Source organism: Haliotis cracherodii, unplaced genomic scaffold (genome assembly GCF_022045235.1).
Source record: "Haliotis cracherodii isolate W230 unplaced genomic scaffold, xgHalCrac1.p SCAF_4, whole genome shotgun sequence".
Lineage (NCBI taxonomy): Eukaryota > Metazoa > Mollusca > Gastropoda > Lepetellida > Haliotidae > Haliotis > Haliotis cracherodii.
Genome location: NW_027266297.1, coordinates 59,378,964 through 59,451,052, shown reverse-complemented (window position 1 = coordinate 59,451,052; position 72,089 = coordinate 59,378,964). Strand labels below are relative to the sequence as shown.

General features: G+C 41.9%; 3 protein-coding genes across 4 annotated transcripts in view; 1 reads left to right on the top strand and 2 right to left on the bottom strand.

Annotated features, from left to right (window-relative positions):
- Positions 1–3,724, bottom strand: part of LOC139479839 (uncharacterized) — a 4,633-nt gene extending 909 nt beyond the window's left edge. Inside the window, exons 1-2 of the mRNA XM_071262732.1 lie at positions 3,406–3,724; positions 2,842–2,973 (exon numbers count right to left, since the gene is read on the bottom strand). Of these exons, the coding sequence (XP_071118833.1) occupies positions 2,842–2,973; positions 3,406–3,724 (451 nt within the window). The remainder of the gene's footprint in view (positions 1–2,841; positions 2,974–3,405) is intronic.
- A 6,158-nt stretch (positions 3,725–9,882) lies between these two features.
- LOC139479258 (uncharacterized) lies at positions 9,883–17,414 on the bottom strand. Of its 2 annotated transcripts, XM_071262122.1 has the most exons (5): positions 17,019–17,414; positions 15,825–15,932; positions 15,435–15,528; positions 13,689–13,824; positions 9,883–12,280 (listed from the first exon to the last, which is right to left on the bottom strand). In XM_071262122.1, the coding sequence occupies exons 1-5, from the start codon at positions 17,377–17,379 to the stop codon at positions 12,245–12,247; spliced, it is 735 nt and encodes a 244-aa protein (XP_071118223.1). In that variant the 5' UTR covers positions 17,380–17,414; the 3' UTR covers positions 9,883–12,244. The 2 variants fall into 2 exon arrangements, with proteins under 2 accessions (XP_071118223.1, XP_071118224.1); XM_071262123.1 differs by lacking the exon at positions 15,825–15,932.
- A 10,629-nt stretch (positions 17,415–28,043) lies between these two features.
- LOC139478756 (post-GPI attachment to proteins factor 6-like) lies at positions 28,044–66,880 on the top strand. Its single transcript, XM_071261369.1, has 12 exons — positions 28,044–28,245; positions 33,527–33,701; positions 40,203–40,410; positions 41,368–41,498; positions 45,216–45,508; positions 46,063–46,382; positions 47,334–47,545; positions 48,528–48,676; positions 49,139–49,317; positions 51,026–51,289; positions 52,703–52,916; positions 66,657–66,880. Exons 1-12 carry the CDS (start codon positions 28,134–28,136, stop codon positions 66,806–66,808), a joined length of 2,409 nt encoding a protein of 802 aa, XP_071117470.1. The 5' UTR covers positions 28,044–28,133; the 3' UTR covers positions 66,809–66,880.
- Positions 66,881–72,089: the final 5,209 nt, after the last annotated feature.

The following is a 72,089-nucleotide window of genomic DNA, read 5'->3' as shown; positions in this document are numbered from 1 at the left end:
AACAAGTCTTCTGGGAAGGCAGTACAGTTAGTGTATCTTGTATTGTTTAATGATATATCCAGTCTTTTGATGAATACATTCTAGCTGTGACGGGAGCCTATGACTAGTTCACAACAAAGGCAAAATAATACCTAATCTTAACGTCATCTTTCACTAAACGTCTTCAGTGTAATCACTACATTATAAGTATATATAGGGGACATGGGTGGCCCAGTCGTCTTAGGCGCCGCAATTCGCTGTGTAGAGTTGCGTCCCTTAGGCACGCCAGAAACCTATGATTGTGGGTTCGAATCCCGGTTCGCCCCGATTATGTTTGTAGGTTTGTCAGCACCATACCCGTGGGTTTCACCGAAGTGGTAAATGTCTGAGACCTGCATCACTTCGGGCTTTCATCCCACATTAAGCTGAAACGCCGTGATATAACTTGAATAATGTTTAAAGCGGCGTTAAACCAAATTCACTCACTCACTATAAGTATATAACTATCTTTTGTATTTTCCCACTATAATCGTAGGTTCGTGACTTAACGAGTTCGTGACTGGTGTTTGGTTAACCCTGTAATCTCGCAGATATTTGTGGGAACGTGATTTCACGAACCTTTGTGTACCATGTAACATGGCAGGCATCTTACACTGAGGGACATCCTCCCGAGGCAAGGGAGTTAAATGACTATAAAAGTCCAGTTTCCACCCTTGCCGAACTAGGATGGCATTATGGAGTTTCATTTTGGCTGGACTAACGAGTCTATGCCTAGTCCAATCAAAATCGTGCAGCGAAATCGAAATCCGGTTCGTAAACCATCGTGTAGATTTCGGTCGATTGCATGATTTGCAAAGCATGTGCACCGCCAACTCGTTGTCAACAGATATTTTCCAAACCTTTTCATGTTTTTAATCAAGGTACTCGCGTGATTTGATGCACTTCGCGATGTAAGACCCGTTTTATCACAATATAGATCTTGATTATCGTTCAGATCGTCTTGACTGGGCGCCGCCATTTTGTTTAAAATAAATGCAAGTGATGGAATCCAATGGTCCATAGGTGAGGCTCAGAAGGGACATAACTCATAATAACCACTGGTGGCGCTACGATCGAGCCCAGGAATTCCAGCCTATTTCGGCAAGGGTGGAAATTGGACTTTTAAAGTCAGTTAACTCTCTTGCCTCAAGAAACTGGACTTTTAAAGTCAGTTAACTCTCTTGCTTCGGGAAACTGGACAAATCCCCTCAAGCCACCCATTAATGTTGACACCTTTATTCCATCCAGACGTAAATGCGGGCTGCCATGATCTATATCCCGTCAGACCCAATGTCCTCACACACAATAAAGTCACTTTGAAAAGGAGGAATCTGTCAACGGTTATCTCCTCCATTGGCACGTAAGCATAACTTGACGCTGGTACATTGCTCGACCTATATGGTCATTTAACCTGGCTTAATTTGTCATTAATCGCCAACAGCGGAAGGGATGATGTAAATCCGGCTATGCAGGTAGCAAAAGTACTGTAAGTCCCCTTATAAACCTCAGAGTGTTAATGTGTATTGATCGTTAGGTTTCTTCAAACTTGAGAAAGACCCACATGAGGTTTTACTTGCGTAGAAAACCCGGGACTTACTGTGGAAGACCCGGGGACTTGATTTTCATCGTTATAAAAAGTTACATATTTCAGATCAAGTCCCTGGGTCTTCCACAGTAAGTCCCCAGGACTTTCATACCCTTTATGTTTTTTAAAAAACCGCAATACTAGATTTTCTTCACTTTAATTGAAGTTGACATTTACAAAGATATTCTTTGCAGGCCCCTCTTTCTGCGGCAGCGCAGAAACGGTGTAGGTCGGGGTCTTCACCTCGGAATCTGTGACGGTCCTTTTTGGCTTACTTGCAATAATATTAGTTTTCGTTTGTGTGAGAAATAAATCGTCACCTTCCTCTCTCTCCCACATCTTGCCCACGGGCCCCAGTTAGGTGGCCTAACTTTGGTTGCTGGCGATCTCTAGCCCGTTTTTTATACTGTATTGTTGAATAATAGGTTATTCTTTTAATTGTTCTAAACTAGTTTTACTTATAAACTGTGATATGCTAGTTGTTCTACTGTCCGTCGATGACAGGTGTTTTATTTTACTGTCCGTATTATAACTGTTCTCGTCACGATATGGCTGAAATATTGCCGATGTGACGTAAAGCTTTAACTCACTCACTCACTCCCACATCTTGCCACTAAACTCGACTGTAAGCTGTCCACATTATGACGGAGACGCTCACGGGCAATACGTGCGTGCAGGACCAGCACGTGCATGACCCCTGTAGTCGTCACTCAACATAGCTCACGGATGCGTTTTTAGTCTCGTTATATTGCATATATAGATCCTCGTTATTGCGTATCTCAATTAGAATTAACTTTGTCGGTTTATAAGTCAGATAAACACTTATCCTCGGTTTTTGGTAGAAAATGTAAACCCGCCTGGTCGGAAAGGCACGTCAATTGTCAATTCCCTCCCACTCACTCACTCACTTGTCTTGGTTTTTAAACTTGTGGGGGGCACGGGTGGCCCAGTCGTCTAAGGCGCCGCGATTCACTGTGCAGAGTTGCGTCCCCTGGACACGCCAGAAACCTATGATTGTGGGTTCGAATCCCGGTTCGCCCCGATTATGTTTCTAGGTTTGTCAGCACCATACCCGTGCTCGTGGGTTTCACCGAAGTGGTAAACGTCTGAGACCTGCATCACTTCGGGCTTTCATCCCACATTAAACTGACACGCCGTGATATAACTGGAATAATGTTAAAAGCGGCGTTAAACCCAACTCACTCACTCACTCAATTTAAACTTGTGAAAGAACTTACCCGAGATACAGGCATGTTGTCGGGGTGAAAAGATGTAGCCCAACAGACAGGTGCAGACTCCATCATTGCACACAGAGGTGGCCACGTGACAGTCGCTATCACTGGTACAGGCACTACCTATGTAGTGGGAGGCTGAAGATGGCGAGATAAGAAAGATCAATATAGAGAAGACACAGTTCTTGACAAGAGATACGGCCCTATTTAGCAGTTCAACGTTTGCACTGAATTTTGCTTTAAAATAAAAGCATCACATAGATTATAATATACATAAAAGCGCCCAAACACTATCCAAAATCCCGCGTTTAAGTGAAAAATTGACGTGCCTTTGCATGTGTTTGTTGTTCCTATTTCGACTGTGTTTTCCACGCAATTGTACGAGGTAATATTGAACATTGTCATCATTATCTGTGTTTTCGTTAGTCAAGAGTTCCATCGTCCAGATGGCTTTTATTTTGCTATCATATTTCAGACTGGACGAAAGTGATAACATGTTAGACTCACATGGTCGAAAGATCGTCTAAGAAAAATTGCCTTAGACAACCCTGAGTTGTCACATTTTCTTACCTCTAGGTAACAAAAAGAGTTGATATCCAGGGGCGGGCGTCAGAGGTGAATATATATGTCCAGTGTCTGCAAATCCCGTAGCGAAACCTATGCAGGTACTATTAGCCTTAAGCACCTGGAAGCTGTGACAATGGGGGTCAAAGAAGCACCTGCTGGAACACTCAACCCTCAACATCACATGGACAGACCACAGCAGGTACTCGGTGAGCAAGTAGTTGTCAAAATCGGGGACGCGTTGCACCAAGTCATGTTCGCACCATAGGCAATCTGATACACTGAGTTGCAAGACCGACACAACAGTTAGCGCAAGAAGCCCCATTTGTGAGACGCTGACAAACAACCCGGCACTTCTCTGAAGAATAAAAATCTGATGTAATGTATTGCTATATTAGTGTGCTGCGCGGCTTCCCCGAGGCTATGACTGGTGTCAGTAAAGGCCTCGACGGAATATGTGCTTGATCCTGATTCGATGATTTTCGCGAACACTAGAATTATGACTCGTAAACACAAACTCACGATACAGTCAGAATTGTACAATCGATCTGCTGTTTGCAAAGATTTCTTTTGGGAATAGAATTAATTTCTATTTTTTTGCAACTGTTTAGCTTGGTTACCTTTTGTTTTACGTTGTAATTAACAATCTTCCAGCTGACGCGGCAGCCTGTAAATAATCAAGTCTTTGAAAGACAAACCGATGGGGAACGATGTCACATTTTTTGAAAATCCAAAAAGATGAAGATCAACATATACTCAGCCTTAAAAGAAAGTATACGCCCTCAGAATCGGACCCTAGTTTATTTCATAAAAAAATATCGTTCACCGAAATCGATCACAATAGATACAAATGCACTATGTTACAGACTTACAGTATAGAGTACAGTCAAATTCATATGCGAAGACACTAATCGCCCTTCCGTGGTAGAATAGGTCTTCAGCAACCCATGCTTGCCGTAAAAGGTGACTTTGCTTGTCGTAAAAGGCGACTAACGGGATCGGGTGGTCAGGCTCGCTGACTTGGTTGATGCATGTCATCGATCCCAATTGCGTGGATCGATTCTCATGATATTGATCAGTGGATTGTCTGGTCCAGACTCGATTATTTACAGACCACCGTCATATAGCTGGAATATTGCTGAGTGCGGCGTAAAACAACAAACCAACAAACTGTATTGGCAGCCATCATTGAGGCCATTGTGTCCGCCATAATACTGGATAAAACAAATTTCTCACGCTCATATATGTAAGAGACTTAACCGGTTCGTGTGTTCAAATGAAACAATTTCGTATGTTAACGCTATTTTGGACATTATTTCTGTTATATCACGTCGTATTACGATAGAATGAAAGTTAAGTTTAGGTCTTCGACGTTTACTACTATCGATAACCCAACGAGATCGGCGTGGTTCTTGCACAAGTTTCTACGTTGATCTACACTTACGGATTCGGTTGTCATTGTACATAGTTTTCCTCTACTGAACACTTGTTAGTGTATTAACGGATGACGAACTTCAGATGGGCTCCAAGTCTCGTGGCTCAACTTCCCTTGGATCGCGACGCTTTAATATGTGTATAATTGTGTTTCAGACAAAGTAGTTATTTTACTCTCGACTCAATCGTTAATTGAAGGATGTAATTAACTGTGTCACGCTGTACTTCATAAAACAAAAAAACAACATCTAAACCTTTGAATGCGCTTCGTCCAATCTATCGACTGACACTGATCGATATGTCATGCAAGAAAGTCTTTCCAAAGTCAATAGTTAATGGCAAGAAAAAAACTGTTGTAGTGTAAACGCCGGAAATAAAGTGACTAGTTCTGAAACTATAGCTTTGAAATGCTTTACTGCTTGAATGGCTTATGGTTCCGTGGCTATGACACTCTAAACATTCCATATATGGAGAGAACATGTTCAAACACATTAATTAAAAATTCTATTTGCGTTGTTGAAATATTGTTATTTAGTTACTTAGCATTTGGAGTAAACGTCGAAGTGGGCGAGGTGGATGCGTGTGACGTGGCTTTCAAGATCATTGCTTCTTTTATTATAAATGGGAGACAAGATATTGTTTGGCTACATGTGCAAAAACAGACATCTGTTCTTAATTAAAACTAGTACCCTTGACGTCTTGCAACTATGTATTTGTTTGTGAGTCGTGACACAGAATGTATTAAGGTAATTTCAGATATCACTAATTCTTTACGAAAATTCTACGAAGACCAACTGTTGCTGCAATCATTTTCAATCGAAAATCAAAATTCAAAATTTATACACAATTAATTATTTTGAAATGTCCTAGAAAAAGTAATTGAGGTATTTCATGTAGATGCAAAGTATACACTATGAAAATTGATTGGACAAAACTTACAAACATTATCAAAACGCTACTTGGCTGAAAATACTGCAAACTTAAGGTCCAAAACACAACTATGATACCCTATCAAATATATCGAAAAACAATTAATTTATATCAAATAAATCAAATACATCCCAAAACACATCAAATACATCGACAAACACATCAAATTCATGAAACACATCAAATACATCAAACAGATCAAATACATCAAACAGATCAAATACATCAAACAGATCAAATGCATCGAAATACACATCAAATACATCAAACAGATCAAATATATCAAAAACACATCAAACAGATCAAATACATAGAAAAACACATCAAATACATCAAACAGATCAAATACATCGAAAAATACATAAAACAAATCAAATACATCGAAAAACATCAAATACATCAAACAGATCAAATACATAGAAAAAGACATCAAACAGATCAAAGACATCGAAAAACACATCAAACAGATCAAATACATCGAAAAACACATCAAATACATCAAACAGATCAAATACATCGAAAAACACATCAAATTCATGCAACACATCAAATACATCAAACAGATCAAATACATCGAAAAACACATCAAATACATCAAACAGATCAAATACTTCGAAAAAGACATCAAATACATCAAACAGATCAAATATATCGAAAAACACATCAAATACATTAAACAGATCAAATACATCCAAAAACACATCAAGTACATCGAAAAAAACACACATCAAATTCATGAAACACATCAAATACATCAAACAGATCAAATAGATCAAATACATAGAAAAACACATCAAACAGATCAAATACATCGAAAAACACATAAAATACATTAAACAGATCAAATACATCGTAAAACCATGTATTGTTTGGTTCATGGGTGAATAATTTCTTTTGCCCGGCAAGTTTTATGAAAGTCAAATACCATGGCAGTGCAATTCAAACTGTGACACCAGTATTTTTGTGTATTTTTAAACAAGTAAAGTTTTCAATATTGTAGTACATGTATGGAATCAAGTCACAAAAACGCAACTGCAACAGAAAAGCATGCATTCCGTGCAAAGGTTTGCTTTTATGCAAGCCCCATGCATTTCACTACCCAAGAATGGGTATAAAAACATGTGCGTTAACGGGATTCCATATGCATGTTTAGGATCGTGCTGAAAACAACCACTCAGAAAAACAACAAAATTACGCAATTATTCAACATTACGAAATGCCACGCCTGTCCGAAAATGTGCGCCTGCGAGCCATTGGTATGCTTGAAGCAGGGACGAGTCGACGTGATGTTGCAAGACAATTTAACGTCCATAGAAACACCATTTGGTGTTTATTGCAACGTTGGCAACAGACGAATGCAGTTAGAGGCCATCCTCGGAGTGGCAGGCCACGCGTAACCAATAATCGACAAGACAACTGGATTCGAAGAACACACCTACGAAATCGAGCAACAGTGACTGCAAGAAGCATCCCTGGCCTTCGACGAATATCTTCACAAACCGTACGTCGTCGCCTCAGATGTGCAGGGATTGTCGCCAGAAGACCCGCCAGACGTCCCATTTTGACAGGAAACCACCGTCAAGCACGTCTACAGTGATGCAGACAGCGTCCCTACTGCATGGCCGTCCAGCGTAGACGTTGGACGGCCATGCAGTGGGGACTAGATCTATTCACTGACGAGTCTCGTTTTCACCTCAGCCACAGCGATACACGGATTCGAGTGTACCGACGTCGATGTGAACGTTACGTCAATCATTGTGTCATGGATGAAGGTCGGTTCGGGGGTATGGGGTGGGATTACAGCAAAACAGAGGACCTGTTTGATAGTGGTAGAGGGAAATCTCAATGGACAGCGCTACCGCGACGAGATCATCGGCCCTGTTATTCCACTGTTTTTGCGATGTCATGGCCCAGGCAATACCTTTCAACATGACAACGCCCAGCCTCCAATTGCTCGACTTGTTCAGGATTCTTTTCAACAAAACAACGTGAATGTCATCCTCTGGCCGACTCGCTGCCCTGATCTCTCACCAATCGAGCACATGTGGGATGAGATTGATCGGCGCCTTCGACGTCAACCACGTGTTCCAAAGACTCTCAAGGAACTTCGAAACATGCTCCAGCAGATATAGACAGATATCCCACAGGACTTTGTGCGGCGCCTGGTCCATTCCATGAGACGAAGATCTGTTGCTTGCATCGCAACCAGAGGTGGACACACACGCCATTGATTTGTGAATTGACATTTGACATGTTCATGTTTATTTTATGAACTCACACATTTTCTGAAGTCAGTATGGTGTATAAACCATTTGAACACTTACAGGCTTCTTTTATCTGTTGCGAACTGAAATTGTTTCAGATTTGGTAAAAAACATAACTTTGTATTAAATCATATTCAATGTCACAGGAAGTTTACATCAAACAGATCAAATACATCGAAAAACACATCAAATACATCAAACAGATCAAATACATCGAAAAACACATCAAATACGTCAAACAAATCAAATACATCGAAAATATCAAATATATACATCAAACAGATCAAATACATCGAAAAACATCAAATACATTAAACAAATCAAATATATATCAAGCCATATTAATGTCATTCAACTTTCAACATATTAAATGCAAAATTACAGCCATGTTTAAGATCGGATCAGAACTAGGTAAGTGGCATTTAGGGACATCATTGCTGAGATTGTGTACAAGGAGCCGTGGGCCTTGTGATTTCCGAGCAGATGTGAGAAACATGCGTGCAAGGACATGAGCTCATTTGAAGTTTTATAGGCTGGTATTAGGGTATATTTAGAATGTGATCGTAATTATGTGGGGAAGTGTTAGAGACAGTCACACTGGGATTCTCGCTGTAAAGTTTCAACACATTGACCATGTTGCTTAGGTCTAAAACGTGAATGTTTCATTACCAAGGACGGGTCAACGGAACATAGGCAATACAATACAATTATCATATTTTTAAACTTAATAACTCAATATACACAGTTCAAAATATTTTTGATTTCAATTTTTTTTTGTGCCCCAAATATTATTATCATCATTATTCCGATTTTGCGGCTATATTTTGATTTTTATGGCATCACAGTTCTCTTGTTGAATGAGAGTGTAATCCCTCTGTGTGCCCATAGCCCGGGCTCAACCAAATATATTATGGTATGTGAAGTCCGGTCTAGTGGTTCCACTACATTGTTACGGCATGTGAAACTCAGTCTAGTGGCTCAACCACATTGATATAGTATGTGAAACCCAGTCTAGTGGTACCTCCTCATTGATACGGTATGTGAAACCCAGTCGAGTGGCTCCATCTCATTGATACGGTATGTGAAACCCTGTCTATTGGCTCCAAAACAATGTTACGTTTTGAGAAACCCAGCCAAGTGGCTCCAAAACAATGATACGTTATGTGTAACCCAGTCTAGTGGCTCCAACACAATGTTTAGTTATGTGAAACCCAGAGGAGTGACTCCAAAACAATTTTACGTCATGTGAAACCCAGTCGAATGGCTCTAAATCAATGTTACGTTTTGTGAAACCCAGTCTAGTGGCTCCAACCCAATGTTTAGTTATGTGAAACCCAGTGGGGTGGCTCCAAAACAATGTTACGTTATGTGAAACCCAGTCTAGTTGCTCAAGCTTTGACGCCTCTCGTCGAATTGAAGAACCGAGATCGATTCCTCACTTGGTACAATCACCATTCTTGGCGTCATCTCTGTTGTTTGTTTGTTTGTTTGTTTGTTTGTTTATTTATTTGCTGCTTAACGCCGCACTCAGCAATATTCCAGCTATATGACGGTGGTCTGTAAATGATCGAGTCTGGACCAGATAACCCAGTGATTGGCATCATGTGTTTCGATCCACGCAGTTATGATGGCATGCATCAACCAAGTCAGCGAGCGTGACCACCCGATCCCGTTAGTCTACCCCGGATCTTCACGAATCTCATCCCTGGTGATGTGGTTTCAACATTGCTTGATGCGGAGTAAAACTATATTAACTGATCGTTCATCTGGGTCAAAGGCGCTTATTACATATTAAGTGCGAAATGAAAACAGGTTGTTTCTTTCTGTTTGAATGAGAAAATGTTTATTTGGCAGAATGTACAGGCAGACTTTGTGATGTACACGGAAAATATATCAATGGTGATGTGCGTGTATACGGTATACTAGTATACATATGAAATCTCCTCATAGCAGCTGAGCAGCAGACTGAGCATTCTATGTTATTGGGTAACAACTGCCATTTGTAAATTTATTGCTGAAATATACTTTGACACGCTCACTTTCCTATCCAGAGATCCTTGCGGTCAACCAAGTGCATCTGTCACAGGCAAAACTGACTCTCCTACCCCGAGATCATTGTCAACCGAGTGCATCTGTCGCAGGCAAGACTGACTCTCCTACCCAGAGATCCTTGCGGTCAACCAAGTGCATCTGTCGCAGGCAAGACTGACTCTCCTACCCAGAGATCATTGTCAACCAAGTGCATCTGTCGCAGGCAAGACTGACTCTCCTACCCCGAGATCATTGTCAACCAAGTGCATCTGTCACAGGCAAGACTGACTCTCCTACCCCGAGATCATTGTCAACCGAGTGCTTCTGTCGCAGGCAAGACTGACTCTCCTACCCAGAGATCATTGTCAACCAAGTCCATCTGTCACAGGCAAGACTGACTCTCCTACCCAGAGATCATTGTCAACCAAGTGCAGCTGTCACAGGCAAGACTGACTCTCCTACCCAGAGATCATTGTCAACCAAGTGCATCTGTCACAGGCAAAACTGACTCTCCTACCCCGAGATCATTGTCAACCAAGTGCATCTGTCACAGGCAAGACTGACTCTCCTACCCCGAGATCATTGTCAATCAAGTGCATCTGTCACAGGCAAAACTGACTCTCCTACCCCGAGATCATTGTCAACCAAGTGCATCTGTCACAGGCAAGACTGACTCTCCTACCCCGAGATCATTGTCAATCAAGTGCATCTGTCACAGGCAAAACTGACTCTCCTACCCCGAGATCATTGTCAACCAAGTGCATCTGTCACAGGCAAGACTGACTCTCCTACCCAGAGATCATTGTCAACCAAGTGCATCTGTCACAGGCAAGACTGACTCTTCTACCCAGAGATCCTTGCGGTCAACCAAGTGCATCTGTCGCAGGCAAGACTGACTCTCCTACCCAGAGATCATTGTCAACCAAGTGCCTCTGTCACAGGCAAGACTGACTCTACTACCCCGAGATCATTGTCAATCAAGTGCATCTGTCACAGGCAAAACTGACTCTCCTACCCCGAGATCATTGTCAATCAAGTGCATCTGTCGCAGGCAAGACTGACTCTCCTACCCAGAGATCATTGTCAACCAAGTGCATCTGTCACAGGCAAGACTGACTCTTCTACCCAGAGATCCTTGCGGTCAACCAAGTGCATCTGTCGCAGGCAAGACTGACTCTCCTACCCAGAGATCATTGTCAACCAAGTGCCTCTGTCACAGGCAAGACTGACTCTCTTACCCCGAGATCATTGTCAATCAAGTGCATCTGTCACAGGCAAAACTGACTCTCCTACCCCGAGATCATTGTCAACCAAGTGCATCTGTCGCAGGCAAGACTGACTCTCCTACCCAGAGATCCTTGCGGTCAACCAAGTCCATCTGTCACAGGCAAGACTGACTTTCCTACCCCGAGATCATTGTCAACCAAGTGCAGCTGTCACAGGCAAGACTGACTCTCCTACCCAAAGATCACTGACAACCAAGTTCATCTGTCACAGGCCAGACCGACTCTCCTACCCCGAGATCATTGTCAACCAAGTGCATCTGTCACAGGCAAGACTGACTCTCCTACCCCGAGATCATTGCGGTCAACCAAGTGCATCTATCACAGGCCAGACCGACTCTCCTACCCCGAAATCATTGTCAACCAAGTGCATCTGTCACAGGCAAGGCTGACTCTCCTACCCAAAGATCATTGTCAACCAAGTGCATCTGTCACGGGCAAGACTGACTCTCCTACCCAAAGATCATTGTCAACCAAGTGCATCTGTCATGGGCAACTCGGGCAAGACTGACTCTTCTACCCAAAGATCATTGTCAACCAAGTGCATCTGTCTCAGGAAAGTCTGACTCTCCTACCCAGAGATCCTTGTCAACCAAGTGCATCTCTCACAGGCAAGACTGGCTCTCCTACCCAGAGATCATTGTCAACCAATGCATCTGTCACAGGCAAGACTGACTCGGGTACCCAAAGATCCTTGCGGTCAACCAAGGACCTTTGTTACGGGTCAGGCTCAATCTCCAAGGGATTGTCGGGAATTGACCACGTCACGTTGGGGAAACAGTATATACACTCCTCGTCACTTTGCTGGTCTACCGAAATCATTAAATCGCTCACTGTATCTTTGAAAATCTGTTCACATCCAGTTAAACGTTCATCCCTCCACTCGTTTCCATGGTGACCATTCTACCGGCAATATAATGCGTATCCATTGCAGTGAGCCTGTAAAGATAAGTAAAATAAAATACATTCCTTGTCGTCATACAAAAACGATTTGTGAATAAAAACGTAATGTGATAAATCGTTCTTGTTGCGTAACAAGGAAAGAGTAAGTGACTATGGTTTTACGCCGCTTTTAGCAATATTCCAGCAATATCACGGCGGGGGACACCAGGCCTCACACATTGTACCCATTTGGGGAATCGATGCTGGGTCTTTGGCGTGACGAACGACCGCTTTAACCGCTTGGTCACCCCGTCGCCCGGCGAAACTAGGAAAGTGTAATTGTAAGACTTGTATTTACTCCGAATGATATCAGTAAATAAATATGCTTAATCCTTTGTATGATCCAGTAAATGATGAATAAATATTAGTGCTGATAGAAAAAAATTGAAATTAACTATGAAAATTATTAAAATAACGAATGAGATGATGGAACAATGGGGATCCGGGTTAGAATACGTTCCCAGCACTCAATTGCGGATGAGATTCAATTGGATCAGGTGATTAGACTGATTGACTTGGACCATTGCGTGTCATCGCTCCTGGCGGTGTCGTTAAAACAACAAACAAGATTTAGAGATGAATGACAAACAGTTCGGGACGATGAATGCCAACCAACAAAATGTTTTTGCGATGGTTCGACCTAATCGATTTATCAAATATAAGATTAAATATTTATCATAAGAAAAGACAAATAGTCGACAGTATTTAGAGAGTAAGTGAATGAGATGGGTTAACGCCGCTCTGAACAATATTCCAGTTAAAACGGCGTGTCAGCTCAGTGTGGGAGGAAAACCCAAATTGATGCAGGTCTCAGACGTTTACCACCTTGGTGAAACCTACGAGTATGGTATGGTGCTGTAGACCGAGGAGCATAATCGGGGCGAACCGAAATTCGAAATCACTATCAGAGGTGAGGGACTGAGTGAGTATGGTTTTACGCCGCTTTTAGCAATATTCCAGCAATATCACGGCGGGGGACACCAGAAATGGGCTTTACACATTGTACCCATGTCGGGAATCGAACCCGGCTCTTCGGCGTGACGAGCGAACGCTTTAACCACTAGGCTACCCGACAGCCCCTTCTATCATAGGTCTCTGGCATACTCGGGGCGGTCGGGTAGCCTAGTGGTTATAGCTTTCGCTCGTCACGCCGAAGTCCCGGGTTCGATTCCCGACATGGGTACAATGTGTGAAGCCCATTTCTGGTGTCCCCCGCCGTGATATTGCTGGAATATTGCTAAAAGCGGCGTTAAACCATACTCACTCACTCACTCTGGCATACTCAATGGACCTAACTCTGTACAGCGAATTGCGGCGCCTTAGACGACTAGGCCACCCGTGCCCCCGATAGTATTTAGACTCAATGAGTAGCTACATATACGCTATGAAATCAAGGACATAATACCTCTTCCCACATCATCCCTGCGTAGCACCAACAAACAAAGTCGCAATCCGACCCCTCGAAGACACAGTCGATGATGCTGCAGGCTCTTGCTATCCGTTCAGAAGGGGTGTAGAAGTCGTAATAGTCTCGAGTGTTCCTGCACAAAACACGTGACCAAGGGTATTACCCTAAATGTTTTGAGTCAATTATGTCCGGACTAACCATTGTTGTTTGTTTGTTTGTTTGTCCGTGATTTGTTTAACGCCGCACTCAGCAATATTCCAGCTATATGACGGCGGTCTGTAAATAATCGAGTCTGGGCCAGACAATCCAGTGATTGATATCATCAGCATCAATCTACGCAATTGGGATACGATGACATGCATCAAAGTCAGCGAGTCTGACAACCCGATCCCGTTAGTCGCCTCTCAAGACAAGCATAGTCGCCTCTTATGGTAAGCATGGGTTGCTGAAGAGCTATTCTAACCCGGAACTTCACGGGTCGACTAACCATTGGGGCAGAGTAAACATAAAACGTCAACCCCAGAGGATAATCAGTCTATATTGTCTGCCAAAACAGATTCCATTTCAAGCAAAAGGAAAATAGAGGTGAAAATTATAGGAATGGATCACTGAAAACCAGAAACTATCAGAACGTTGTGTTCTGGAGATACCATATAGGATATGACGTTATATATAGATATGACGTTACATTTATAACATTTCACTCATGCTGAGTGTCTCAGTATTCAGTAGCATCTCAGTGTATGACACTATGGCACATATGTTAATAATGGTGAGTGAGCGAGTAGCGTTCACGCCGCTCTAGACAGTATTCCAGTTATATCACGGCGTGTCACGTTGATGTGGGAGGAAAGCTCGAAGTGATGCAGGTCTTGGACGTTTACCACTTCGGTGAAACCAACAAGCACGGGGAATGGGCTGACAAACATTATCAGGGTAAATCTGGGACTCGAATCCACGATCATAAATTATAGTTCTTGCACAAGGTCCTCACAGCGATAGTCCGTTCGCGGAGCTCTCTATACTATCGCTGCCACCAGTCAAAGCTCCCCACTGTGAATAGGTGGCAACAACCATGCTTGAGTTGAACTCGCAACCGAATGACCGTTATGTTTACAAACAAGTGTCGACTGTCGTCACGCCGAATACACTTACTGCTGATAAATTACTTTCTTTCCGTGTCAGTTTGAATTTCTATTTCATTAAAAGTATCATCTTTAATTGATATAGTAAGAATGTAAGGGAGAAGCTGGTTGATTTTCCGTTAGTCTGCAATCTCGAACCAATCTGATTATTAAAACAACAAAGTAAATTCATCTTGAAAACATGGTCAGTCGTAAACCTTTTAAAAATGAAATATGATGGCATTCCCAAAGACATAAACAAAAGTATAAACGTTACAACATATGGGGTTAGAGGGCAAATTACAAGATTCTTGTAATGGCCGCGCCCACACTGGTGGCAGCGATGTTACCTAGAGTGTAACGAAGGTGTCACGCGCTGGGAAGGAGCTTGGTTCTGGCACCCCAAGGGACGCAACTCCGGACAGAGTGTTGCCGCACATGAGACGACTTTGCCACTCCTGTCCCCGATGAAAAATAGTAGCTGACTACCTGGACCTTGATTATCTTAGCATATGGATGAATACAGGACAGTACCATATTGTTTCCTGACTGGTCAATATATTTGTTTTGTTAATGCGCAATTTTCCACAAATCAGGGTGAATTGGAAAATATAGCTACCAGAATTCCCATTTTTCAAACTCGGAGTCTACGTCCAACTTCGCCTTGATGACCATTCCTGTGTCCTGCTCTCGTCTCAGAATACTTCCTCCACCTGCAACACAGGTTAGATAAAATTAATGCAAGTTGCACAAACTTTGGATTTTACAAACTTTTGCCTTCAACGTCTACCCAGGCTATTTTCACGCGTGTCCTAAAGTGTATAGTATAAAGCGTAGGTTTACATTGTATGCATTTTATATATCATACATGTGTTTACATATATCATACATGTGTATATATATATCATACATGTGTTTACATATATCAAACATGTGTTTATATCATACATTTATTCACATATATCATACATGTATTTAACATGTTAACATATATCATACGTGTGTTTACCTAAATACAGTACAAAGGTATCTGCGAGGACGACGTCCCCTGGTTCTAGGGGCGCCCGGTGTCTGTCCAGGATTGTCACACTGTCATCAGACTGCCCCGACACCGAGCCTGTCAAAAACAGAATTGCATGTGTGAAAGTGGTCGCCAAGACACGTCCTGTGTCAAAAACAGATTTACAGGTGTGATTAGGGGTCGTCCCGTCACCCCCTCTGTCAGAAACAGAATTATAGGTGTGAATAGTGGTCGCCCAGACCTCCACTTTGTTTAAAACAGAATTACAGGTGTGAATAGTAGTCCCCAGAAATCAAATTTGTCAAAATCAGAATTACAGGTGCCAATAGTAGTCCCCGGAAATCCACTTTGTTAAGAACAGAATTACAGTTGTGGATAGTAGTCGCCAGACATCCACTTAACGCCGTTTGAACAGTGTTGCATCATAATATGGCGTTTGGTCTTAATATGGGAAGAAAGCCCGAAGTGAGAAAGGTCTCAGACATGTTCCACTTTGTTGAAACCCAAGAGTACACCCGTACTGATAACCAATCATAGCATATGTTCAAACCAAAGACCACAGGTATCCGGGACGAATAAACGACGCAACTGGAACAAGATTTGTATATTGTACGCACATGCATGTGCACGTCGCGAATCGACCATGCTTCTTCACACAAAGCATGAAGACACACTTGGCTACCCTAACGCCCCAACTGATAGGGGGGGGGGGGCGGTTGGGTAGCTAAGAGGTTAAAGCGTTAGCTCGTCACGGCGAAGACCCGGGTTCGATTCCCGACATGGGTACAATGTGCGAAGCCCATTTCTGGTGTCCCCCGCCGTGATATTGCTGGGATATTGCTAAAAGCGGCGTCAAACCTCCCTCACTCACTCACCAACTGATAGGGATGCAATCAATATGTAGATAAATACCAGGTACAGTTCAAAGAGCATTTATTACAAGCCAACTCATACAAATATTTAAATATTAATAGCGTGTAAGGGGGCGGTAGGGTAGCCTAGTGGCGTTCGCTCGTCACGCCGAAGACCCGGGTTCGATTTCCGACATGGGTACAATGTGTGAAGCCCATTTCTGGTGTCCCCCGCCGTGATATTGCTGGAATATTGCTAAAAGCGGCGTAAAACAATACTAACTCTCTAGTCGTGTATAAATAACAAATTATGAACTGAAACCAAACTTACCGTAAAAGTAAGTTCTCATAGAGAATATATTTCTGGCTGTTTGAAATATGGTTTCTGTCCAGGTAGCGCTTGCTGCTGTTTTATCAACAGACATTTCATCCTCAACGCCTCCGTCTGAAACATCCGTGACCCTGACCTCTATCTCACCGTCTGATATAACGCTGGATGTTGTTTCTTCTTTCTTATCAGCAACCAATACCGTGATATTCGGGGTGACATTAACGACATCACTTTTGGTATTTATTTTCATGTTCAAATTCAAATCTATTTCATCTGGGAAATTGAGGACAGTATTCCCATTTCCAATTTGGACAGTTCTGACGTCATTGTTCGTGACGTTAACACTTGCTGCTGTCGTCATTGAGTAACTTTAAACTTGCAAGTCTTTACGCGATTGGGGAGATATTCACCTGGAATAAAGGATATTTGCAATGAATGTGATAATGAACAATCCTTTTCACTAACAGTTTGTGTTATGGTGGATAAGATTTCCATGGAAAAGTTTAACGTCAAAATTAGTTTACGGATTTCTGTATTCCGGATTTCAGTGTGTGAGTGAATCTTTAAATGCTAAGTTATTCATATCGTGTCCGATTAATAGTTTTGTTTGTTTGTGTATTGTTTAACGACGCAATCAGCATTATTCAAGCTATATGACGGCGGTCTGTAAATAATCGAGTCTGGACCAGACAATCCAGTGATTGATATTATGAGCATCCATCCACGTAATTGGGATACGATGACCTGCATCAACCAAATCAGCGAGCCTGATCTCCCAATCCAATTAGTCGCCTCTTACGATAGCCATAGTCGCCTCTTACCGCAAGCATGGCTTCTTGAAGACCAATTCTACCCCGGACCTTCGCGAGTCTATGATACACGGGATAATCGATGCCTGAACGCGGTCTGGTGAAAACTGTATCACCTCCTCACAAACACTTCAGCAACAATAAAAATGTGTGTGTGTGGGGGGGGGGGGGGGGGGGGGGGGGGGGGGCGCCCTTGGTTTGGTTTGAGTTCTATGGCCCGAACCACCCAAGTGGTGGTTAAATGGTGCCTAGCCTAATGTTTTAATGATATCAACTACTCTCTCATGCCGGTGTTTAGACACTTTCAGCGCACGTGTTGGGTGTTGTTGCACATGAACAACCACATTTTGCTCTAGGTTTTTAACGGGTATAGCTCTTTGGGGCACCCCTTTCCCGTTAAGTGTACAGACATTTTCCTACTGCAACTTTTTAGAATTAGGGTGCACACATTTCAGTTCGTTGTTGCATCATTCGAGAGTTCAAATTGAAATACAGTTTTTCACAACATTTTATTTAAATTCACGCACTCCTAATGCTATGTGAGTAAATTGTTTTGAAAGTAATAAGCAATACATATCTATCAAGATACTGTGAGACCATCAAGTCTACATATACCCGTATCAAATCCAAACAACTAACAATATGACGTTATCCACACCACAATAAACTACAAATAACTTCGAAATCTCAGTCGAAAGTCTGTAGCGTGAGGTAAGACGTTGCCACATAGCTACGTCTATTCACGCAGAAGACGAGGAATGCCCCCACATAATTTGAACAGTATATATTATGTATCATGGATGTATCGTACGACATGGGTTGTTTATATGTCACATGCTCCGGCCACACATGAAGCCACTCTTCCTGTATAGCACGCTTGTTACAAGGGAATTTCCTTCGATAAGAATTCTACTTTCAGAAGCGGTTAAGGGTTCACGTCATCACTGACATCTGCATCATAGGATGTCGCCCCCGTTATGAACACATGATCCAACATGCTGGTGATCTGAAATCATTGTTTACTCGAAAGTTAAGCCATCATCCCGCTGCATCTACACTGATTTGTTTGTTGTTTAACGCCGTACACGGCAATATTCCAGCTATATTACGGCGGTCTGTAAATACACCCATAGGCCACCATCCCTACTAAATCTGCAGTGTCTCTTCACACCCGTATGTCTCCAAGTTAAGCCCCAATCCCTACAAAATATGCAGTGTTTACATACCCCTAAATCTCGAAGATACGCCACCACACCTACTAGGTCAGTAGTGTCTATACACATCTCAATGCCCCGAAGATACACCACCATCCCTACTAGGTCTGTAGTGTCTATACACATCTCAATGCCCCGAAGATACGTCACCACCCCTACTAGGTCTGTAGTGTCTATACACATCTCAATGCCGCGACGTAAAGTCACCACTCCTACTAGCTCTGTAGTGTCTATACACATCTCAATGCCCCGAAGATACGTCACCACCCCTACTACGTCTGTAGTGTCTATACACATCTCAATGCCCCGAAGATACGTCGCCACCCCTACTAGCTCTGTAGTGTCTATACACATCTCAATGCCCCGAAGATACGCCACCACCCCTACTACGTCTGTAGTGTCTATACACATCTCAATGCCCCGAAGATACGTCGCCACCCCTACTACGTCTGTAGTGTCTATACACATCTCAATGCCCCGAAGATACGTCGCCACCCCTACTACGTCTGTAGTGTCTATACACATCTCAATGCCCCGAAGATACGTCGCCACCCCTACTAGCTCTGTAGTGTCTATACACATCTCAATGCCCCGAAGATACGCCACCACCCCTACTACGTCTGTAGTGTCTATACACATCTCAATGCCCCGAAGATACGTCACCACCCCTACTACGTCTGTAGTGTCTATACACATCTCAATGCCCCGAAGATACGTCGCCACCCCTACTAGCTCTGTAGTGTCTATACACATCTCAATGCCCCGAAGATACGCCACCACCCCTACTACGTCTGTAGTGTCTATACACATCTCAATGCCCCGAAGATACGTCACCACCCCTACTACGTCTGTAGTGTCTATACACATCTCAATGCCCCGAAGATACGTCGCCACCCCTACTAGCTCTGTAGTGTCTATACACATCTCAATGCCCCGAAGATACGCCACCACCCCTACTACGTCTGTAGTGTCTATACACATCTCAATGCCCCGAAGATACGTCACCACCCCTACTAGGTCTGTAGTGTCTATACACATCTCAATGCCCCGAAGATACGTCGCCACCCCTACTAGGTCAGTAGTGTCTATACACATCTCAATGCCCCGAAGATACGCCACCACCCCTACTAGGTCTGTAGTGTCTATACACATCTCAATGCCGCGACGTAAAGTCACCACTCCTACTAGCTCTGTAGTGTCTATACACATCTCAATGCCCCGAAGATACGTCACCACCCCTACTACGTTTGTGGGTAGTGTCTATACACATCTCAATGCCCCGAAGATACGTCGCCACCCCTACTAGGTCAGTAGTGTCTCTACACATCTCAATGCCCCGAAGATACGTCGCCACCCCTACTAGCTCTGTAGTGTCTATACACATCTCAATGCCCCGAAGATACGTCACCACCCCTTCTAGGTCTGTAGTGTCTATACACATCTCAATGCCCCGAAGATACGTCACCACCCCTACTACGTCTGTAGTGTCTATACACATCTCAATGCCCCGAAGATACGTCACCACCCCTACTAGGTCTGTAGTGTCTATACACATCTCAATGCCCCGAAGATACGTCGCCACCCCTACTAGGTCTGTGGTGTCTATACACATCTCAATGCCCCGAAGATACGTCGCCACCCCTACTAGGTCTGTAGTGTCTATACACATCTCAATGCCCCGAAGATACGCCACCATCCCTACTAGGTCTGTAGTGTCTATACACATCTCAATGCCCCGAAGATACGCCACCACCCCTACTAGGTCTGTGGTGTCTATACACATCTCAATGTCCCGAAGTTAAGTCACCACCCTACTAGGTCTGTAGTGTCTATACACATCTCAATGTCCCGAAGTTAAGTCACCACTCCTACTAGGTCTGTAGTGTCTATACACATCTCAATGTCCCGAAGTTAAGTCACCATTCCAACTTAATCTGCAGTGTCTATACAAATCTCAATGCCGAGACCTTAAGTCACCACCCCTACTAGGTCCGTAGTGTCAATACACATCTCAATGCCCCGAAGATACACCACCACCCCTACTAGGTCTGTGGTGTCTATACACATCTCAATGTCCCGAAGTTAAGTCACCACTCCTACTAGGTCTGTAGTGTCTATACACATCTCAATGCCGAGACGTTAAGTCACCACTCCTACTAGGTCTGTAGTGTCTATACACATCTCAATGCCGAGACGTTAGGTCACCACCCCTACTAGGTCTGTAGTGTCTATACACATATCAATGCCCCGGAGTTAAGTCACCATTCCAACTTAATCTGCAGTGTCTATACACCCCTACTATATGTCGAAGATTGGCCACCATCCCTACCACATCAGCAGTGTCTCTGTACCCCCCTATATCTCGAATTTAATCCACCATCCCTCCTAAATCAGCAGTGTCTCTCAACACCCGTATATCTCGAAGTTAAGCCACCTTCCCAACTAAATCTGCAGTGTCTCTACACACCCGTATATCTCGAAGTTAATCCACCATCCCTTCTAAATCTGCAGTCTCTCCACACCCCTATATGTCGAAGTTAAGCTACCATAACTACTAAAACGGCAGTGTCTCTCCACATCCCTATATCTCGAAGTTAAGCTACCACCACTACTAAATCGGCAGTGTCTCTACACACACCTATATCTCGAAGTTAAGCCACCATCCCTACTAAATCAGCAGTGTCTCTACACACACCTATATCTCGAAGTTAAGCCACCATCCCTACTAAATCGGCAGTGTCTCTACACACACCTATATCTCGAAGTTAAGCCACATCCCTACTAAATCGGCAGTGTCTCTACACACACCTATATCTCGAAGTTAAGCCACATCTCTACTAAATCGGCAGTGTCTCTACACACACCTATATCTCGAAGTTAAGCTACCATCACTACTAAATCGGCAGTGTCTCTACACATCCCTATATCTCGAAGTTAAGCCACCATCACTACTAAATCGGCAGTGTCTCTACACACACCTATATCTCGAAGTTAAGCCACCATCCCTACTAAATCGGCAGTGTCTCTACACACACCTATATCTCGAAGTTAAGCCACCATCCCTACCAAATCGGCAGTGTCTCTACACACACCTATATCTCGAAGTTAAGCCACCATCCCTACCAAATCGGCAGTGTCTCTACACACCCGTGTGTCTCCAAGTTAAGCCTTCTACATCTGCAGTGTTTTCATAGAGTAAGGGCCAAACTGTATGCAATCGGAGCTTGCTACTAGATGGGTCGTTGCGAGGATATTTATTAACGGCCATGCAGCCGAACTCTAAAAACAACGCTTTATTCGTGCTAGGGACAACTGTCATTATATCACTGCGAACAACGATAAAAATAGACTGAAAGAAGGGGTTAGAGATGACAGAATGCATTCAAAGTGTGTATATGAACCCACATATCACTGCGAACAACGATAAAGATAGACTGAAAGAAGAGATTAGAGATGACACTATGCATTCAAAGTGTGTATATTAACCAAAATATCACTATGAACAGCGTCTTACCTTCAGGTTGTCTGAAATTTATTCTGAAGTCACGCGGTGGGACATTCCTTAATACGAAACTACACGAATTTTCCCTTTATCTATTTATAGACCACTGACATGCGAGTGGGCGTATGCAGCAAGGGAAGGTCAACAATATTCAATCCAAAAGAAAATATGAAAAATGCATTTGAAGCTGATGATAAAACATTGCATGCTAGCGTTCATTATAGTTTACATAAACTGTTGGTATGCACAAAAGACATCATAATCACTGATTGAATATTGCAGCGTCGGAGTAGGAAGTACAAAATCCGGATCTGGATGACGTAGTACAGCTGCCCTAGTTTGTCAACGCTGAAGCTCAAATTTAGCCTAATACTGACTGTAGTTCCGCGAAACCCAACAATTGTGTGTTTCTTGTTTAACACCCACTGAGTACTATCCTACTATCCCAGGATAGGTGGTGTTGGTTGTACGGTGTGTGTGTGTGTGTGTGTGTGTGTGTGTGTTGGGGGGACACTTTGGTCAGATCAACCCAGCAGGCACGCAACGTTGGATCAACGTTTAAAATTGGTTGCTTTTAGGTTGTGACGTTGATCAACCAAAATGCAACGTTGTATCAACGTTAAATCTTAAACGTTGAGCCTTGGTTGTGATACTGACGTCACAACAACGTTGAATTTAAGACGTACGTACCTCATTTCAATTTGATGTACGCCTATTGGAAAATCGACAAATCACCATACTTTTCCACTCCGTTTCACCTGTTAAAACCCAAGCATGATCAGTTAGGCTGCTAATTCAAATTTGGACAAGCCAGGTATATTAAATTATATATGTATATTTTTATATATATACGTGCACATATGCAAAGTAATTCACAAAATAAGTACACAACACGGATGATTCCCCGACGTGTTTCAGTGTTATCTTCAGGGAGAAGTTGGAAAAAAAAGTTGAAAAGGGTTTAACCTGAAAAATAAATATCTTGACGCGTGGACTTGAACTCAGTACTTGCAGCTAATGATTGTTGGATATTTAGCATCAGCGAGGACAGGAAGTGGATTTGCGACTGCGCAGAAAATTCAAAACTTGGCGGATACTCGATCGAGAAGGTAAGTTCAAGTAACATTTGGCATTCTTTGCATGTTTGTTTCCATTCTTATGTTGAAAATGAGTTGTAGTTCAATGGTCATTTAGTTATGACACGTAGATCTGTAAAGTTGCATTTTCGCACACACCTTTGACGAACAGATTATAAATAACCCATCCAATCGGTCCATTGATAGGCTGGGCAGGCTGTGTAAGTGGGCTACGACATGGCTCAGTCGGCACGCGCGAATATATGAATTGACTTTTACTGACGTGTTGTTATTTTTTTTATATCCGTATATGTTTGAGTTAAGTTACTGAAAAATACCAGATCTACATGGGGCTAGTTGTTGAAATGTGGACCCGATGCACGGAGCGGGTGTAGCCATGTTGATCGAGGTTGCCGCGCGCCATTATCGAATTTCTGTGTTGTCAGATTTGGTTGATTGGCTGTCAGTGTGGAAACTATTTGATATTCGGTATTTGACTCAAATTATGTAACTAGATTATACAAATATATCCTCCGATAGTTTTGAACATTATTATTCCGATGAATATTTTAAAATATTAGCAATAGTGTCCAAAAATAATTAGTTGATTTCTATTTATATATATGTTCATTGTTGACTTTAGGACAATTAATTGCAAGGTCAATTATAGATCGTTTAGGATGCATGTCTAGCATCATCAGCTGTTCATTTCATTGGCATGCAGGTCTTAAGACATGAAATAGCGACTGTTGTAAATGGTGTTTCAGTTTGTTGGCAAAAAAGATAAATTATTTACATTCCAATAGAAGTAAAGATTTAATTTACCAATACGTATTATCATTTCCAGTTTGTTCTGTTAGCACCTTAAATGTGATTTGTTTTTGTTTTAATTAAGTTGCTTGATTGTTTAATTATACCTTTTTAGAAATGTTGTCAAGGCAACTTTGATGTTAAAACCATGCGCCTACAGACATACTCGCTCAGATTAACTTATAATAATTAGGGTATTTATGGCATTGCCATTTGCTTTAAATATTGTGCTACTTTCTGAGTTACACTAAAGGAATCTATACCTGTTACAATCTATGTCTACAACAAACTATCTTTTATTGTTATGTATTTATTTCTTTTTCACAGGATTCCAGAGAAGGGTTCTCTATCTTTTGACGGATATTAGGAACCTAATGAAACAGAATCAAGACTCAGTGGCAGACACAGTATCAGTAAGCTCTATTGAGCAACTCAATACACTGGATGAGTTGAATACTCTCGAGGGGAGACTGAGAGAGGATGAATATCAGGCCAGCTTGGTAAGTCAAGTTGAAGTTACGGTACTGTTATTACATTGTAAGATTAGAATGTTGTTTGTTATGAATTGCTTGGAAACAAAAGTAAACAGTAACATGCCATAAGTTTTGGTTGAATGGTAATATACTAATATAATGATTTTCATACCACATATAATGTTCAAATGTTCTTTTTACAGAAAATTACTTAAGAAGGATTGGCGGGGCGAATGCCGATGACGACGTGGAAAAGGCTATGCTAAGGTAAAATAGAATGAAATTGGTGAAAGGTTACAGTAGCTCAGTAGGTAGAACTCAGATCCATGGATCCATATAGACTGGTACAAGTAGTGGTAGGGATCAAGTTTCTTTTTGTTTTGAAAATGTGGTAAGGTAAATACTTTTATTGCCTCTTGTAAGATAAGTGGAATGTTTATAATAAGGAAGTGGTGTTAATCCACACACGAATCATTAATCAGTTGATCAATGATTATATATGTACATCAAGAACAGATATGAGAGAAATTAAACCATCACTCATATAAAGCGATCTGTATACATAACACCTTTTGTTCAAACTAAAATCATATCTTTGTGTTTGCTACCACTACACACATATATATATAGATCTGAGGATACTGTGTACACATGAAATGAAATCTAAAAGGAAATGTATCTGTAGTACTATTTCATTCAGTGAGTAAGCTTAGGGGATATTCATAATTAAGATTCTTTTATATATAATAACACAATATCTGTCATTTTAGTTTTAATGTTATACACACACGTTTTGAATAACTTAATAATAGTATTAAATTGCATGTTAATATTATTTCAGATGCAGTCCTCCTGATCTTTCCAAAGACAACGGAAACGGAACTTCAGTATATGATCAGTTGATTTCTTAAATATGCCCCTGGCAGAACAGGTGGGAGATGGAAGGCCTAAGCACCAGGACCTCTTTGTCACCCAGAAAAAAGAAGAGCTTATGTTGTATATAGTTGAAATTAAGTTGGTCTTTTTAATTTTCTTTGAATACAATTTTTGTAAACAATGTATCTTTGTTGTTCATTCATCACCTGCATCAGACATAAGTTTTTAACAATGTCATTCAAAGAATAGGCACGTGAAGATTGGGGGTAGAATAGGTCTTAAGCAACCCATGCTTGTCATAAAAGGCGACTAACGGGATCGGGTGGTCAGAGTCGCTGACTAAGTTGATGCATGTCATCAGTCCGAACTGCATGGATCGATGTTTATGTTGTCAATCACTGGATTGTCTGTTCCAGATTCGATTATTTACAAACCGCCATCATATAGCTGGAAACCCATACCATTCAAAGGAAGGGAATTACACAATGGGCAGCTTGTGAGTTATCACTGCTGAGGCCGTCTCATACCAATCAGTGACCTTGGCATTGATATTGAGTGGCATTTCTGGTTAGGGGTCAGCAGTCGTATTAATTTGGAGACGCATCAATTACCAGATTTACAGTATTAGTTTTTTCCCCCACTTCTTTGAGGTTAGTGAAATTGGTTAACACCCTAATTAAGCTAGCTATAGCTCAGCTTATTTGTTGTTTAACTAAAACATGATGGTTCGTTTTTTGGTGTGTATTATGACCGTCTAGAATATTTCACTGATCTCAAATATCAGGGAGGCCACCACTTCTTGAGCTGAGGCTGTACTGAAAAACAACAACTTTTTCAAGGTTTACAAGGGGTCCTCTGATACATCAACGTTGAAATAACGTTGACATCTGACGTTGAAACAACGTTGACATCTGTCGTTGAAACAACGTTGACATCTGACGTTGAAACAACGTTGAAGTGTCAACGTCAGTTCAATTTTCATATGAAACCAATTTGCAACGTTGTTTCAACGTTGAAGAGTGACGTTGTTTCAACGTTGTTCCAACGTTGTAATGCCTGCTGGGAAGGTTATCTGATCAAATCACGTGAGCTCCTTGATTAAAGACATGAAAACTTAATAATATCTGTAGACGACCAGTTGACGAGTGAGTGAGTGAGTGGGTATGGTTTTACGCCGCTTTTAGCAATATTCCAGCAATATCACGGCGGGGGACACCAGAAATGGGCTTCACACATTGTACCCATGTCGGGAATCGAACCCGGGTCTTCGGCGTGACGAGCGAACGCTTTAACCACTAGGCTACCCGACCGCCCCACCAGTTGACGAACTGGGTGTCGATGCTGTATATATGCTTATAACGAACTACGGTTATAACGAACTAAAATTAGTAGTCACTTTGAGTTCGTTCTAACCGTACTTTACTGTACATATAATGTGAACCACATGAAAACAATAGGCCTAATCAGCAAACAGCAGTTACTTCCCTTCTCTTAGCAGCACGTTCTATTGCCCACCCAAGTGACTATCAAACTCCAAAATTTAATATTTGTATCTATGATATTAAATTGTTAGGCACAGTAAATTTACTAAAAATCTACCTGTGCGGGTTTTTTTTGGGAAGAGTATCTTCCAACTTTTTCAAAACAGTTTAAAGGGGCACTGATCTAACACAATTCCCCGGACTGGTTGTTGCCTTTGTTATTGTTTTTTTCCCCGTGAGTACCCGGATGATACGCAACGCAACTGAGCGTGACCAGAGACTGGGCTACCGTCTGCAAGGACTGCTAAATAAACTTGGAGGCGCATGTTAATTAATTTCTTCAGCCTAAACAAACAGACAAAAAGAACGGCGGAGCTCAGCGGATGTCGTCATTTGGAAATACCCCAGATGACTTTTGTTTAATACTAAAAAAAGTATCCATACAGTGAAAGCATTTTCGGATTTCGGAGCTAACTCGTGATGATCGAAAGGAGGTTATAGTGCAAAGTCTGTGAGATAGTTGTTTAATTTGATATGTGATCGATTTCCTTATCATAAAATTATTAAGCGCTTAATTTTGGCTAAAGCTAGCGCAAAATATATTTTTGATCTACAGCAGGCTAACGTTCATTGGTCTAATACATCCTGGAACGTACCCTTGATATTAAAAAATTGTGGTATGAACAACAGTTTGTATGATACTTACCTCCCTTCGTGGTTCCCGGATCAAGCTCCTCACAGCGATATCCCTTTCGTGGAGTTCTCTATCCGGGAGGAAACGAAAATGACACGCGCTGGAAAGGAGCTTGTCCCCGGAAGTTTATGTGTGACGTCACTTGATAGACTGTAAGACAAGATGAAGAAATGAGAAAATATGGGCTTTAATCATGACGATCAGGATGGAAGCAGACAGCTGAAATGCACCAGATTGAGCGTTCTGATTGTCGTCGTGCTTCTTATCCTGTGTGAAGCGGTGACTCTTGGAAGTAAGTTTCCAATACAGCCGACTGACAGTGAATGAACTTTGGTCATGTGCAATATGATTATTATGATCATTATGATCATGATGGTGCTCTAATGTAAAACAACGATTATGGTTATGTCTATTCTAGTTATGAATAAGATCAAACAAATAGCTACAATTTGATTGCTGATTTTTTATTGAAAAATAACGCTGAAAGGAACTGAAACCGAAAGACCACGTTATTATGGCTTATCCCCCATGACGTTTCTGGGGAATCCCCATGTCCTTCATAACTTTCGCAATGTTAAGTATGAATATATATAGTCACAATTTGTCAGTATGTACAGGATAATGATAATGCATTCACTGTCAGTGGTCAAACAAGCTCCCTTTACCATGTTTACCATTCTTAGGGTTTAGCATTTTTACTTCTTCAATCCTTTTGTTTGGGTAGGATGGGGTTGTTTCATGTCAAATACCTGGCATCCACTTGCCTCTCTGTAATCAGAGTATAAACTGATTTTGTTACACTACCTGTATTACCTGCTTTACGTGTTTATTTTTACCCTTGAATTTGTACTTTTCATAGGTTCAGTGAGCAATGGGTTCATTCAATCATGGGGCAATAGCCTCATCATCTTGCTGCAAATCCCTCCCCTACCCAATCAGCATCAGAGGTGCATGGTTTTGGCATACCGTATTCAACAAAATAAGCACCCAGGGCGCTCTCAAAATTAGAAATAGGGGGCTCTTATTAGAATATAATTTTGGTGAGATTAAAAACGAGGTTGAAAGATTGTAAATTTTGTGGTTTATTCTGACAGCCTAAAACGATATAAAAGAAGAATCTGTGTGTAATAGATAGATATATTTTCGTGAAATTAATTGCCCATAATTAAGGTTGCATATGACAAACAAGTGCGTATTATACAAGAATAAATAAGTCTTGTGTGCATTGATCAATCGGAAAGGGTGCTAACTGGGATTGTTCACTAGCCAATGTATTAGCAAATAACGCTGTGGGCTTATTAGAGCAGGGCACTTATTACGTCGAATACGGTAAGTGCAAGTTATTTAAAATTAGACTTATTAAAGTCAATAATGTGTTTGAAAATTAGATTTTGAGTATCAATGTGTGTATTTGAAATTCAATTTTGTCAGACCAGAGTTTGAGTTTGGGGACAAAAAAACAGAACATAGGTTGCCATGGTGGTGACTGTGGGCAAAGCGATGGCAACTGAATTTATATAAAACTATTTTACTTAAGTTAGTTGTAAACTTATGTCATATAAATGCAACATTTCTTAAAGTGGCATTTAGAAGTTGGTATGAATTAAGGAGACAGTTCAACTTCAAGGAGATATACAACTTCTTTATTTCAAAGAACGGAATGCTTCAGTGTTGATACTAACACAGAGTTGTGTCCCTTGGGCACGCCAGAAACCTATGATTGTGGGTTCGAATCTCGCCTCGCCCTGATTATGTTTCTAGGTTTGTCAGCACCATACCGAAGCTCATGGGTTTCACTGAAGTGGTAAACGTCTGAGATGTACAGCACTTCGGGCTTTCCTCCCACACTAACCTGACACGCCGTGAAATAACTGGAATACTGTTAAAGGCGGTGTTAAACCCAACTCGCTTACACCCAAACAGTTGTTAGGTACGGCTTTGCTGAAGGTATTTGTTGGTGGCAATAATATGCGCTTCACTTGACACATTCTCGGTATCACATGTAATCTGTCATTTGGTGAAATGCCATTATGTCCAAATATTTTTCTATGTAACCATGGTAACTGTAATGTAAAAAAGTCATTCAGAATCAACATTCCCCTTGACACAACCTGCTATTGTACTATGTCAGTAAAAATGAAGAAAAATAATCCTTGTGTACATTACATTTCAATAAATATGAAATAATGTTTGAAATGTATTTAACCGTGATAACAGTTCCAAATATAGACTTGACTCAGGAAATAATTTAGCTTGTAATTGTGTTCAAGAAATTAGCACCGTTGTACGCATGCTAAAAGTCTCATTAGGTATTAAGGCATGCTGTTTTTATACATTTGAGTTTTATATTTAATGCATGCGTTTTTGTACACAAGTCAGTTGAAGGTAGTTGTGAAGATCCGGGGTAGAACAGGTCTTCAGCAACCCATGCTTGCCGTAAAAGGCGATTATGCTTGTCGTAAGAGGCGACTAATGGGATCGTGTGGTCAGGCTCACTGACTTGGTTGATGCATGTCATCGATACCAATTGCGTGGATCGATGCTCATGACATTGATCACTGGATTGTCTGGTCCAGACACGATTATTTACAGACCGTCGTCATATAGCTGGAATATTGCTGAGTGCGGCGTTAAACAACAAACCAACCAACCAACGAAAGTAGTTGTGCTTTGAATATTTTTGGTCGGGAGGTATTTTATGCAAATACGCTGCTTATCTGTAGCCCTGGATACACATAAGCAAATAATAAGACAGAGTGTGCTTACTCCTTCATCAGGTGAATGAATGCACGGATGAGCAAGCATATACTGTATTCGACCTGATAAGCGCCCAGGGCGCTCTCAAAATTAGAAGTAGGGGGCTCTTATTAGAATATTATTTTGGTGAGAGAAAAAACAGAGTTGAAAGATCATAAATTTCATGGTTTATGCTTTCAGCCTGAAATGTTCATACGACAGATATATTTTCCAGAATTTAATTGTCCATAATTAAGGGTGCATATAACACACGAGTTCGTATTGTACATGAATAAATAAGTCTTGTGAACATTGATCAATCGGAAGGGGTGCTAATTGGGATTGTTCACTAGCCAATATATTAGCAAATACCGCCGTAGAGCGGGGCACTTATTACGTCGAATATGGTAATACAATCATTCTTCACTCATTCTTCATGGAAATTCTCTTGTGCAAATGTAATGAAGTACATGATGAAGTAGGTTATATTTCTTTGCTGTTGAGAGCAACACTCCAAGTGAACTGTGTAAGATATTGTTATGAAAATAAGAGTGACGTAGATGCGCAGAAAACAGTTTTACAAATTGAGACAAATGAGTTGTTCAGAGAAGCCCCAGCAGCTGAAGTCTACATTTATGTATATAGCCAGCCATGCTCTAATCATGCTAATTCCTAGATTAGCAACATGATTCCTGGTCACGGTGGATGGCTGGCTGTCATCTCCTGGTCACTGTCGCCTCATGCATAGTTTATGTTCCCAAGTCAAGTCTCGTTAATCCGACACTCGGCTTTATCCGACACAAATGATGGGAACCGAATGATTCAGTGCTATTTAGGTCCCGTTAATCGGACATTCTCGCACTCCCACTCCGACACACCTAATTTGCAACGATTTACCCAAATCACTCATTAATCAGTCTCGTTAATCTGACACAGTGGTCAGCGTACTCCGTGGTCATCTGCCCGCGAGTACACAACCTCGTTTTTTGACATGCAATGGCTGCAGAGATTAACTTAACAATTAACAGGAAAAGCTATTCTAACCTGTATGTACAAAGCTATGCAAATGTAGTTTACAAATTGAAGCCAGATAAATGTGCATGAAGCCAGTTTGAAATACGAACAGGTATATAAAACATGGTCGACTTGCCATGGTCGACTGGTATGTAAACAAGAAAGCATGGATGACTTTATTTATATTCAAAGCCTGGCTACTGATCTTGGATCGTTTTAATGATTTTATTTCAAGGTACACACGGTTATTATCTATCGTGAAGACGTTCGATTTTCGATCACAAATCACTTAATTTCGTTAATCCGACATACTCGTTAATCCGACACAATCATGTGCAACCAACGATGTCGGATTAACGAGACTTGACTGTACAGTAGACTCTATGTAATCTGACACTGTTCAGGAAGGGGAGGGGGAGGGCGGATCGGATTAAACACAGTTTCATGGGTGAACGTACCCTCGGAGATTCACTTAGTTTGTATGTACCATGTGTACTCCAGTCTGTCAATTAAGAAAACAACTATGGTCAACCCTCGTGTTGCCCCAAGCATGAAAAGTTACTTAGTTCAATGTGGATTAATCCTTGTAAAGTGGACCGCCTCCGTGGTCTAGTGGTACAGCGTCCGCCCAGAGAGCGGAAGGTCCGGGGTTCGATCCCCGGCCGCGTCATACCAAAAGACGTTAAAAGATGGTACTTGTTGTTACCCTGTCTGGCGCTCGGCATTAAGGGGCTAAAACAAGGACTGTTCAGCTCGGAGTCAGTATACTGTGTCTGAGTGGGGTAACTGCGGCATGGTATCTCAGTGAGCTAGCACTATAAATCGGCATCAGTCCGGACTAGTACAAGCAGCCACACACACACACGTACATGCACGTCGCTATATAAGTGCAATAATCTTGGATGCGACGTTAAACCCCATTTCACCTCACCTTGTTAAGTGTAGAATGAGTTGTCATGAATGTCAGATGAGAATATCAGGTGTTGGATTACACAGCCTACAGTACATTCCGTATTCGACGTAGTAAGGGGCTGGGGCACTCTCAACATCTTGGCTCTATTTCTGGATGCAAGACACATGAATAATCAAAAATTATTCCTGAGGGATTTTTTTATCAAAGTCATACACACATTCTGATCGGTTTGTCATATTTTCTCACAAAACATTCATCGATAGGTTACAGGACGATGGGGAGCCTAGTGGTTTGGTTAAAGCGTTGGCTGGTCCCACATGCAGACTAGGGTTCGATTCCCCACATGGGTACAATGTGTGAAGCCCATTTCTGGTGTCCCCCGCTGTGATATTGCTGGAATATTGCTAAACGCGGCATAAAACCATACTCACTCACTCGATTGGTTATAGGTTACAGGTCACAGAAAGGTTGGTTGGTTGGTTTGTTGTTTTACGCCGCACTCAGCAATATTCCAGCTCTATGACAGCGGTCTGTAAATAATCAAGTCTGGACCAGGCAATCCAATGATTGACATCATGAACATCGATCCACACAATTGGTATCGATGACATGCATCAACCAAGTCAGCGAGCCTGACCACATGATCACGTTAGTCGCCTTTTACGACAAGCATAGTCGCCTTTTACGGCAAGCATGGGTTGCTGAAGACCTATTCTACCCCTGAATCTTCACGGGTAAGAAAGGAGGGAGTGATGATGAATGATGTTTATTGAGAAAGATGGCATGGCATGTATGGAACTTGAAAGCAGTTCCTGATATGCGACCTCATTGCATATTTAACAGAATGTGATACCAAATATATTGGATTATAAGCTATTATTTGGTAAGTGATGATATGATTGTGTTTCAGATGGTTATTATATAGCAGAGGTTCAATGGACGGTAGGGGCACCTGTCACTCAATACTCCTCCTACAAGGACGTGTCACTGGTCACTATCACAATTCCTCTACATACGGAGCAGGTTTTCTGGACATTCAGAGCATTTGCTTCGGGTGACAAATGTGCTGTCAGGAAGGTTAAGGTGTAAGTAGACATCTGTTATTTCATGTGTCTTATTGTCCCAATCTCATTAAAATCAGACCTTAGTTCTCGCTACCGCTAAACAAAGATCTGAGGACATCCCATTAGGGCTCACGTCAGAACGACCTATCATCCGACCAATCAGTGCGTCGCTTACCAGATTATGAAAGTGACAGTCGGAATGTGATTTCTAATCATACAATCTCTAAAACTTTAACACGGGGTATTCCGAACGATAGTTACGGGTTTGATGACTGAATTCTTACAATCGAGAGCATATATTAGCCATTCCAGAATGGTTTTTTGTTCAGGTTTCACATTTGTAATCGAGAATTTGTCAAAATATGTTTTGAAGCGAAGTCGCCAATTTGAAATTTGTGCTGTAAGCTGCCTTCTGATTGGACATTCCTTTGGTCGGTCAATGTTTGTGCAAGGTCGGTCCGAAGTGACCTGTACTGGGATGTCCTCAGATCTTTGTTTAGTGGTAGCGAGAACTAAGATCTGATTTTAATGAGATTGTTATTGTCCATACTTCCCAGGCTTTGATGCTCTACATCACCATGGTTGCGAAGGGTCGCCACATGACTGTGGTACAGCACTGTTTTTATCACCAGACTACATTGCCTAAACAGCAGAGTTTCTTGCGTGACAACTTTTACATCATGGGTCTTACAACCTCCACGTTGCTCCTATGTGAGACGACCCTTGAAGATCCAGGGTAGAATAGGTCTTCAGCAACCCTTGCTTGCCGTAAGAGGCGACTATGCTTGTCGCAAGAGGCGACTAATGGGATCAGGTGGTCAGGCTCTCTGACTTGGTTGATGCCTGTCTCATTGTATCCCATTTGCGTGGATCGATGCTCATGATGTCAATCACTGGATTGTCAGGTCCAGACTCTGGACTATTTTCAGACCACCATCATGTAGGTGGAATATTGCTGAGTGCGGCCTTAAACAACAAATAAACAAATGAACAAATCTATGTTGGACAATGGTGGGCATAAAAAAAGGTTCGTACACAGAGTTGGGCCGCATGTTGAAAAGAATGAAATATTTAAGTGATAAACAAATGTGATACTGTTCGAACTGATGGTATTTTCTTTCAAATTTTTGTAAGAGAATTTCTAATGGTTATGTAGGCTGCTGGTGTGTATCAGTATCATGTTTGTGAGTCCCGGACACAGAGCACTGTGGACCATTATCTTGCAAAGAAACGAAAGTGAAACAAAGTATTCATATGATCACTCACTATTGTCAATAATTATGATAGCCAAAACATATTTCATAAATGTCAGCCCTAAAACAACCAATTTTTTTTCAGAAGGTTTGCCCGAAGCCAACCATTGTGTATTCTAAGTTCGTGGCATCATCAGTTGTTACAGTTTCCTCACAACTGGTCCAAACAATCATGTTGATTGAAGGTCTCCTTCACAGGCTGAAGGGATGGACTGAAAAAACTGATATTAAGATTAGCAGTCATTAATAAATAGTTTGATACTTTCCATGAAGATGATGAATAAATTTGTGATTTGTAGAAAATAATTACCAGACGTAATATTGAACTATGTGTGAACATTAGTCATCAGTTCAAAGTCTTATATATTCAGAGACCTAGAATAAGATATTAAGGTATAATTGTTTTAAAGGGGAAGTGTACACGCAAAAATCACTTTCTTTCTTTTTCTAAACAAAACACAATTTTAGAATTAGTTAGTATCTGTGTTTGAAAATATACACTCATTTTTTTTCACAGTGAAAGTAGGAAGCTCACAATAGTGTGAAAGTGATATGCCGTTATGAGGCCTTTGTTTTACGAGCGAAATAGGCCTGAGTTATCCCCCTTAGATTATGACGTAATTGGTGCCAATTCAACTGGGTCCCTGTCTATTCTCAACGCAAAAGATATCAAGGACCACTTTGCGGTAAAACAACATGGTCTACGACACACTCCGGCGCAGTGGTGACTCAGCATAACACAATTCTGGCTGGCATCTGAGATGCTAGAATCACAAAACTGTACCTACACCACGTGAAGCGGCTCTAACAAAGCATGATGACGTCATAATGTTTATCAATTGGCACCAATGACGTCATATTGCAAGGGACATAAGCCATGGTGTTTTTGTTATGGAAATAGAACACTTGGTAAATGTGAAAAATATAAATCGTTTTAGTGCAAAAAATATGTTAATTAAATATGATGTTTTTATATTTTTGTCTATGACACTTCTATGTTAACACTTTTAATGTGGAAAAAGTACAAGAAAAAAAGGTTCATTTCCGTGTGAACTTGCCCTTTAAGGATCTTTTTCATTACTGATTATGCAAATGCACAAAATACTTCTAAAATATGAAACATTGGACAAATCCAATAAACATGATAAAGGAGAAAGGTAATAAAAATAAATGTTTAAAGTTATCCCAACTTACACTCTGTATTTCTTCCTTCTTGTTTCGATCCTTTATGGAAATGTGCTTGAATAAAGTTTCCAGCCTCTAAAAAACAATTCAACCAAACACATCCCAGGATCACCATGGTCACCACCCAAACAAATGGGTCACGCACCATGATATCATGCTTTGGGAACTTACAAGACTTAATCACCTAATACAGTTAAAAAACCTACCACATTATTGCCTTTCTCATTGCCACAGTGGAGATGAATACTGAATTTTAGAGAATACATTTGTTTTGGTTTTTCGTAGGCTGCCTTGTAAATCGTATCAAATTTTACGACACTAATCTAAGAGACTGGGTACAGAATATGAAAAACCCGCGCGCACTTACTCCACTGCTGATCCTCATGAACACTGTTGTGATTGTGGCAGCCGTTGTTATCTGAAAAAGATGTTCCCAGTGTTCCAACCTTGCGGAGGAAGCCTCTAGTCTATACCTATGCAAATGCCAAGTCTGATGTTTACCAGCAGTTGAAATTTAAGAACCTGGGCATTCCTCTGCCAAGAAGCCCAAACGAGACCTCAAACCAGTTGACTCCTCTGGTCTGGTAAAACCACATCCGGCGTCAAGCATAAAGATAATGGTGTGTCAGATAGTTTCCTTACGATGTTCCCACAAAATTGGTCCAGACGTCTGTCCCTAATGTGTCCATCTCTACACCAACGTTGGAACAACCAGCAACGTCAGACGTCTACATGGTCCTCATTACAGACGACTCGACCAATTCAGCTTCGTCTGCCCCTACAGTCGACCTGCCGAGCCCCATCAGTCGCGAGTCACTTATCGTCCCCTGCTGCTTCACATATGTTCTAGTCGTTGGCGAACATACCGCTTCGTCTCAGGACACAGTCGCTCACAAGTTGACAATGACAATTCCAACCTCGCCCCAGATTGATCGTACAAATTTGTCCCCTACTTCTACTAAGAAACGACGGAGCTGTTTTAGGAATCAACAATCATGGGATCGACGCGCTAGGGATCATTCCTCCAAGCATCGACATTCCAATGACCGACTTTCCAGATATACGGGTTGCCGCTCTTGGGATCACCACTCACACACAACAACTGGGGGATCGACCTTCCCAGGATTGTCGCTCCATTCATCAACCTAGCAGTTCAGCTGCAGAATCATCATGGACCGTCCCGACACGACACATCGACTGTGGACTGGGCAGAGCAGCCCACTTCAACAACCTGGTTCATCAAAGAAAAGTGACTCCATATCAACAACCTCGAATTCAAGGCAGTCCTTCTGGATGTGTCCAGCTCGGGCAGCACTCCTTCGTGAGTCACACCTCATGATCCAGTCGGACAATCTTTCAGTCATATGGCAGGGGTAGAAGCTAACATTTTTGTTCCACTAGTCCTTATAATGATAACATATAGCGATATACCTTAAAAATGGTAAATTTCCCTAGTCCTTATGATTCCTTAACTATTGGCCAGTTTGGCAAGGACTACAGGACTAGTGCCAATTTCTAACGCTGTATGGTATATACGGTATATATGGTATAACGCTGCTTCTGTCACTGAAGATCAAATTCTTCCAGTTGATTGACTCTCTAATGTTCAGGTCCGAGTTAGGGGCACGGGTGGCCCAGTCGGCTAAGGCGCCGCGATTCGCTGTGCAGAGTTGCATCCCTTGGGCACGCCAGAAACCTATGATTGTGGGTTCGAATCCCGGTTCGCCCCAATTATGTTTCTAGGTTTGTCAGCACTATACCTGTGCTCGTGGGTAAACGTCTGAGACCTGCATCACTTCAGGCTTTCCTCCCACATTAAGCTGACATGCCGCGATGTAACTGGAATACTGTTAAAAGCGGCGTTAAACCCAACTCACTCACTCACTCACTCAGGTCCGAGTTGGGATCAACAATGTCATAACTGACTCCCTATCCCGACCCGATCTACTGTCACAGACCTACTGTCACCGACAGAATGGCATCGCCACCGGAAGAATTTTCTGCTAACTTTACCAAAGCCCAGACATTGACCTCTTCACAACAAGGTACAACACTTAACTGCCACGGTTCATCCCTCTTCAAACCGCCTCCGTGGTCTAGTGGTAGAGCATCCGCCCGGAGAGCGGAAGGTCCGGGGTTCTATCCCCGACCGCGTCATACCTAAAGACGTTAAAAGATGGTATTTGTTGTTACCCTGTCTGGCGCTCGGCATTAAGGGGCTAAAACAAGGACTGGTCAGCTCTGAGTCAGTATACTGTGTCTGAGTGGGGTATTCATGTTAAACTGCGGCATGGTATCTCAGTGAGCTAGCACTATAAATCGGCATCAGTCCGGACTAGTACCATCAGCCACACAAACACACACACGTACATGCACGTCGCTATATAAGTGCAATAATCTTGGACGCGACGTTAAACCCCATTTCACCTCACCTCATCTCTCTTCAGGACACTGATGGGACCAACTGTCTGGCAATCTTGTTAGAAAACCTCAACACCTATGCTTCTGGCCCAGACTGACATTGTACTTCTTGTCATTCAGAAGGTGGCATCCACCAAGCATCATGCTTTTGGTCGCGCCCTATTGGCCAACTCAAGGTTGGTTCACAACACTGGTACAGCTCGTGTCCCAAGCCCTTACCTGCTCACCTCTGCTTTAGGTACGTGATGTCTTGGTAGTGGTTGGATGATCCTCTTGTGGATGTTGTAAATTGTTCCTCTTCTCGTCTTAGCATCCTTCAATCCAGCGAGAAGATTGATAGCTTTGACAAAGTGTCAAAAAGAGAATGATGTGGTAGGGGTAGTCAGGTGATCATATCGTGTAGGTCGCTATGCATGGGATGACAGTGTGCGACCCATTTGCTTGGGTGGTGACCATGGTGATGCTGGGATGTGTTCGGGTGAATTGTTTTTCAGAAGCAGGAAACTTTATTCAAGCAGGTTTCCACTTTGGACCGAAAGAAGGAGTAAGAAATGCAGAAAGTGACAGTCAGAATGTGATTTCTAATCATGCAACCACGAAAACTTTAACACGGGGAATTCTAAACGATAGTTACGGGTTTAACAACTGAATCCATACAATGTAGACCATCTTTTAGCCATTCCAGAATGTTCTTTTGTTCAGGTTTCAAATTTTTAATCAAGAATTTGTCAAAATATTTTACGAAGTGTTGTCGCCAATTTGAAATTAGTGCCATAAAGCACAAGAGAGCTCCCTTCTAAAGGGTCATTCCATTGGTCGGTCAAAGTTCGCGCAAGGTCGGTCAGATGTGATCCGTAATGGGATGTCCTCAGATCTTTGTTTAGTGGTAGCAAGAACAAAGATCTGATTTAAATGAAATTGGTGAATGATGTCACTGGATTGACTCGATTAAATACAGACTGCCCTCATATAGCTGGAATAATGCTGAGTGCAGCGTTAAACAAAAAAACAAAAAAACAAGGAATACAATGAAGTAAACATGGTAAATGGTCATCTGTTCTTGCATCTTCGATTGTCTATATATTGTCCACATGCTATCAGGTTCAGCTGAGTAACTTTCCACAGTTGTTTTAAGACTAGTTTAATTAAAATCTGATCTTAGTTCTCCCTATCGCTAAACAAAGATCTGAGGACATCCCATTAAGGGTTACGTCAGAACGACCTTTCATCCAACCAATCAGAGCGTCGCTTACCAGATCATGAAAGTGACAGTCGAAATGTGTTTTCTAATCATGCAACCATGAAATATTTTTACACAGATATTCCGAACGACAGTTACAGGTTTTATGATAATATCCATACAATCTGGGCCATCGAAAAGCCATCCCAGAATGTTCTTATCAGTTTTAAAAATTTTAATCGAGAATACTTCAAATATGTCTCGAAACGTAGTCGCCGGTAACAAGTGTCACAAAGCTCGAGAAAGCTGCCTTCTGATTGGCTAATGTTGATTTCATGTCAGTCATTTCATTGGTCAGTCAAAATTCACGAAAGGTCGTTCTGACGTGACCTGTAATGAGATGTCCTCATATCTTTGTTTAGCGGTAGCTAAAACTAAGATCTGCTTATTTTGAGATTGTTTTAAGACGTCTTGCTTTCCCAGTTTCCTTCAGCGGGGCCGGTATCCAGTGATCAGTCCCAACAATGAGACGTTCCCGGACTATTTCCATCTGCACCAGAAACAGCAGAAGGAGTATGTGGTGCCCTCGTCCAACGCGTCCGTTGAAGCCACGCTCACCTCCCCCCTGTCTGGGAAGTGGTATGCTGCAGCCATCATGAATCATTACAGCTCCGACGACATCAGACAGAGGGTCAGTATGCGCTTTGTTAATTACCATACCATATTTCCTCTATAAGACGCCGGGCCTCTAATAGACGCTGGCCTCTAATAGAAGCCGGGTCAATTGTTCAGTGCAAAAAATAGAAGCCAGGCCTCTAATAGACGCCGGGTCGATCAATTAATACAATTAATGATCCCTTTTGGGGACCTAAATTTGTGGTCATAGTGAAATGGGGGTATTAATAGAAGCTGGGCCTCCAATAGACGCCGGGCCTCTACATTGATGTCGGGTCAAAGGCTTGTCCAAAATAAATAGAAGCCTGGGCGTCTAATAGAGGAAATATGGTGATTACAGTTGAATTGTGTAATAGGCATGATGACGGATGACAAGCTAGACACAGTTTATGGATGACAACTTCTCTACAGATTTCAAAATCAAGAGGTGTTATAGTGTCTCAGTGGTTTCACCTTCAGTACTTGACTCTACTTGTGAAGATCCGGGGTAGAATAGGTCTTCAGCAGCCCATGCTTGCCATAAAAAGGCCACTATGCCTGTCGTAAGAGGCGACTAGCGGGAATCGGGTGTCAGGCTCCCTGACTTGGTCGATCCATGTCATCATATCCCAATTGTGTGGATCGATGCTCATGATGTCAATCACTGGATCGTGTGGTCCCGACTTGATTATTTCCAGACCGCCATCATAAAGCTGGAATATTGCTGAGTGCGGCGTTAAACAACAAACAAACAGTACTTGACTCTAGGGATATCTTACGGTATAGGCTAGTAGACACTCTTGCCTCGGGAAGGTGAACTTACAGGTGACTAGAATGATTTTCAGGTCACAATGGCAGGTGAGTGTGGAGGGTGCTTGTATTAGAGACCAACTTGTTTGCAGCCAGAATAAACAATGTGGAAAGGGCAGGTACTCTTATCAGTATCAGTAGATACATAGCCGATGTGTAAGATTGAGATGTTTTGTCCCTTCAGGGTTTAACCAAAGACTGTACCTACAGCCTGTCTGTGATCACTGTGACGAAGGTGGTCGAAGATGTCTGGGACCTTTCCATGGATAAAAGTCACAAAATTCACCTCAGCCATGACCGAGAGAGACTTTACATGTAGGTACCTCCATCAGTGTATAGTCAGGTCAGGGAGAGACTTCACAAGTAGGTACCTCCATCAGTGTATAGTCAGGCCAGGGGGAGACTTCACAAGTAGGTACCTCCATCAGTGTAAAGTCAGACCAGGGAGAGACTTCACAAGTAGAGACCTCCATCAGTGTATAGTCAGACCAGGGAGAGACTTCACAAGTAGAGACCTCCATCAGTGTATAGTCAGACCAGGGAGAGACTTCACAAGTAGGTACCTCCATCAGTGTATAGTCAGGCCAGGGAGTGACTTCACAAGTAGGTACCTCCATCAGTGTAAAGTCAGACCAGGGAGAGACTTCACAAGTAGAGACCTCCATCAGTGTATAGTCAGACCAGGGAGTGACTTCACAAGTAGGTACCTCCATCAGTGTATAGTCAGATCAGGGAGATACTTCACAAGTAGGTACCTCCATCAGTGTAAAGTCAGACCAGGGAGAGACTTCACAAGTAGGTACCTCCATCAGTGTATAGTTAAACCAGGGAGAGACTTCACAAGTAGAGACCTCCATCAGTGTATAGTCAGGCCAGGGAGTGACTTCACAAGTAGAGACCTCCATCAGTGTATAGTCAGGTCAGGGAGAGACGTCACAAGTAGGTACCTCCATCAGTGTATAGTCAGGTCAGGAAGAGACTTCACAAGTAGGTACCTCCATCAGTGTATAGTCAGACCAGGGAGAGACTTCACAAGTAGGTACCTCCATCAGTGTATAGTCAGACCAGGGAGAGACTTCACAAGTAGAGACCTCCATCAGTGTATAGTCAGGCCAGGGAGAGACTTCACAAGTAGGTACCTCCATCAGTGTATAGTCAGACCAGGGAGAGACTTCACAAGTAGGTACCTCCATCAGTGTAAAGTCAGACCAGGGAGAGACTTCACAAGTAGGTACCTCCATCAGTGTATAGTCAGACCAGGGAGAGACTTCACAAGTAGAGACCTCCATCAGTGTATAGTCAGGCCAGGGAGAGACTTCACAAGTAGGTACCTCCATCAGTGTATAGTCAGACCAGGGAGAGACTTCACAAGTAGAGACCTCCATCAGTGTATAGTCAGACCAGGGAGAGACTTCACAAGTAGGTACCTCCATCAGTGTATAGTCAGGCCAGGGAGTGACTTCACAAGTAGAGACCTCCATCAGTGTATAGTCAGGTCAGGGAGAGACGTCACAAGTAGGTACCTCCATCAGTGTATAGTCAGACCAGGGAGAGACGTCACAAGTAGGTACCTCCATCAGTGTATAGTCAGACCAGGGAGAGACTTCACAAGTAGAGACCTCCATCAGTGTATAGTCAGACCAGGGAGAGACTTCACAAGTAGGTACCTCCATCAGTGTATAGTCAGACCAGGGGAGAGACTTCACAAGTAGAGACCTCCATCAGTGTATAGTCAGACCAGGGAGTGACTTCACAAGTAGAGACCTCCATCAGTGTATAGTCAGACCAGGGAGAGACTTCACAAGTAGGTACCTCCATCAGTGTATAGTCAGACCAGGGAGTGACTTCACAAGTAGAGACCTCCATCAGTGTATAGTCAGGCCAGGGAGTGACTTCACAAGTAGAGACCTCCATCAGTGTATAGTCAGATCAGGGAGAGACGTCACAAGTAGGTACCTCCATCAGTGTATAGTCAGGTCAGGAAGAGACTTCACAAGTAGGTACCTCCATCAGTGTATAGTCAGACCAGGGAGAGACTTCACAAGTAGGTACCTCCATCAGTGTATAGTCAGACCAGGGAGAGACTTCACAAGTAGAGACCTCCATCAGTGTATAGTCAGGCCAGGGAGAGACTTCACAAGTAGGTACCTCCATCAGTGTATAGTCAGACCAGGGAGAGACTTCACAAGTAGGTACCTCCATCAGTGTAAAGTCAGACCAGGGAGAGACTTCACAAGTAGGTACCTCCATCAGTGTATAGTCAGACCAGGGAGAGACTTCACAAGTAGGTACCTCCATCAGTGTATAGTCAGGCCAGGGAGTGACTTCACAAGTAGAGACCTCCATCAGTGTATAGTCAGACCAGGGAGAGACTTCACAAGTAGAGACCTCCATCAGTGTATAGTCAGGCCAGGGAGAGACTTCACAAGTAGAGACCTCCATCAGTGTATAGTCAGGTCAGGGAGAGACGTCACAAGTAGGTACCTCCATCAGTGTATAGTCAGACCAGGGAGAGACTTCACAAGTAGAGACCTCCATCAGTGTATAGTCAGACCAGGGAGAGACTTCACAAGTAGGTACCTCCATCAGTGTATAGTCAGACCAGGGGAGAGACTTCACAAGTAGGTACCTCCATCAGTGTATAGTCAGGCCAGGGAGTGACTTCACAAGTAGAGACCTCCATCAGTGTATAGTCAGACCAGGGAGAGACTTCACAAGTAGGTACCTCCATCAGTGTATAGTCAGGCCAGGGAGTGACTTCACAAGTAGAGACCTCCATCAGTGTATAGTCAGGTCAGGGAGAGACGTCACAAGTAGGTACCTCCATCAGTGTATAGTCAGACCAGGGAGAGACTTCACAAGTAGAGACCTCCATCAGTGTATAGTCAGGTCAGGGAGTGACTTCACAAGTAGAGACCTCCATCAGTGTATAGTCAGACCAGGGAGAGACTTCACAAGTAGGTACCTCCATCAGTGTATAGTCAGACCAGGGAGAGACTTCACAAGTAGAGACCTCCATCAGTGTATAGTCAGACCAGGGAGAGACTTCACAAGTAGCTACCTCCATCAGTGTATAGTCAGGCCAGGGAGTGACTTCACAAGTAGGTACCTCCATCAGTGTATAGTCAGACCAGGGAGTGACTTCACAAGTAGAGACCTCCATCAGTGTATAGTCAGACCAGGGAGAGACTTCACAAGTAGGTACCTCCATCAGTGTATAGTCAGACCAGGGAGTGACTTCACAAGAATGTACCTCCATCAGTGTATAGTCAGATCAGGGAGAGACGTCACAAGTAGGTACCTCCATCAGTGTATAGTCAGACCAGGGAGAGACGTCACAAGTAGGTACCTCCATCAGTGTATAGTCAGATCAGGGAGAGACTTCACAAGTAGAGACCTCCATCAGTGTATAGTCAGACCAGGGAGAGACTTCACAAGTAGGTACCTCCATCAGTGTATAGTCAGGTCAGGGAGAGACTTCACAAGTAGGTACCTCCATCAGTGTATAGTCAGGCCAGGGAGAGACTTCACAAGAAGGTACCTCCATCAGTGTATAGTCAGGTCAGGGAGAGACTTCACAAGTAGGTACCTCCATCAGTGTATAGTCAGGTCAGGGAGGGTAGGTGCTTCTGGGTTTTTTTGGTAGTGTTCACAAACTTTATCATAGAGTGAGTGAGTGAGTTGGGTTTAACACCGCTTTTAACAGTATTCCAGTTATATCACGGCGTGTCAGCTTTATGTGGGAGGAAAGCCCAAAGTGATGCAGGTATCAGACGTTTATCACTTCAGTGAAACCCACAAGCACGGGTAGGATGCTGACAAACCTAGAAACATAATCTGGGCGAACCGGGATTCGAACCCACGATCATAGGATGTAACTCTGCACAATGAATTGCGTCCTCTTAGACGACTGGGCCACCCGTTCCCCCTTATCATAGACTTGCATTGGCAAGATGACGCTGTGAAGCAGGCCTCAGAAGTCAAGAAATAGGAATAAGGGTTGACTTATTTTCCTCTCATCCTCCCATCCAGGTTCAGAGCGCCGGACTTCACAGTGCTGTATGACATACAGATCAGTGGTTGCGAGACGACGCAGGGCAACACCACTCAGCCCATCTCACCATGCCCCATCAGCTTCGTGCTCTCCAACGAGGTGGTTCCCTCCAACACCTCCGTCACCGTCAACTGCAGCAACAGCAACAGCTCATGCATCTACCCCATGACATCACCTCCCATTCTGGAGCCCACTTACATCAAGTTCATTCGGAACCCAGCATTGCCTGAAGTGAAGACTTTGTCATTTATTCTTCATTTTATGACTTATGGTGAGTGATTAGAGTGAGTGAGTGAGCGAGTTTAACGCCGCTTTGAACGGTATTCCAGTTATATCAGGATGTGCCAGCTTAATGTGGGAGGAAAGCCCGAAGTGATGCAGGTCTCAGACGTTTACCAGTTTGGTAAAACACAAGCATGGGTATGGTGCTGACAAACCTAGAAACCAAATCAGGGCGAATCGGGAATTCGAACCAACGATCATAGTTCCCGGGGTTGCCCAAGGGACTAAACTCTGCACAACCAATTGCAGCCCCTTAGAAGACTTGGCCACCATTGCCCCCATGAGTGATAAGAGGGCCGATTGGAGAATTATGTATTCTATTAATGCTGAATTATGTATAAATAGAGAGAACAAAAAATTTGTTCTGTAATTTGGTATTAATGTCATAACTACATGATGCTGTTATTAGCATTATAGCAGCAATATCTTGGCAGAGACATTTATTTATTTTGATTTGAACGGAAATACAAGATCTGTCTTAGAATTTGAGGTTTTTTGGGCCATGTTACCATGGTTTTAAAACTGAATGTTTCCGTGTTTCAGAATGCGACAAGCCCACCATACTCGTAGACATGGGCGTGAAGAACACCACAGATGGAATAGTGAGATACTCACCCTACAGGCAAGAACGTCCAACAAGGAAAGCAAGATGTGTAACGTCTAATTCTTTAGGCCGATATAAGATTGCACCAATAGACTTCTCAGGAGTGTTTGTGATCCACAACTATGGAGAGCTGCCTATCCCACAGAACCAGATCCTGTTATCAAGCCAGTGGTCGTTCTCCACCAGCTTCAACCTGGACGAAGTGGAAGACACAGGCGGCACGCTCAAGATCAGCCTGGCTGTCCTCGAGGATCGCGCAGTGAGTGCATGCTGGGATATGTTACTTGATGAGTGATTTCGGTAATTCATTGCAAATTAGGTGTGTCGGAGTCAGAGTGCGAGAATGTCGGATTAACGGGACTAAATAGCACTGAATCAATCGATTCCCATCATTTGTGTCGGATAAAGCCGAATGTCGGATTAACAAGTGTCGGATTAACGAGACTTGACTGTATGTATGCTACTGGGGATTTATCAAGGTGTTCTCTAGGTCTCAGCTCTATGCCAAACCTTGGTTAATTTCCAGATGGTTGTGACAGTGCTCATGTAAAGGGAAGTAACTGCATGCTATTTTGGATAGGATTGTTTTAAGTATTAGGATTTGTATTTGTTTTGGAAAATGGAAATAAAACCAAAACGTGTGGCAGACTTTATGATGATGCAGGCGGTACCTGAGAACCAAGATTATAAAGAGAATCTCACCCGAGTGTCTTTTGAAATCAAATATATCAACCCAAGTTGATAAAAGGGGAAAAACTCCGAGGCTTGCCGAGGATTTTTTCCATTTTTATCAATGAGTGTTGATGTATTTCATATCAAAAGATACTAGGGTGAGATTTTATTTATCACCCAACATCATTCTCCCAACTTTTTTCAGTTTGTTGACAGTAATAAGCAGTGTCTTAAGTGTAAAAAGTACTGCTAACAGCTTCAGTAGCAGAGCCATTAGTGATGTCAGTTGATTGTGACGTCATGGTAACCAATTGCGTCACAATGGTCTGCAAAGAATTATGATGCAATTTCATCACCAAAGGGATATCTCCTGTGGGAGCCAGTTTTGGATGATAACATGTTTTTTTAGCCTAAATGTTCTCCTTCTGACTTGGTTGAGGTGGTAATTACAAATAATTCTGTAACATCCATGCCCCATGTGTGAATACGCTGATAGTGTCTGAAGTGTTGCCATGGTTATCATCTGTTCCTGCAACAGCACCTGATTGAAGGCTACAGGATCTGGCTGTGCTTGATGAAGGGGCGTGTCCCCTACAAGGAGACGCTTCTGGGGTGTCCAGATGGTGCTCTGATGACTGTCAACACCACATCGGAGGAGAACTCATCTGCCATGCTGTACATTCCCTACCCAGAGGCAGGGCAGTGGTACCTGTCCTTACAGACTGCCTGCTACAATCTCTCACATCCACAGTAGGTACCTCTCCTTACAGAGCACCTGCTACAATCTCTCACATCCACAGTAGGTACCTCTCCTTACAGAGCACCTGCTACAATCTCTCACATCCACAGTAGGTACCTGTCCTTAGAGAGTGCCTGCTACAATCTCTCACATCCACAGTAGGTACCTTTCCTTACAGAGCACCTGCTACAATCTCTCACATCCACAGTAGGTACCTCTCCTTACAGAGCACCTGCTACAATCTCTCACATCCACAGTAGGTACCTCTCCTTACAGAACACCTGCTACAATCTCTCACATCCACAGTAGGTACCTCTCCTTACAGAGCACCTGCTACAATCTCTCACATCCACAGTAGGTACCTTTCCTTACAGAGCACCTGCTACAATCTCTCACATCCACAGTAGGTACCTCTCCTTACAGAGCACCTGCTATAATCTCTCACATCCACAGTAGGTACCTGTCCTTACAGAGTGCCTGCTACAATCCCTCACATCCACAGTAGGTACCTCTCGTTAAAAGACGGTACTTGTTGTAACCCTCCCTGGCCCTCTGCATTAGGAGGCTAAAGCAAGGCCTAGTTGTCTCGGCTCAGCTCGGCTTGGCTCAGCTTGGCTAGGAGTCAATATACTGTCTGAGTAGAGTATTCATGTTAAACCACAGCATGCCATCTCAGTGGGCTAGTGAAATAAAACCAGAATTATTCTGGACTAGTACAAGCAGCCACACACACACACGTGCATGCACGTCGCTATATAAGTGCAATAATCTTGGACACAGCATTAAGTCACCTCACCTCACCTCACCTCACCTCACCTCACCTCACCTCACCTCACCTCAACTCACCTCACCTCACCTCACCTCACCTCACCTCACCTCACCTCACCTCACCTCACTTCACTTGCTACTCCAAGAATTGATAAGATTCTAAAATTGTTGTAGCACATCCATCTAAACATGCTAAACTGTGATTGTATTTATTTTCTGTTTCAGCAAGCCCCAGGGGGGATGTTACAGTGCCCCGCTGGTAGAGTTCATGGTGAGTTTGTCCCCGTGTATTGAGGAGCGCTGCGGCCGATACGGCAAATGCAAGGAATACATCAGCGGTGTCCACATCTTCAGCTCCTGTGAATGCTATGCAGGTACGTCGTTGGTGCAGCTTCAAACGGAACTTCATAAAGATTCTCCAGGTTTTCAGAGTGATTTTTCTTCCAGGGTGCCATTGTACAATGCGATCTTAGCGCTAAGGTGATCGTAACTCCCATATCTTAACATAGGTTTTCAACAGTCGATGCGCTAATGTTGTTTTGTACTACGGGCCCCTGATCCATTTTGAACATGCTTCAATGACATTCTCGGAAAGAGGAGTCCTTAATAAGTGACTATAATTCATGACAGTTACATTACATGCATTCCTAGTCAATGAAGATTAAGATCCCATAAAAGCAATGTGATGTATTTGAAATCAGTTTTGCTGTTAAGAGATATTTGTAAGGCTCTTAACTCAGTATGGATGCACAGATGGAAGTCTTGCAGACTTGGGGAAACAACAGTGAATATATTGTTGTCTTTCAGTAACCATGGCAACTTTCCTTGTTTCACAGGTTGGCGTGGGTATGGCTGCACAGATGGAAGTCATGCAAACTCGGACACAACAGAGTTGGCCATGACTTTGCTGTTGTCTCTCAGCAACCTCTTCTTCATCCCTGGCATCATAGTGGCTCTTCATCGACGCTACTTTGTGGAAGCGTTGGTCTACACATTCAACATGTTTTTTTCAACAGTAAGTTGAGACGTTTTGGTTGCCTTCAGTGAATGAGATCCAAATTTGGCACAAACTTTTTTAATTTGGCATTATACCATTGTTGGCTATGGACATATAACAAAACACAGCATGGATCAAAAGAGAATGTCACTTCCAAAAACAGACCAAGCCATCGGTCACATGGGAGCTGCAATTTTTATCCTGTCAGTAACTAGAAAGGCTTTATCCTTCATGAAATAAAGAATGTTTTACTAAATATTTCTGACCTGTTAAGGCCATTTTATACAAGGGTTGTTGCCTTGTCTGTGTCCTCTCACATGTAGGGGAATGGCTGACCGAGTGGTTGCTCTTTGTGGTGCAGAGTTGTCACCCTTTAGTTGTTCCAGGATCTGCTGATTGGGAGTTCAACTCCCAGACTTGCCCAACAGTTGATGGTTTCACCAAGTTGGTTAATGTCAACCACCTCAATCACTTTGGGATTTTCAATCGCTGTGATATAGGTTTAGTACTGTTCTCTGGTTCTGTCATCTAAGGGATCATGAATTGCTGCTGTGCAGAGTTATTTCCCTTTCTCTTGCCAGAATCCACTGATTGTGGAATCTCAGCCTTGATTATGATCTTTGGTTTTGGCAGCACCTTTCCCAAGCTGTTGGGTTTTGCCAAAGCAGTGAACGTTTCAGATCTATTTCACTACAGTCTTTCCTCTGAGATCAAGCTGAAACGCCAACTTGTAACTCAGATACTGGGATACAAAGTGGCATGAAACTCAACCCTTGCTATAAATTTGTTTCCGTGCTAAGTTTGGCCACACTTTCCACAACAGCAAGATCTACATCCTGTGCATCATGAACTATGACCCACTCACTCACTCACTCACTCACTCACTCACTCTTGCACCCACTCACTCACTCACTCTTGCACCCACCCACACACTCTTGCACCCACCCACTCACTCACTCACTCTTGCACCCACTCACTCACGCACTCACTCACTCACTCTTGCAACCACTCACACACGTACCCACTCACTCACTCACTCACTCACTCTTGCACCCACCCACTGACTCTTGCACCCACCCACCCACCCACTCACTCACTCACTCACTCTTGCACCCACTCACTCACTCACTCACTCACTCTTGCACTCACTCAGTCACTCTTGCACCCACTCACTCACTCTTGCAACCACTCACTCACTCTTGCAACCACTCACTCACTCACTCACTCTTGCACCCACCCACCCACTCACTCACTCACTCACTCTTGCACCCACTCACTCACTCACTCACTCACTCTTGCACCCACTCACTCACTCTTGCAACCACTCATGCAACCACTCATGCACCCACTCACTCACTCACTCTTGCACCCACCCACTCACTCTTGCACCCACCCACCCACTCACTCACTCACTCACTCTTGCACCCACTCAAGCTGAAACGCCAACTTGTAACTCAGATACTGGGATACAAAGTGGCATGAAACTCAACCCTTGCTATAAATTTGTTTCCGTGCTAAGTTTGGCCACACTTTCCACAACAGCAAGATCTACATCCTGTGCATCATGAACTATGACCCACTCACTCACTCACTCACTCACTCACTCACTCACTCACTCACTCACTCACTCACTCACTCACTCACTCACTCACTCACTCACTCACTCACCCACCCACCCACCCACCCACTCACTCACTCACTCACTCACTCTTGTTTCTGTGTACAGTTCTACCACGCCTGTGACAGCAGCAAGATCTACATCCTGTGCATCATGAAGTACGACACCCTCAGCTACGCTGACTTCATGGGCTCCATCATGTCCTTCTGGATGACACTGATGGCGATGTCGCGCCTGCACCCACAGCTACGCTCGCTGCTGCACATGCTGGGAGTGCTCTGCATCTCTGTAATGATGGACTTCGACAGACACGGCCTGTGGGAGTCCGTACTTCCCATTGGTGGTGGCATTTTGATACTACTTATTTCATGGGTAAGATATGTTTGAATTGTATTGACTATGAAAGTGCCATGGAACTTTGGATGCTGCTGTCACAATATGCTACTCCTCTCTGGGGATTCCAGGTTGGAAGTAGTCCCCAGCAACTTATGCTTGTCATAAGTGTCACCAAATGGATCGTCCCGTGAAGATCCGGGGTAGAATAGGTCTTCAGCAACCCATGCTTGCTGTAAAAGGCTACTATGCTTGTCGTAAGAGGCGACTAACGGGATCATGTGGTCAGGCTCACTGACTTGGTTGATGCATGTCATCATATCCCAATTGCTTCAATCGATGCTCATGATGTCAATCACTGGATTGTCTGGTCCAGACTCGATTATTTACAGACCACCGTCATATAGCTGGAATATTGCTGAGTGTGGCGTTAAACAACAAACAACAACAAAATGGATCAGGTGGTCAGGCTGTGTGACTTGGTTGTTATGCTCACAATATAGATCACTGGATTGTCTGGTCCAGACTCTTATTTACAGGCAGTCGTCACATAGCTGGGATATTGCCGAGTGTGTCGTTGAACATACAACAAACGAACAAACAAACAAACATATGCTTCTGTATTCTAATCCTAGGCGTATCCCATGGGTTTTTTGGTATGTTTGTCATAGGAGGTGACTTGGTTGCGTGGATGTCTTGTACAAATGAAACAGTACTGTTGGAGAGCTAGGTCCTATTTTTGGCCTGATCAGAACAATATCAAAGTCACTTTTAAGAAATGTAAAGGTATGAAACTTTTCAATCTCATTAAAATCAGATCCTAGTTCTCGCTATTGCTAAACAAAGATCTGAGGACATCCCATTACGGGTCACGTCAGAACGACCTTGCGTGAATTTTGACTGACCAATGGAAGGACTGACAAGAAGTCGACTTTCTCATGCTTTACGGCACTGATTTCAAATTGGCTACAACGCTTCGAAACATATTTTGACAAATTCTCAACTAAAAATTTGAAACCTGAACAAAAGAACATTCTGGAATGGCAAATATGTGGTCTAGATTGTATGGATTCAGTCGTTAAACCCGTAACTATCGTTCGGAATACCCTGTGTTAAAGTTTTCGAGATTGCATGATTAGAAATTACATTCCGACTGTGACTTTCATGATGTGGTAAGCGACATTCTGATTGGTCAGATGAAAGGTCGTTCTGACGTGATCCCTCATGGGATGTCCTCAGATCTTTGTTTAGCCGTAGCGAGAACCAAGATCTGATTTTAATGAGATTGGAAACTCTTTTAATGATAAAAAATTGATTACAACCAAACATTAACTTTGTAATGATCATTGTTTTATTGCCAATATCCATAGCCTTCAGTAGAAGGTCAAGGTCACTGAGATAACATTATAGGGAGACAGTGGTCATGAACATTTTGCCTGTTTAATATTCCAGGCCAGAGTCTGGTTCAAGCGTCGAACCTGTTTTCCGTCCAAATGGCGGTACATCAAGTTCCTTCTCCCAGGGTTCCTGTTAGCCGGTGCTGGGCTGGTAGTGTTTTCCTTCTTCGAGACCCAGGAGAACTATATGTACACACACAGCGTGTGGCACATGCTGATGTCTCTCTCCATCCTCTTCCTGCTGCCGCCGCGGAGACCCGTGTCGAAAGGTATAGACCTCCCCCCGTCCAGCAATGGCTCCATAGTAGAACAGTTTCAAATAGACTACTAGGACTGGAAATGTGCTCTGTGAGGTTAGATACTCACACCCTGACATTATGAGATAGCCAGTTGGACCATCTTTTCCAAGGCAAGGGAATTAACTGAGTATGAAAGTCAAGTTACCACCCTTGCCGAACTAGGCTGGTATTATTGGGTTATACTTTGGCTGGACTAACGAGTCTATGCATAGTCCGATCAAAATCGCCAATGAAATCGAAATCCGGTTCGTAAACTGTCATGCAGATTTCGCTCGATTGCAGGATTTGCAAAGCATGTGCACAGCCAACCCGTTCTCAATAGATATTTTCCAAATCTTTTCATGTTTTTAATTAAGGTGCTGACATGATTTGATGCACTTTGCGATGTAAGACCTGTTTTATCACAATATGTATCTCTTGATTATCGGTCAGATTGTCTTGACTTGATGCCGCCATTTTGTTTGAAGCAAATGCAAGTGATACAAAGGGTGGAATCTGATTGGTCCATAGAAGAGGCTTAGAAGGGACATAACTTGTAATAGCCACTGGTGGCGCTATGATTGAGCCCAGGAATTCCAGCCTAGTTCCGCAAGGGTGGGAACTGAACTTTTAAAGTCAGTTAACTCTCTTGCCTCGGGAAGATGGTTGGGACTTGCCTCCCACATTAATAAAACATGACTTCGTATAATCATGCTAACTGATAAACTTCAAAATGATGTTAAACCCATCTATATGGAAACATGCAACCTGTAGTTTTTTGTCTTTCCATGAAGTTGCTTTAACCAACACATGGCTATCAGAATCATCATAATGTGGCTGTGGTTATATGATATCAACAGATGTATGAGTGAATGTTTTGGGCACAACGGGTTTGTGTTGCAAGCTACAGCAGGAGCCATGGGATAAATGACAATATTTGTCCTTTCGGAGTTTGACAATTCCATGTCCTAGTCAGTTTTCTTGAGCTTGAGATTCACTGGTTTGTAATCATTCACTTTTCTTTGTCCAAGCGAGGTTTCTAAAGGTTAGGCTTAAAAAAATTAAAGAATTGTTTCTCACACAATGACTTTTGAAAATATAGTGCTGGCGGGTGGTCCTTTTTTTTTTCTTCTTTTTTGGGGGGGATGGGGTGGGGTGGGGTTGTTCAAACTAGTATTTAACCAAATAAACAGTTGTTTTCCCTAAACCTGGGAAAGGGCCTCCCTATATAAATGTATTCCTTGATGGTTAAAGTACTGGAATACAGTATTTGACTACTGTTGGTCTTTGAATATTTAAGGATTTTTGTTTGTTTTTTAAAAATGGAAATAAAAATGAAACGTGATGATGCGGGCAGTGCCTGAGAACCAAGACTATTATTTTTTTAGCCTTATTAACATTATTATTGACATTAACTAAACAAAGTTCACTTATTATTCACAATTTTGTCTTCAAGAGAGTTAACTAGTGGTTATTATTCACATTTTTGCCTCCGAGAGAGTTAATGAGTGGTTATTATTCACATATTTGTCTTCAAGAGAGTTAACTAGTGGTTATTATTAACATTTTTGTCTCCGAGAGAGTTAATGAGTGGTTATTATTCACATATTTGTCTTCAAGAGAGTTAACTAGTGGTTATTATTCACATTTTTGTCTCCGAGAGAGTTAATGAATGGTTATTATTCACATATTTGTCTTCAAGAGAGTTAACTAGTGGTTATTATTAACATTTTTGTCTCCGAGAGAGTTAATGAGTGGTTATTATTCACATATTTGTCTTCAAGAGAGTTAACTAGTGGTTATTATTCACATTTTTGTCTCCGAGAGAGTTAATGAGTGGTTATTATTCACATATTTGTCTTCAAGAGAGTTAACTAGTGGTTATTATTCACATTTTTGTCTCTGAGAGAGTTAACTAGTGGTTATTATTAACATTTTTGTCTCCGAGAGAGTTAACTAGTGGTTACTATTCACATATTTGTCTTCAAGAGAGTTATCTAGTGGTTATAAGTCACATTTTTATCTCCGAGAGAGTTAACTAGTGGTTATTATTCACATTTTTATCTCCGAGAGAGTTAACTAGTGGTTATTATTCACATTTTTGTCGTCAAGAGAGTTAACTAGTGGTTTTTAGTCACATTTTTTTCTTGAAGAGAGTTAACTAATGGTTATTAGTCACATTTTTGTCTTCGAAAGAGTTAACTAGTAGTTATTATTCACATTTTTGTCTTTAAGAGAGTTAATGAGAGGTTATTATTCACATATTTGTCTTAAAGAGAGTTAACTAGTGGTTATTATTCACATTTTGTCTCCGAGAGAGTTAACTAGTAGTTACTATTCACATATTTGTCTTCAAGAGAGTTATCTAGTGGTTATAAGTCACATTTTTATCTCCGAGAGAGTTAACTAGTGGTTATTATTCACATTTTTGTCGTCAAGAGAGTTAACTAGTGGTTATTAGTCACATTTTTTTCTTGAAGAGAGTTAACTAATGGTTATTAGTCACATTTTTGTCTTCGAAAGAGTTAACTAGTAGTTATGATTCACATTTTTGTCTTTAAGAGAGTTAATGAGTGGTTATTATTCACATATTTGTCTTTAAGAGAGTTAATGAGTGGTTATTATTCACATATTTGTCTTTAAGAGAGTTAACTAGTAGTTAATATTCTCATTTATTGTCTTCAAGTGAGTTAACTAGTGGTTAACTAGGTTTCTTCAGCTCAAAACTGTAGGTCAGCATGATCAGGCAGCTTTTCTTACATCTTGCCAAATCTGCTGAATATCAATAATATAATATATATGCATATATATTCAGATCCACCTGTTCATTATCATTGACAGATTCTGTACAACCCCTTCATAGCATAAGAGAGCAAATGTATTTGGGCCATAATCATTTGACTTTCAATTTGTGAAAAGTCTTTGGACTGATAGAACGTATGGAATGAATATTCCTCTAGTCATGATGCTGCACAGTACTGCCATGAGTCCATCTGTATAAGTACCTCAAATGTAAGACTTCATTTTACCCTCTCTCAAACTTGACCCTCTTCCCAACTTCCAAAGTAAACACAGTAGCAATGGTAACATCCATCATAGTGATGTGGCTTGTACTCTGCTCTCTTTGATTTGCCCACTGGAATGTGACCATTGGATATCCACTGGAATATGACCATTGGATATCCACTGGAATACGGCCATTGGATATAACCACTGGAATATGACCATTGGATATAACCACTGGAATACGACCATTGGATATAACCACTGGAATATGACCATTGGATATAACCACTGGAATACGACCATTGGATATAACCACTGGAATATGACCATTGGATATAACCACTGGAATACGACCATTGGATATAACCACTGGAATGTGACCATTGGATATAACCACTGGAATACGACCATTAGATATAACCACTGGAATATGACCACTAGAATGTGACCATTGGATATAACCACTGGAATATGACCATTGGATATAACCACTGGAATATGACCATTGGATATAACCACTGGAATATGACCACTGGAATATGACCATTGGATATAAGCACTGGAATACGACCATTGGATATAACCACTGGAATATGACCATTGGATATAACCACTGGAATACGACCATTGGATATAACCACTGGAATATGACCACTGGAATGTGACCATTGTATATAACCACTGGAATATGACCATTGGATATAACCACTGGAATATGAACTTTGGATATAACCACTGGAATATGACCACTGGAATGTGACCATTGGATATAACCACTGGAATATGACCATTGGATATAACCACTGGAATATGACCTTTGGATATAACCACTGGAATATGACCACTGGAATATGACCATTGGATATAACCACTTGAATATGACCATTGGATATAACCACTGGAATATGACCATTGGATATAACCACTGGAATATGACCATTGGATATGACCACTGGAATATGACCACTGCATATAACCACTGGAATATGAGCATTGGATATAACCAAAGGAATATGACCATTGGATATAACCACTGGAGTATGACCACTGGAATATGATCACCGGAATATGACCACTGGAAAATGACCAATGGATATGATCACTGGAATATGACCAATGGATATAACCACTGGAATATGACCATTGAATATGACCATCGGGATATGACCACTGTAATATGCCCACATTCAGAAACCAATCATCATAGTAACAATTATTGAAGTGTTGAATGTGTTGGATATTGTTGCCATGGGAACATGTTCTTTGGTGGTTTGTGTCCTTTAGTAGGTAATATTATTGTATTACAAACACGTTGATTAATGGGTCCTCATCAGTGCAGATATGTATTATGTTTGTGATAGAAACATGTCCATCTTGATCATTTTGGCTGTGTCTGGATGAACATGTTTCACAGTATTATCTTTCATACAGTCAGCTCCACTGAGAGAGTAAAGTTGGATGTGTCAAGAGGTCCAAAATAGCCAGGTTTAAAAAATTCTAAACTTCTTCCTGATGTCGACTGACTATGTGTCATTTTCAAGACCTTGATATGTGTATAACACAATTAAACTTTGTAACATTCAAAGGGCATGGATAATCATGATAACAAGCATGTATGCTAAGTCCCTGTACTGTATTGACTGGGTTGCTTACTACAACCTAGTGGTATCAGTGAGATAAGAGGTAGACTCACCCTCTCCTGTTGTATACATACAGTGAAGTGGAGACCTAGACTCACCCTCCCCTGTTGTGAACATACAGTGAAGTGGAGACCTAGACTCACCCTCCCCTGTTGTGAACATACAGTGAAGTGGAGACCTAGACTCACCCTCCCCTGTTGTGAACATACAGTGAAGTGGAGACCTAGACTCACCCTCCCCTGTTGTATACATACAGTGAAGTGGTGACCTAGACTCACCCTCCCCTGTTGTGAACATACAGTGAAGTGGAGACCTAGACTCACCCTCCCCTGTTGTATACATACAGTGAAGTGGAGACCTAGACTCACCCTCCCCTGTTGTGAACATACAGTGAAGTGGAGACCTAGACTCACCCTCCCCTGTTGTGAACATACAGTGAAGTGGAGACCTAGACTCACCCTCCCCTGTTGTGAACATACAGTGAAGTGGAGACCTAGACTCACCCTCCCCTGTTGTATACATACAGTGAAGTGGAGACCTAGACTCACCCTCCCCTGTTGTGAACATACAGTGAAGTGGAGACCTAGACTCACCCTCCCCTGTTGTATACATACAGTGAAGTGGAGACCTATACTCACCCTCCCCTGTTGTGAACATACAGTGAAGTGGAGACCTAGACTCACCCTCCCCTGTTGTATACATACAGTGAAGTGGAGACCTAGACTCACCCTCCCCTGTTGTAAACATACAGTTCAATATCTTGCAGTCACATTCTGTATGTCATTCATAGTATATTATTCATCGGACACATCTCTCTGTTCTGTATTGAACAATTTTCATTTTAATGTACTGATCATGTTTAAACTATGTCCTAATTTTAGCAGATGAAATGACTTTATATTTAACATTGTAGAACCCTTTATCATGTTTCTATATTTTTATAAAGTTTACATACTCTTATTTTAACTGAACTCTTTGTTTTACATGTTTGATAAACATACATGATTGATTCTTAAATTTGAATTTTTTGTCAATATTTTAAACATTTTACCTTTCTTGCAAACATTTTCAGATTTTGTCTGACACAAGCAACGTATCGCATGTTCTATTGGCAGTCATGTCCTGGTTTTTCTGCATAATCAGTAGTTTCTCAGTTAAACTCCGTCCTTTTCATCAGTGGCATAAATACTTACATATGAAAATGCAAATTACGGTTTTAGAAATATCCTTTTCGAATATATTTTTGTTATCTGTACATGTGTCACCTGTTGATTGAGTTGCTGTTTCATGGTACTTGCTGTCATGGTCATGGTACTTGCTGTCATGGTCATGGTACTTGCTGTCATGGTCATGGTACTTGCTGTCATGGTCATGGTACTTGCTGTCATTATTATCACAATATCAAACGTGACAGGGAGCTGAGCAGGCAACTAAGATGGCTTTGTGATGCTGGGGCCAGGTTGTGGGAGGTCCAATACCTTGTTCTCTGAACTGATCTGAGCTCTACATAGAGGGGTCTACAGTATCAGGATATCTTAATATACTGTAAATCTTGAAATTAACGCGAGCGTTAATCAAATGCGAAAAATGTAAGTGGTCTTTGGTCGTAATTAACTTTGCATTTATGTCTCAAAAATGACTATCAGCAATAAGACGGCTTCACTGCACACTTTAGATAACAGAAATATTCTTGAATATATACACAAACACGGTTTATTTTCGATTGATCAGTGTACACAAGATTTATTTATTCGTTCATAATACGCACTCAAGTGTTATTTGCACCATTGATTATGGGCATTTAAATTCTTGAAAATATATCTGTCGTGTATAATACACACAGACTTTTTTTGGTATCATATTAGGCTGTCAGCATAAACCACAATATTAACTCTGTTGTTTTTTTTCTTACCAAAACTATATTCTAATAAGAGCCCCCTTTTTATAATTTTGAGAGCCCCCTGGGCGCTTATTACGTCGAATAAGGTTGCTATATATGAACCAGGCTGATTCATTAAAATTTATTAATTTATTTCTGCCTCATTTTCCATCTTTACCGTAGTACTCTTAATACGTGTAAACAATTCTGTGGCAGGTAATCACTGATTTAGTATCATTTTTATAAATTTGTATGGGTAAAGTATCAACGTTGAAAAGCTGTTGCAATATACATTGAAATCTCTAACTCTAAAACTGTCATATGTCAATGTTTAATGTAGGAGGCCTCTGTTTATTATACCCCGGACATAAACGGGAGGGGGTATATAGTTATGCCAAGGAATTCTGTCCGTCCATCCAACATTGTTTTGTGCAACCTATAATTTGAAAACTACTTTATAGATTCTTTTCGAACTTGGTTAACACTTTCTATACCAGGGGGCACGGGTGGCCTAGTCGTCTAAGGCGCCGCGATTCTTTTTGCAGAGTTGCGTCCCTTGGGCACGCCAGAAACCTATGATTGTGGGTTCGAATTTCCGATTCACCCCGATTATGTTTCTAGGTTTGTCAGCACCATACCCGTGCTCGTGGGTTTCACTGAAGTGGTAAACGTCTGAGACCTGCATCACTTCGGGCTTTCCTCCCACATTAAACTGACACGCCCTGATATAACTGGAATACTGTTAAAAGCGGCGTTAAACCAAACTCACTCACTCACTTTCTATACCAATAGGAGAACTGCAGTGTAAGTTTGATTTCACTATTTGGTTTTTTTTTTAAAAATACTATTTTTTTTACTTAGAATTTTTTTACTTAAACATTTGCGCGGGCTACAACTTGAAAACTACTGCATGGATTCTTTTTACATTTAGCAAGCAGTTTCCATACTAATAGAAGAGGTGCAGTGCAAAATTTGATGTTTCTGAGAAAGTATGGTTTTGTTTATGTTTTTAGTTTGTATTTTACTTCAACATTTGTGCAAACTCTAACTTGAAAACTACTTCATGGATTCTTTTCCAATTGAGGGTACAGTTTCTATACTAATAAGGGGCGGTCGGGTAGCCTAGTGGTTAAAGCGTTCGCTCGTCACGCCGAAGACCCGGGTTCGATTACCGACATGGGTACAATGTGTGAAGCCCATTTCTGGTGTCCCCCCGCCGTGATATTGCTGGAATATTGCTAAAAGCGGCGTAAAACCATACTCACTCACTCACTATACTAATAAGAGGGGTGCAGTGCAAAGTGGGATTTTGATAAGTGGATTTTCTGAGAAAATATTGCTTTTTCCTGTTTTGAAGTTAGAATATGTTGGAGTCGAAGTCGGGGTATAAGTGACATTTACACTTTTAGCCTTGTCTTTAAATAGTGTCCTAACTTTTTTGTCAGATAACAAATTACTTCCTTCAATTTTGTGACGTTTTCCAACTCCTAACTATAAATCTTCACTTCTAAAAGTTATTTTTAAACAGAAAAGCTAAAATCATCATCAGAGTTGTGGAACACCATCCTATCAAGGAGTGATACGAACTGACACAGTCTTCCCTGCATTTCATCCATTACTTGTATAGTAAGGAAGGCAATGCTGTGAATGTTTAGAGTAAATATATGACAATTGGACCAGCTTGAAATCCCTGAAAACTTGTTGATGTCAGATGGAAAATCTGAAGACTGTTAACACATGAACCAGCTCAAACCTTGGTCTCGTACAATGTACTAGCAGTAGAAACATGTTCAAGTTAACTACATTTACAAAGATCCGATGTTTGACTTGTAGATAACTTGTCTTTTTTATGATGATGTGAAATGATTTTTACCTTCATGTAGATATATTTTACATTTCACATTGATCTGCTTGTTTTGGATGTCTCTGCTAGACGTTGTTGTTGTTGTTGTTGTTGTTGTTGTTGTAGTTGTATTAAGTGTTTAAGAGGTCGCCTTCTGCCTAAGCAATTTCGGCTGACCTGTCCCTCTTTGGGACTCCTGTGTGTGAGAAGGGTACACATATCTATTGTGAGTTTGGTGTTCACATAATTTCTGTTTTTGCATTGATATGATTATTTTCGTATATTGATATAATTTCAATTTTATCCTTGGTTGCTCTGGTTGTTCGAGTAGCTGTCCATCTCTCAGACATAGAGTTAGTTTTGCCTTCGCTAGTGCATCTCTTGGCTTTAGGAGATCTATGACAGATTGCGGATCAAACTGCAATTCTGCTAGACTTGTGCTATATAGTGAATTATACTTCATGCATATTAGTGTGTGAATTGCTCTCATATTGGGACAGGGGATGTTAGACTAGTCATGTGAATCAATTGACATGTACTTTACAGCGCTCCGCTGTATCATAGTCAGGAATCAGCCAGCAAATTCGACCTTGACAAACTTAGAAAATGTCAAGTTTTTTTAAGACTAGTCAATGTCAAGTTTTTTTAAAAATAGTCAGTGTCGAATTTTTTAAGACTAGTCATGAGGACGGTGTAGACCTTATTTCACTAGTCCTTGGTGTTTGTAGATAGTCCTGTTTGAACAAAGCAAAACTGTTTTCTATGTTTATATTACTGTCAGTTTTATCAATTTCAATTTCAATTTCTCATCTTCTCAATTGCCCATGTTCAATGTTACCTGCCCATCTTCAACGTTACCTGCCCACATTCAGCATTAATATTGAAAAATTGCAAAAATAAGAGACAAATCGCATCATGATCCTGTTGAAATGATGCAAAAAATTACTTGAAATTCTACAAGGAGTTATAATATGTCTGAATATGATAGTAGTCTTTAAATTATCTGCCAGACAGTCGGGCAGGTGGAGGAACACTTCCCGACAAAAATGTTACCAACCACGGGCAGGTGGGCAGACAGTTATTTCGGACACTGATCTGGATCTTGTTACATTGTAGACTTTATTGAAGTGAATCAAATTCATAGATTGGCTGTGCTTTGATAGGTGAAAATCAACTTTATAATATATATATGTTTTTAGATAAAAGTTGAGAACTTCCACAACGGTTTGATCATTATCTACAGGGGTAATAATATATTTTTTTACATGTTTTACCCTGAATGAATATTACCCGTATCAACATGAAGTATGTTGTACTTGACTAAGGCTGACAGGAAGTCACAGTAACCATGGCAACAGACTGGCCTGGATTATACTACTAGTGACTCACTGCATCTGATCCTGCTCTGTATCTGCCTGGGATGAGATGCTAGCAAGGAAGTGGGTTGTAGACAGGAGGAAGTTGCTCATGAGCTCAACGACTGAACAAATCACACATCTTCACAGCATGTGCTTGATGAACTGTGTAGCAGGCCTTCACCGAGGGAAGTGTTCAGGGCAAAGTCCTGCTTGCTTGCCTTAGTTTCTGTCTCGCGTCCCACTTCTTGTGCATTTTGATACTTTCTCAATATATTATGTAGTTTTGATGTGACAGTCTGTGTGGTTTTTCTGTAAGTAAAAACAGGCCCCAGAGTGTTTTTAGCTCCAGAAGTTTAATCTCAGGCTCCTCTGATTAATTTTTTGGCAAGATTACAACAGGACCTCTGTGGCTGCATCTTTTTTTCTTTCATTTTAAAAAACAATAAACGTTATTATTTGTATTATTTTTACAATGATTGCAATAGTTTCGTCTCCTATGCTTTCTTGGCCCTTCTGGGTGTTGAGGTCCTTTTGATAATGAGGTCACCTTGTTATCAAGATGGCTGGTTAAATGAGGTCACCTGGGTACAAGGTGGCTGGTTAACAAGGTCACCTGGGTATCAAGGTGGCTGGTTAACAAGGTCACCTTTTTATCAAGGTGGCTGGTTAACAAGGTCACCTGGGTATCAAGGTGGCTGGTTAAATGAGGTCACTTGGGTGTCAAGGTGGCTGGTTATCGAGGTCACCTGGGTATCAAGGTGGCTGGTTAAATGAGGTCACGTTGGTATCAAGGTGGCTGGTTAAATGAGGTCACCTGGGTATCAAGGTGGCTGGTGAACAAGGTCACCTGGATATCAAGGTGGCTGGTTAACATGGTCACCTGGGTATCAAGGTGGCTGGTTAACAAGGTCACCTGGGTATCAAGATGGCTGGTTAACGAGGTCACCTGGGTATCAAGGTGGCTGGTTAACGAGGTCACCTGGGTATCAAGGTGGCTAGTATTGAAGTAACCTGGACATCATGACGTTATTGGCCTCGAGTTGCCTGATAAAACTGGTCAAAATCTATCAACAATATATCTGTTTCACTTTTGGACAATTACTGTAGTTAACAAAATAACGACTTCTTCGAAACTTCAAAATGTCAAAATTCCCATTTGCAGGGATGAGGATGTTCCTCAGATCTGCGAATTTTAGTGACCACATATTTGCTACAATCTGATGGCTTCCCCCATAATCACAACCAAGTTATGGACTTTGCTCCATTGCCAATAAGCTTCAGCTGAATCCCTGCATTTGATTCCTTGACTGGGATTTTCGAGAATAATGAATGGTCCCTGCTTCCAAGGACATGGTTGATGGTGGTGGATTGATGCTGTGCATCATGGCCATATTGTTACAATGTTTTGGTTAGATCACAATAATCATTGTATGACTGTTAACAGTCAAATGTTTTCTAGCATGGCATGTTTCATATGTAATTAAACATACCCAATGTGTCAAGGTGGCTGGTTAAATGAGGTCACCTGGGTATCAAGGTGGCTGGTTAAATGAGGTCACCTGGGTATCAAGGTGGCTGGTTAAATGAGGTTACCTTGTTATCAAGGTGGCTGGTTAACGAGGTCACCTGGGTATCAAGGTGGCTGGTTACCAAGGTCACCTGGGTATCAAGGTGGCTGGTTAACGAGATCACCTGGGTATCAAGGTGGCTGGTTAAATGAGGTCACCCTGTTATCAAGGTGGCTGGTTAACGAGGTCACCTAGGTATCAAGGTGGCTGGTTAACAAGGTCACCTGGGTATCAAGGTGGCTGGTTAAATGAGGTCACCTGGGTATCAAGGTGGCTGGTTAACGAGGTCACCTGGGTATCAAGGTGGCTGGTTAAATGAGGTCACCTTGTTATCAAGGTGGCTAGTTAAATGAGGTCACCTGGGTATCAAGGTGGCTGGTTAAATGAGGTCACCTGGGTATCAAGGTGGCTGGTTAACGAGGTCACCTGGGTATCAAGGTGGCTGGTTATCGAGGTCACCTGGGTATCAAGGTGGGTGGTTAACGAGGTCACCAGGGTATCAAGGTGGCTGGTTAAATGAGGTCACCTGGGTATCAAGGTGGCTGGTTAACAAGGTCACCTGGGTATCAAGGTGGGTGGTTAAGGAGGTCACCTGGGTATCAAGGTGGCTGGTTAACGAGGTCACCAGGGTATCACTTGGGTAAACATACCCAATGTGTCCAATAGTAAAAATCTAGCTTTAGTTAGACCCACATATCAAGCCATTGTTGTCATGTAGGCGTATTTTGCCATGCGATATAGTCACTTAATGTTCTACACAAGTTGCTCACCGAATGTATTCAATGTTGTATTGATTGGTAGGAAATTATAGATTATATACCATATTATATATGTGTCAAACAATGAATGATTTCATAAACTTTCATTAATCATTAATAATGGCCCACCATTTCAGTGTGTTGTACAAATGCTGAATTTTACACAGTGATTTCGTTGCTCCAAAGACTTATTGTCAGCTGTGATTGTTTTGAATGGTATTTGATAATCATTTGCATAATTTTTACACAAATCGGTTGATCTCATCAACATTTATCATGATTTTAATATCAACATAATCAGTAATTCATGTTGTCACTCATAGTGATTACATTGCCATTGGGGCTGGGACGATACACCAACTATACGATCCGATATGTATCACGATCCGATATGTATCACGATGCTTTGTATGTGCTCTTATCTGTGGTGTGTAAGCCGTCTTTTTCATAGACAGGATGGCCAATACAGCTGCCAGTGTCAAGTATGACGCAACGGATGAAAATATTTACTTTTTCAATGCTAATTTTCACTACTTATTAGTGTTCAGTGTAACAGCCATTAAAGTAAACATTTAAGGTATGAATCGATATTTTTTACTTAGTGTGCGACTGTGATCGATTCTTGTTCGGGAAGTAAAATATCGCGATCCACGGATGCATCGGTGTATTGTCCCACCACTTATTGCCATCATTAATGGTTGCCATGGCATCAGTATTAAATGTTCTAATGTGTAATTGATATGCAATCAGCCAAAGATGTTATGTATGACTTATGAAATTTGTTTCATATATGATTGTTACATTTTATAAATTTTGTCAAATTGTGCTGATTAAAGTGCCAAAGTCAACCAAAATGAAAACATGTTGTTGTCTTTTTAAGTGCAGTTTATCATCAAAATACTGATTACCTTTACGATAAAATATCAAATCTTATTTTTTGATGATTACAGTATCAAGGCATAAATGAGTAGAAAGTATTAATAGTCTACCATGCTATCCAGCATATAATATATAAAGAATGAAAGATTAATACAGTATTTTCATTGAATAATTTGATAACTCTAGGCCCCGTTCCACAGAATGATCTTAACGCTCTATAGGTGATCGTAAGTCCCATAGTTTAACATAGGCTTACAACAGTCGTAGCTAAGGTGATCGTAAGTTCCATAGTTTAACATAGGCTTAAGACAGTCGTAGCGCTAAGATGATCGTAAGTTCCATAGTTTGACATAAGCTTACGACAGTCGTAGCTAAGGTGATCATAAGTTCCATAGTTTAACATAGGCTTAAGACAGTCGTAACGCTAAGGTGATCGTAAGTTCCATAGTTTAACATAGGCTTAAGACAGTCGTAACACTAAGGTGATCGTAAGTTCCATAGTTTAACATAGGATTAAGACAGTCGTAGCGCTAAGGTGATCGTAAGTTCCATAGTTTAACATAGGCTTAAGACAGTCGTATCCCCTCAGGCGATCGTAAGTTCCATAGTTTAACATAGGATTAAGACAGTCGTAGCGCTAAGGTTATTGTAAGTCCCATAGTTTAACATAAGCTTACGACAGTCAAGCTCTGAGACAATGATAAGATTTGTCATTTATCGAATTTGTAATCTGGTAGTGATGATTAGTGCACTGTTGTCAATGTTGTAAATTACAGAGCATGGTGTGGCTTCCATTTCAGAATATGAGTCCTTCAGTCTCGACGATGGATTGGGACAAATAGTGAGTCGAGAATTGTCTGCCAATATGGCCGATCCAGGAGCAATCAACACAAGTGAATCTCCACAACACCTGGCAAGCAGAAGCGGGTCTCTAGACCATCTTGTCCTGTAGGTAGCCTAGAGACTGGCTGAAGGGGGTGACTAGCTACAAGGGAGTCTTTAGACTAGAAAGGGTATGATAGCTGGAGGGGTTGGGCAGTCTAGAGGGGGATGGAGTAGCTGGAGGGGTGAAGTTACTAGAAGGGGTAGGGTAGCCATAGGGGTCGGGGTAGGGGGAGCCATGGTTGGTGGGATGGGTGTCCTGGAGAGGTGGGGTGGCGTAGCTGCAGGGGTGTAGCCAAGTTCATGCCTAGGGGTAAGAGGTCGGATGGGTGACTAGAGGTGGATGGGGTAGCCTGAGGGGGTGGGTAACTAGGGATGGTCGGGTTACTAGAAGTGGTAGGGTAGCCCGAGGGGGTGAAGTTACTAGAAGAGGTGATTCTCCACATAGAAAGCGCATTTGAACCAATTCTTGTCATCCACTAGCTCACTGACAAGTATACACATATATTCTTAACTGCAGAGGGGATATTAGTAGGATCTTTGATACTGATGCTGCATATGTTTAATCTCAGGTATCTAAATGGGCTCTCACACTTTGCAGAGTTACGTCCCGAGTATGGATCTGAGCTGACTCGGGGTACTCGTATGGAGCTCGTAGCGAGGTCATACTAAACTCAGGGTAACTCGGGATACCTTGTACTGATCTACAAGAGCTTTGGCTACCAATTTTGGTAGTACTAACATATCGGCCACAGCTCCTCACATATAGCCTTATCTTAACTGGGTGTATCAATACTGATGCTACATTTGTTTAACCTCTTGTATCTGAGAGGTGCTGAAACTCTTGCTATAAGAGAAGAAATACAAACATAACAGCTAGAGGTTCACATGAATTAACAGTCTCACAATTTGTACAAAACATTTATGCTAACATTTATGATGCCAAAATGAATCTTTTTCCTATTATCAACCTGTTAGGTAGTAAATTGTATTGACAAGCCTCTGTTTGGGGTAGGGCCTCCGTGGTATAGTGTCTACCTGGAGAGCGGAAGGTCAGTGGTTTGATGTCCTGGCCACCTCCATGGTGTACTGGATAGAGCGTCTGCCTGGAGAGCAGGTCGGTGGTTTGATCTCCTGGCCGCCTCAATGGTGTACTGGATAGAGTGTCTGCCTGGAGAGCAGGTCGGTGGTTTGATCTCCTAGCCGCCTCCATGATGTAGTGGATAGAGCGTCTGCCTGGAGAGCAGGTCGGTGGTTTGATCTCAATGGTGTAGTGTATAGAGTGTCTGCCTGGAGAGCGGAAGGTCGGTGGTTTGATCTCCTGGCCGCCTCCATGATGTAGTGGATAGAGGGTCTATCTGGAGTGCAGAAGGTCAGTGGTGCAATCACCTGACTGCCTCTGTGGTGTTGTGGATAGGTCAGTGGATCTATCCCCTGGGTTGCGTCATAACAAAAGACAAGAAAAGATGGTACTTGTTGTTTCCCTGCCTGGCACTCTGCATAAGGGGGATAATCAAGGACTGGTCGGCTCAGAGTCAGCATACTGTGTCTGAGTGGGGTATATCCACTTACTGCATGGTATCTCAGTGGGCTAGCACTATAAAACCAGCATGAGTTTTAACCAATACAAACAGCCATGCACACACACACACACACACACATACACACACACACACACACACACACACAAACACACACACACCACAAACACGCACACATGCATGTCGCAATTTAAGCCCAATAATCTTGAACGCGACGTTAAACCCCATTTCACTTTAGCTCTATGTATATGTATTTGTCATATCAGACCTATTGATACAATAAAATTGTATGTTTTCACTTTCATCACTCACAGACAGCATTAAGGTATTGTGAGTAAACCGCTAGAGTTATTTTCTTTGAGACAGTGGTTGGCTGAGAGCCATAGCTTGAGATGTGTTTGTGAATCGTGTTTCTGCTTGTACTTGAAAAGTACCTTTTTGTACCTTCCTGCTCCTGTTCATGCAGGCTTTTCATTAACATAATCAAGCGTTCAAATGTGTAAATAATTTTGATTAACTTAAAATCTTTTTTTACTGTCATCAGCAGTAGAAACTAACAGTTTTCGTCCACTAGTCCTTATAATGATAACATATAGCAAAACCCTTAAAAAGGGCAAATTTCTACTAGTCCTTATGATACCTTAACCATTGGGCAGTTTGGCAAGGACTACAGGACCAGTGCCAATTTCTAACCCTGGTCATTGTCCAATTTTTGGTCAATTGTATTTGACTATCTTATTATTCGCTTCAATGATCAAAGATGGGTGGTTCTTCACTGGTATTTAATGAGGGGTTTGCCCAGGAGTCCACGTGCCCTTTGCCAACAAAATTTGGAAAATGTTTATTCAAAATTTGGAATTTGTTTGAAAGTTCTTTTTTTAAATTCATAAATAGTTTATTATTTCATTCAATGCAAAAATGTAAAACTAAACATTATAGTCTCTTCTGGCTTAGTGGTCCTGTGGAATACAAGTCACCTTGGAAAAGCCATAACATTAGTTATTAATTCAATAACATAATATAAGTTGCAGCTGGATTACTCGGGGTACTGGTGGTTTTATGTGTCCGTCGTCAGGTTTGATAAAACCTAGCATGGGTTGCATAAAACCCCATGTATCCTGAGTGATCCTGCTACAACGAATTTATCTTACCGACATGTTTAAATATGATATTGTAAAATAATTCAAATAAATTCCAAATTGATAGAAAGCAGTTTAGCTTGCTCTATGTCACATGACATCCATGGACTCGGAAAAAGCGTGCGTCTTTTTGCTTTGAAGCTTCCTGCTACAACGAATTTATCTTACCGACATGTTTAAATATGACATTGTAAAATAATTCAAATAAATTCCAAATTGATAGAAAGCAGTTTAGCTTGCTCTATGTCACATGACAACCATGGACTCGGTCTTTTTGCTTTGAAGCTCAGAAATACATGTGCAGCTGGTAGTGCTTGTGTTGTGGTATAAAAGATTTATTACCCCGCTGAGAAATTTATTACCCTCCAAGGCGGGTGACACAGTATGTTATCAAGATCATGTGGACCAATCAGATCTCATCTCCCTGACGTGGAGGTATGATAACATTTCTGCTGACAATTGCATCAGATTTGGGGCCCAAATATCTGCCTCTGTGCAGGTGTAGATACATCACTGTTAATATGGTATGGTTAGCAAATGAATGACCTTTTGAAACAGACCCTACAAAACAGACTGAGCATAATACCATATGTATCGCATTTTCACTTAGAAACGAGAAACCATGAAAATGTTTTTTACAATAGTTAAATGTTTAGCATGTTTATTTACCTTGTTTAAATATCCAGTCACTTTACAATGTTACGTAAGGTATTATCATTTCATGTTTTTTTATGTTCCAATCTCTGTGAAGAAATGCTTATTACCTGACAGTGGCAGGTGTTATCTCTATATAGGATAAATCTGTTATCTCTTTTCCCTGTGGGGGGCACAGGTGGGTGAGTTGTCTAAGGAACTGCAGTTAACTGTGCAGAGTTGCCTCCCTTGGGCACACCAGGAACTTCTGATTGTGGGTTCGATTATTGGTTCACCCTGATTATGTTTCAAGGTTCCCTGTGCTCGTGGGTTTACCAATATGGTAACCGTTTGAGACTTTCATCACTTTAATAAGGCATTATTCCTTTATGAACAGGAGATAAAAAAGAAAGAAGAGAGATGACAGAATGATTAATCTCATTTTGCAGATCGTCGGTTGTTTTTTTCTATATGGCACAGTCACATACACTGATTTTATGTTTTACATATTCCGTCAATGTTTGGCATTGTGGAAATATTGATAGGTTTTTTTATCGTCATCTCTTTCCCATTCTAGAAAAGATACTTAGATTTACGTTGGCCTGCCTTGTACAACAGTTTTTGTGTTTCATATATTTTCCAATAATAAAGAAAGCTTTTAAAAAAACTTGATTTTCTTTTAAATGGATATCAGTAGGATTGGTGACATGTAGTGATGTACTTATGCACTCATGTACTGATTGCCTGATGGACTCATGTACTGATGGACTCATGTACTCATTGACCGATGGACTCACGTACTGATGGACTGATGTACTCATTGACCGATGGACTGATGGACTCATGTACTGATTGACTGATGGAATCATGTACTGGTTGACTGATGGACTCATGTACCGATTGACTGATGGACTCATGTACTGATTGACTGATGGAATCATGTACTGGTTGACTGATGGACTCATGTACTGATTGACAGATGTACTGATGGACTCATGAACTGATTGACTGATGGACTCATGTACTGATTGACTGATGGACTCATGGACCCACTTACTAATGGACTCATGTACTAATTAATTCATGTACTGATGGACTCATGGACTGATGGACTCATTGACTGATGTACCCACGTACTGGTGTACTGATTGACCCACGTACTGATTGACCCACGAACTGATGGACTCATGTACCGATGGACTCATGTACTGATGGACTCATGGACTGGTGGACTCATGTACTGATTGACTCATGGACTGATGTACTCAGGTACTGATGGACTGATGTACTGATGGACTCATGTACCAATGAATTCATGAACTGATGGACTTATCTACTGATTGACTCATGGACTGATGGACCCACGTACTAATGGACTCATGTACTGATTGACTCATGGACTGATTGACTCATGGACTCATGTACCCATGTACTGATTGACCCACGTACTGATGGACTGATTGACCCACGTACTGATGGACTCATGTACCAATGAATTCATGAACTGATGGACTCATGTACTGATTGACTCATGGACTGATGTACCAATGGACCCACGTACTGATTGACTCATGTACCGATGCACTGATGGACTCATGTACTGATGGAGTGATGGAACAGATTAAACATAAGTAAACTAGTAGGAATATACCGTACTGGGCATAATGTGAATGTCAGAAACCCACTGAGTTGAGATGGCGACTATGCTTGCTGTAACGGGATCGGGCGGTCAGGCTCGCTGACTTGGTTGATGTATGTCATCGTATCCCAATTGCGTGGATCGATGCTCATGGTGTCAATCACTGAATAAATAATCTGGTCCAAACTCCATGTTTTACAGACCGCCGTCATAAAGCTGGACTATTGCTGAGTGCGGCATTAAACAACAAACAAACAAACATGGGCCCGAAGGACCAGTTCTCTAAGGACCTGCAATGCCTTGGTGGTGCCAGAACCCTATGATGGTGGGTTTGACAGGCTGTTCACCCTGATTAGGTTTCTGTTTCCATCCGGTGGGTTTCACCAAACTGGTAAAGGT

Excerpts from the sequence above, each read along its gene's own strand:
- LOC139479258 (XM_071262122.1), bottom strand. The coding sequence starts at position 17,379 with ATGACGACAGCAGCAAGTGTTAACGTCACGAACAATGACGTCAGAACT. Across the intron at positions 15,529-15,824 it reads TACCTTTGTACTGTATTTAG|GTGGAGGAAGTATTCTGAGA; the intron begins GTAAACACACGT and ends CCTGTGTTGCAG. Across the intron at positions 12,281-13,688 it reads CAGGGATGATGTGGGAAGAG|GCTCACTGCAATGGATACGC; the intron begins GTATTATGTCCT and ends TTATCTTTACAG.
- LOC139478756 (XM_071261369.1), top strand. The coding sequence starts at position 28,134 with ATGGGCTTTAATCATGACGATCAGGATGGAAGCAGACAGCTGAAATGC. Across the intron at positions 28,246-33,526 it reads TGAAGCGGTGACTCTTGGAA|ATGGTTATTATATAGCAGAG; the intron begins GTAAGTTTCCAA and ends ATTGTGTTTCAG. Across the intron at positions 41,499-45,215 it reads GACCGAGAGAGACTTTACAT|GTTCAGAGCGCCGGACTTCA; the intron begins GTAGGTACCTCC and ends CCTCCCATCCAG.